Source organism: Dama dama, chromosome 18 (assembly GCF_033118175.1).
Source record: "Dama dama isolate Ldn47 chromosome 18, ASM3311817v1, whole genome shotgun sequence".
NCBI classification, from domain to species: domain Eukaryota; kingdom Metazoa; phylum Chordata; class Mammalia; order Artiodactyla; family Cervidae; genus Dama; species Dama dama.
Window position 1 is genome coordinate 19,590,187 of NC_083698.1, and position 72,089 is coordinate 19,662,275.

The following is a 72,089-nucleotide window of genomic DNA, read 5'->3' on the forward strand; positions in this document are numbered from 1 at the left end:
TCTTTACCATCAGAGAAAGCAGGGTAGCCCAGAGCTCACTGGAATGGGAGGAGTCATCAGTGGCTGAAGTCCAAATTCCTAACTAAGATATACAAGACACTCCAGCATGAGAGTCCATTTTCTTTTTTCTTTCTGAACTTGCCTCGTGTCACGCAATCCTATGTTTTTATTAGTTGATAAATTACTTGCTGTTTGCTTGGATCACATCTGGATTCTCTCCGTCCGTGCCTCTGCTTCTGCTGTTTCCTTTTTCTTCCTGGAATGAACTCCCTCTCTGGGCTCTGCCCTCTGCCTGCCTTCCTCCAGTGAGCACAGACTAAAAGCCTTCTGTATGGACCTGGCCTCAAAGTCACCTTTTCAGTCACATGTATCTGCTCTTCCTGATTGACAGTAACTCCATGTGATCAGACGTTTCTGCAGCATTATATGTAACTAGCTCTTAGATCTTTCTACATTGGATTACTGTTAACTTTAGTAGACTAAGTTTTTTGAAGACGAGTGAATTTATGAGTCATTTTACATTCACTTAGTGTTAAAATATCATCTTAAAGGATAACCATGGTATTTTGTACATGTCATTTTATCAACTGTCACTTATATTTTTAACTATAAAAAATACTTTCTATTCCCAACAACTTGAACATTGTTTTACTTAAACTGATGTCATACATATGAGAGCATTGAATTGTTCCGTAGTCATCTCAGATGTGATCAAAGATTTCCTTAATGTGAACTAAAATAAAATGAGTGGAAATTTAAAATCAGATAAGGTGTGAAGGACTCTTATTAAAGATTTACAGGCTAGACTTTAATTAGAACTTTTGCATCAAAATAGAAAGCTCATTTATGTTTTGTAATGTTCCCCATAAGTAGCCAAAATATATTATTTCCAGAGTGAGTGATATATCAGTATTCAAACATGTGACATACTTTGTCATCCTTCTCTTAATTAGTCTTTTCTTATCATTCATCAAGAACAAAGTTTCCAATAAAGCATGATGTTTTTATCAGTACTTGAGAACCCACTGAATGAAAGCAAAGATTCTACCTGACATAATTTTAAAATAAACCAGAGTCCAAGCTGCCCTTAAATGTTAAAGGTAAGACAACCACCTTTTGGTGGTTTATTATGTTATTTACCAGCTTAAATAGGGCTTCCCAGGTGCTCACTGCTTCCTACCTGCCAATGCATGAGACGTAAGAGACTCAGGTTCGATCCCTGGGTTGGAAAGATGCCCTGGAGGAGAAAATGGCACCCTAGTCCAGTATTCGTCCTGGGAGAATCCTATTGACAGAGGAGCCTGGGGGGCTACAGTCCATGGGGTCACAAAGAGTAGGACACAACTGAGCATCTGAGTGCGCTCACACAGACACACAGACACACACACACAGAGAAACACACACCCACACAGACACATGCACACATACACAGAGAGACAGACACATAGACACACACACACACAGACACACGCGCACACATACACACTGAGACAGACACACGGACACACACAGGCACACACACACAGACACACACAGAGACACACAGACACACAGACACACACATACACACACAGACACACACACACATACACACACACAGACACACACACACACACACAGACGCACAGACACACACACACAGACACAGACACACACACACACAGAAACACAGACACACGCACACAGACACAGAGAGACAGACACACAGACACACATACACACACAGACACACACACACAGATACACACAGAGACAGACATACAGACACACACAGACACACAGAGACACACATACACACAGGCACACATACACAGACACACACAAACAGAGACACACAGACACAGACACACACACACAGGCACACATACACAGACACACACAAACAGAGACACACACACACACATACACACAGACACACACAGACACACACAGACGCACACACACAGACACACACAGACGCACAGACACACACACAGACACAGACACACAGAGATGCACACACACAGACACACACACAGACACACACACACACAGACACACACACACACACACACAGACACACAGAGACACACACACACACATACACAGACAGACACAGACACACGCACACAGATACACACACACACACACACACACACACACAGACACACAGACACACTCAGCATAATTAGTTGTTCCTTCTTCAGGATCAGTAAACTGAATTACTTAACCTTTGTCTTTTTTCCAGATTATCTCTTGGCACACCTGGTTAACTCCTCCAGCACTATTAAGCACACACACACACACACAGACACACAAAGACACAATCATTAGGGCAAAGACTGAATTGTAGTTTTCTAAGTATCTATTTGGATACTGGCTTAACACTCTATCTAATATTTGTGGAATATGTTTTTAATTACTTAAAACATTAGTAATAAATAAAATGGGCTTTTAAGAGAAATGTAATAAAACTTTCTCTTCTCATTATTTTCACCAGGATATTAGAGTATGCTAACTGCTAAGTCACTTCAGTCGTGTCCGACTCTGTGCGACCCCATAGACGGCAGCCCACCAGGCTCCTCCCGTCCCTGGGATTCTTCAGGCAAGAACACTGGAGTGGGTTGCCATTTCCTTCTCCAATGCATGAAAGTGAAAAATGAAAGTGAAGCCGCTCAGTCGTGTCCGACTCTTAGCGACCCCATGGACTGCAGCCTACCAGGCTCCTCCGTCCATGGGATTTTCCAGGCAATTGTACTGGAGTGGGGTGCCATTGCCTTCTCCGAGGATATTAGACTAGAAATCATCCTAATACAATTATTCAGTAGGTAACTTTTTGCCGTGAGGACTAGCCTATTGTTTGTTTGTTTTATATTTATCCATAATGCTCGTTTAAAGGTACTTCAAATTGTCAGAAATTCTTTAATGATGAGGAGTATTTGAGGCAATATTTGCACCATGTATCTCATTAGATATTAAAAAGTTTTTCCTTAATTAAAACATCCCCAAATGTCATGATATCAATTATTTTTTGAGTAAAAACTAAATTTTCCTCACCAAGTATACAGATACTCAGTTTAGAGAATCTGAAATTAGTCATCCAGTCTTTTTTACTCTATGTTCAACAAAAAGAGGAAACACTTACAATTATATATGCTAGTACTATATATGCTAGTAACAATCATTTCAAGAGTGACTGTTACATAGTTTACACCAGGCTCAAACACACATGAACCCTTGATGTTAAAAGTATCAGGATACATTTCATGGAATTGAAAAGGAAATTCATGGAATTTCTGTGTGTCCCTGACTCATAATAATAATGGTTCTCATTTCTTATCCAAGGGGAACAGTGTGATAATATTAACCATGTACACTCTGATAATAGTTGCCCCATCGCAACCCACCACAGGATCACCACCACTATAATAAAACAAAGAAGAAAATATTAGTTGGAAACAAATGAAAAAAAAAAAAGGAACTGCTTAAAGCAAAAATCTAGCTGAAACTTGAGCTAAAATAATTGAAACATGGATGATTTGAAGGTATGGGAAAATTCTTTTTCTAAAAATTATAATTAGTTGCTGCTTCAAAGTTGTAAAAATCTGAACACTCCTTTGCATTCTTCAACTCTTGCGAATGAGAAAAACCTGAATGGGTTCATTAAATATAAAAACACAGCAATGACTGGTCTTAAAAATACTGAGATGACTGTTAATACAGATATTTTACCCTGAGAAGCTAAGCATCCTCTTTTTAACAATGGGACATTCAAAGCTGTTTATCTAGGATCTATTTTGGTTTTCTCTGTATGGAATTGTGCCTTGAAATTATCATTTGTTTTTGTGGAGATCCATGAGTTTCTGTTTGAGCAGTTCTTCTTAGGATATTAAATATTCATTTGATAACCACTGAGCTCTTGTGCTAGACACTGCAGTAGACACTGTATGTAACATTGACATTACGCTTGCCTCCTAGAATTTATGATGGAAAGGAAGAAGGAGACAGTTAATGAGGGCACACAGTAAACAAATTATGCCAGGCAGAGACAAGTTCTAGGAAGAGATCGAATAAGGAAGAGACAGTGACCCTGGAGAAGGGAGGGCAGGGTAGACGCTTCTGGTAAAGTGTTCAGGAAAGACCTTTCTCAGGAGATGCTTTGTGAGACTAGGGGAAAAGTGTCCTCCCAGAAGCAGAGAGACCATATTAGAGGACCAGGGACACACAGACAGGAACTGGAGGGACAGCAGTGTGGTGGTGAGACGTGGTCAGGTTTAGATATTTGTGTCTGCGGGGCTTGCTGGTGGATTAGATATAATGTGTGAGAATGACTCCACATTTTTGCTCTGACCATATACATTGACTTGCCCAGTGAATACCAAGAGAAATGTTGAGTCTGGAGAGCAGGTTCAGAGGTTGTCTGACAGGCTTATGTTCATCTCAGTTGTGGAGTTTAGGGAAGAGGCCCAGCGTGGAGACAAATTTGAGAGTGTTGAGAGTGCTTAAAGCCTTGGTACTGGATGAGATTATCTAAGAAGAAAGACTGAAAGACTGGGCCTTGGAGCACTCCAAGAGGACATAAGCCTGTGACTGAGAGGTATATGATGTTCAGGACAGAAGGCAGAAATGTAAAACAGACAGGACAGAACTAGACTGTTGGAATCAGTATAACACAGAGTGTTACTTAAAACTGAGACGAATCAAGACATCTTTTCTGATGTGATGGTCTTACTGGGGCCCTGTTGGACTGGACGTGTTTCCTGTCATTCACCCTGTGTGTGCGGTGTGAGCTCAGTCGTGTCCAACTCTGCGCGACCCCATGGATCGTAGCCCACCAGGCTCCTCTGTCCATGGGAGTCTCCAGGCAAGCATGCTGGAGTGGGTTGCCACTTTCTCCTCCAGGTAATGTTCCTCACCTAGGGATTGAACCCAAGTCTCTTGTGCCTCCTGCACTGGTAGGCAGATTCCTTACCACTGAGCCACCAGGGAAGCCCACATCATTCATCCTAGAAGCGGCAAGTTCAAGACCGGGAAATAGAGCTATACAAAGTAGGGGTATGGGGTGTGGCATGATAGCTTTCTCTTATACCACTGGAGCTCTTTGCAGCCGGGCCTGGACTAGGTGTTCAGAGGTCCATGGAGGCCCTCCTGGAGGAAGGGGCGATCTGTCCTGGGACTTGAAAGTGGTGGAGCTAGACCTTGAAGCTGACCGTAAAATGGAGGAGGAGGCTCTATGGGCCCGGTGAATTCATACCTAGACATTCATTCCAAGTGCATTTGGGGTTGTATTTCCCTTCTGACATCTTTTTTTTTTTTTTTTTTAAATTCTTATCAAAAATTATGCCCTGGGTTTATGCTGCAGTGGATCAAAGTGAATTAACCTAAATATGGACTCCCTCGAATGGAATGGAAAGGAGAACAGACTCTGGTGCCAGACATAAGAAACAAATCACACTGCCACTGCTTGTTAACTGAAAAATCAGTTAGGAGGTGAATTAACCAGTTTAGGAGAGACATCATAGGAACCAGATGTAAGCAGTGGGAAAGAGCATGTAAAGACATAGATTAAAGAGACATTGCTGGCTAATCATAAGTGAAGCAGAGGAGAAATTTTAAAATGGCTATGAGATTATTACTTGGGTTATTAAATAAATTACCATCAACCCCCCAAAAAAGACTAAAAGAGGAGGGCCATGTTTCAGTCAGAGTTATAATGAAGTGATAATTAAGTTTTGAATATGCTGCGTATTTGGCAGAGGAGTTTAAGAAGCAACTGAGGATGGAGTCAGGCTCAAAAATACTCTGTACGATCGCTGTTGTTCAGTTGCTGTTGTGTCTGACCCTGAGATTCCGTGGACTGTAGCCCACCGGGCTCCTCGGTCCATGGGATTTCACAGGCAAGAATATTGGAATGGGTTGCTCTTTCCTTCTCCAGAGGATCTTCCTGACCCAGGGATTAAACATGTGTCTCCTCCATTGGCAGGCAGATTCTTTACCATCAGGGAACCATCAGGGAAACGCAGCTTATGAAAAACAGATTATGAAGCATGAATAAATTACTATGAGTATGAATGGTATTGATACACTTCAGAAACATGAAATGCATCTGTTTTTCTTCTATTATTTGGGGCATGGGAAAATATCTCTTTTCTAGGCATATCTTTTTTTCCCAGCTTTATTGGGATATAATTGACATATGAGATTATGTAGGTCTAGGTGTACAACATGATGACTTGACATATGTATATTGTGAAATGATTACCACAATAATATTAGTATTAGTTAAAACCTCCATCTCATGTAGTTACCATTTGTGTGCGCTGAGAATAATTAAGATCTAGTCTCTTAGCAACTTTCAAGAAACAATGCAGTATTTTATACTATAGTCACAGTGCTGTACAAGAGATCCTCAGAACTTTGTCTTATAAATTATTTATAACTTAAATATATGACTGAAATATAACTTATTTACAACTTAAATAACTTGTAAGTTATTTTTCTTATAACGGGAAGTTTGTATCCTCTGATCCACATCTCCCCATTTCATCTCCCTCAGCCCTTGGCAACCATTCTCATTTGTTTCTATGAGTTCAACTTTCTAAGATTCACATATAATTGACATCTTACAGTACTTGTCTTTCTCTAACTTATTTCACTTAGCATAATGCCCTTCTGGTTTATCCATATTGTTGCAAATGGCAGAATTTCCTTCTTTTTAAAGGTTGAATAATATTCTAGGGTGTATGTGTATGTGTGTGTGTGTGTGTGTGTGTATACACACATATATATGTATATACATATATATGTGTGTATACACATACACAGGATTCCCAGTTGGTTCAGTGGGTAAAGAACTTGCCTGCCAGTGCAGGAGACGTAAGAGACATGGGTTCAATCCCTGCGTTGGGAAGATCCCCTGGAGGAGGGCATGGCAACCCATTCCAGTATTCTTGCCTGGAGAATCCCATGGACAGAGGAGCCTGGTGGGCTACAGTCCATGGGGTCGCAAAGACTTGGACACAAATGAAGTGACTTTGCCCGCATTCATGCATTATATATGTAGATATTGTCATTCTGTTAATATGGTATATCACATTTGTTGATTTGCTTATGATGAACTATTCTTGCATCCCAGAAATAACTCCCGCTTGATCATGGTATGATTCTTTACATGTGCTGCTGGATTTGGTTTGCAGGTATTTTGTTGAGAATCTCTGCATATATATTCATCATGGATGTTGGTCTGTAGTTTTCTTTTCTTATAATGTCATCTTCTGGCTTTGGTAATGATGGCTTCATGAAATAAGTTTGGGAGCGTGCCTTCCCTCGTCAGTTTTTGAGAAGATGTTGGGAAGGACTGGTGTTAATTCTTCTTTAAATATTTGGTAGAATTCACCAGTGAAACTTGCTAGTCCTGGGCTTTTCTTTGTTGGGAATTCTTTGATTCAGTATTCTTATGCATTATTGGTCTGTTTTGGTTTTCTATTTCTTCACGATTCAATCTTGGGAAGTTGTATGTTTCTAAGAATTTATCCATTTCTTTTAGTTTGTACAGTTTGTTGGCATATAATTATTCATATTATTTTCTTACAATCCCTTGTATGTCTGTGGTATTCATTTCAGGTTCCCTTCTTTCATTTATAATTTTTTTTTTATTTGAACCCTTTCTCTTTTCTTGGCTTGTCTAGCTAAAGGTTTGTCAATTTTATTTATCTTTTTAAAAACTAACCCTAAGTTTTGCTAATCTATTATTTTTCTATTCTATTTCATTTACTTTGGCTCTAATCTTTATCATTTCTTTCTGCTAACTTTGGGTTTAGGTTATTCTTCTTTTTCTAGTTCTTTGATCTCTTTTTCCTTAGTGTATGCATTTCTAGCTATAAATTACCTCATTGAACTGCTTTGGGTGCATCTCATAAGTTTTGTTTTGTGTTGCTACTTTCATTTGTCTCCATATTTTTTGATTTCCTTATTGATTTTTCAGTCCACTGATTGTTCAGGACTGTGCTATTTTAATTTTCACGTACCATATTTGTGAATTTTCTAATTTTTCTCCTGTTACTGGTTTCTGGCTTCATACCACTGGGGTCAGAAAAGATACTTGACATAAGTGCAGTGTTCTTAGCTTTGCTGAGACTTGTCTGATGGCTTAGTATTTGATTCATCCTGGATAATGTTCCATGTAGGTCTGAGAAGAATGTGTATTCTGCTGCTGTTGAAATGTTTTGTATATATGTCTGTTAGAGTTATTGGGTCTATACTGTTGTTCAAATGCTGTTTCTTCATTGATTTTCTGTCTGGAAGACCTATCCATTAAAGTCCCCCAGCACATTATTTTTTCTGATGAGAAATTATAGTCTCCTCTTTTTGGATGGATTTAAACATATTGTAAACTTAATGCCACCATGCTCTGCATACTGTTACTTCTACCTGAAATTCTGTTCCCCTACCTCTTGTCTGATACCCCTTGAGTTCTTTGAATATTCAGTTTAACATATAAATATTCAGTTTATGTTTTTCTGTTAAGCTACTGTGACTGTCAGGTAAATTTTGTGCAGGCATAGGGCTTGATAATAGCTTCTATATTACTACTCGGAAGTCCTGTTGAATATCATAGCAGTTAAGTGTTTGTGTGTCTAGCACCTCCACTGAACTAATTCCTTCTACTAGAAATCATGTCTTCTGTTTACCCAGACCTTCAAACATGGAAAATTCTAATAAAAACATACTGAAACAAAGTGAGAAACTCTAGAAACAGCAATATATAAAAAAATGAGTGGTTGGAACTTCCCTGGTGGTCCAGTGGTTAAGAATGTGCCTTGCAGTGCAAGGGACACAGATTCAATTCCTGGCTGGGGAACTAGGATCCCACATGCTGCAGGGCAACCAAGCCTGCCTACTGCAACTAAGACCTGATGCAGTGAAATTTAAAAAAAAAACAAACGAAAAACAGTGGCAAATGTCAAGAAGGACATTAGTTGCAGTATGTATATGCTTAAGTATATAGTTGAAAATCAGATTTTGGAAGACAGAATACTACAGACATCAGATTTGACCTGGGCCCTGGTATTCACATAAGGGAAACAAGGTAAATTACTCAGTTTTTTTATTTGAAAGAAGAAAATGTACACTTTCTTAAGATTAGTATTTCTTCAAAATGTCTAATCATTGATTACTAGGATGCTCGTTGAAAACACAGATCACTAGCCCCTCTCCTGATGATTCTGATTTGGGAGGCCTGTAATAGGGACCAGGAATTTGTATTTTATAAGCACTACAAGGTGATTCTCATTATTAGCCAAGTTTGAAAAACCATAACTAAAGTGAGAGGTTCACAGAGCTCCTAGTGTCTCAGTAATTTTTTCATGGTCCCTCTAGCCAAAAGAAGTAACCCAGAGTTCCTTTTATTAATAGATGTTGTTGAGTCACGTCCGACTCTTTTGCAACCCTACAGACTGTAGCCCGCCAGGCTCCTGTGTACGTGGGATAGATTCAGACAACTTAATAGTTGTAGTTGTTATCAGGGTCCAACAGATGGCACTGCATTTCCCTCCAAAAGTTAAAATATCCCATAAAACTATGATTTCTCTGAGGCACCCCATCAGCACACAGTTTATGAACTGTAGCCTAAAGGGAGCACTTTCCTGGCATAGCATTGAAATTAAATATTTGAATGGGCCTTCTATAGAAAGACTGCGCAACAAAATAGACCGGGTGCTCTATGAATTTGATCTTTTTCTATCATTTGCTGCAGTTTTCGTATGGTTGTTATTGCTCACAAAGCAGGAGTATCATTCTCCCATAAAGAGCCAGAGAGCAAACTGCTGCGTTGTCTTATCTCTTCTGTTGCAGCCCTTTAAACCTGTAAAAAGCATTCTTATCTCTTGAATTTGACCCACAGGTTATATAGTTAACCAAAGGGTTCTAGTTATAAGCCTAGTATAAAACATTAAAGTGCAATTTAGTGACGGTGGTTCTGTAAGGCTGTAAGCTCTCAATATTTTACTCTCTCATCTGTTTTGGCTTTGAGGAAGTGTGTGCAGAAATGCATCCCAGCAACTAATATTTTGTTATTTTGTCATTTTGTTGTTTGTGACCCCATGGGCTATTGCCCGCCAGGCTCCCCTGTCCATGGGATTATCCAGGCAAGAATACTGGAATAGGTTGCGCTTCTTTCTCCAGGGGATCTTCCCCATTCAGGGATGGAAGCCCTGTGTACTTCCATCAGTAGATTCTTTACCACTGAGCCACCCGGGAAGCCACTAATATGTGAATATGCGACTAATACGGCCTGCTTGATTTCCAAGCTAGTATAACAAGCTGTCATAGAAGCTTGCTTTTTATTCTTCATTTAATGAGAATTTGCAAGTTTTTCTCCAGCTTAATAAAGAATATCTTTAAATTTTCCAGAAAAGGGAGACTAACCTTTTATCACTTGCTTGCTAATTACTGAAAATGGCAAATGAGAGTTCACAATTTATAACTAATACAGCAAGCTTTAGCTTATGCTAGAATATGGTAGAATATGCCATTTGAGACTTAGTTTTTTTTCTTTTTTCCAAAATTAGTATTGCTGTCTTGAAAATATGCATTGTGCTTAGGTTAGTCTTTAGGTTTTATGTCAGTTTTTAAAAAAAATCTAGTGTGATAAGTATTGTTGCAATGCTAGTCATAAGGAGACAAATATAGCAATAATGGTCTTGAGAAAAATCGGGAAATTTCTTGAGGAAATTTCAATCCATTTAAAAAAGTGCACCATAAAAATTCTTCCAATATCTTACAGCCTCCACCAAAAATAGATTTATTCATTAAATATTTCCCAGATTTTTTTATCAGTACTCCTGATAAAAAAATCAGTACTCCTGATCAGTACTTTATCAGTACTCCTCCTTATTTGTTGTTATAAGTACCCTGAATTTCAGTGATCATGTTTTGTAATTAAATTTATTCATGTGGACATTTAGTTACTTTCCTTTTCTCTCACGGACTTCAGTATTTCACGAGCGTGGAGACAAGGTCAGATTTGCTCACCATTCTATCCCCAGACACACAGAAATGTGCCTACTGCCTGTTAAGTGTTCAATAAATATTTGCACACTTATGGGTCAGGCACACTGTTGCAATGAGTCAAACTTATCCAGTGGAAAGCATTATGGATTTAGTGATTAGCAGATAAATTCTAGGACCACTACTAATTTTCCTTGGATTACCTGAAACGAGAGGATTTCCTCGTCTGTAAAAACCGGCATATTTCTACATGTCGCCACCTCACCGAGATGTTGCTAGGATCACGTGGCAGAGAGCATTTATTTGCTCTGCGTAAGGAGGATGTGTTACAGACATCAGTCTGACCCAGGACTCTCCGGGCAGCTACTGGGGCACGTCCACGTCACCCCGTTACATAAGGGGCCCGCCCGTCCGGAGTCCTCTGAAATCCCTGACCCCGAGTCACCGGCCACCGCCCCGAGGACGCCATAGGATGCCTTGAGGCTAGGCGGTGCAGGGTGGCGCCCACCCGAAGATTGCGGCCGGCCGGCTGCAGTAAGCTTGTGAAACAGCTGCGGCTCTCGGCGCTGAGACCGGAAACCCCACCACACCCACCCGCCGCTAGCCAGCTCCTGGTCGGTTTGAACTTGACCCTGTTTTGCCGTTGCTAGGAGACCCGGCTCCGGCGCGCCCCCTACTGGCCCGCGCTCGGGCGCGCCCGGGAAGGGGGCGGGGCCCCGGCAGGCGCCGGGGGCGGTCGGCAGAGCACCGTTAGGGCTGCCCGGCGCCGGGCCAGCGTCCCTGGAAGCGGCGTCTCGTCCCCTGCCACCGCCCAGGCCTCGCCGGCGCCCTCCCGCTGGTATCAACGCACTGCCGAGTGGCAGAGAGTCACGCTGGATCCGGGCGCGGGCAGGACAGTCAGGTGAGCCGCAGCGGGACGGGCGACTGATGTGGCCACGCCCTGCTGAGGGAGACCTGCCGGCCGGGTGCGGAGGGAACAGACGAGGGGATCGTGCTGCGAGGGTAGCGGGCCTTCCCCGGCGGGTGCACCAGCTCGGATCAGTCACGCCTGGGGACCTGCGCGGCCGTAGGGAGGACCCTCCGGCCAGAGGAGAAGGAGTTAACATGCCGGCGGTGACCGCGGCCTCGGATGTGAGCACCTCGGCGCGGCGTCCTTGGGCTGCGCTGCAGGTGCGCCCGGGCGGGCGGAGCGAGCCGGGTGGAGGGGACCTGGCTGGCCGGCCGAATCTCCCTTTCCCCTGCAGGGGTCGCTCGGCTCCCTCTGCAGGCGCCCTGTTTTCTAACTCGAGGGCAACAGGTGGTGCTTTTGGTCCGAGGGAGAGCCCCACTGCGCCGCGCGGGGAGCGGCAGTTACTCTCACCAATTAGAGCGCGGGGGCGGGCGTGGCGTGGACGCGCTGACGCCGGGGACCAATGGGATTCGGGCTCGGGGGTGGGCCGTGAGGGGTGGGCGTGGTCCGAGCCTGGAACCGAGGTTTCTAGGGCTGCAACCGCCAGAGCTTCCTGGAGAGCTAAGCTGAGCGGGCGTGGGGTGCTTGTCCGCCCCAGTGTCGAGAAGCCTACCAATGCTTTCTCATTTGGACCCACGCTCCAATTCAGGAGGTGAGAACATTGTATTTTGGGAGCGGGTGGCGGGCATAAGATAACAGTGACCTTGGGTATGCTGTTAAGCTTGTGGAATTAGATCCTGAGGATCAGATTATGTTACAAATTTTCTGCCAAAAAAAAGGCACTTACGTGGTTACTGTGACTTGGACCAGTTGCTGGTAGATTGTCTCCGTATGAGGTCTCTGAGATCTAGGGACCCAGAGGAGTAAAGTACATATTACTGTAATTTCAGTGAATGTTAAAGAATTTCAGTGGCAGTGCTGATTCTGTCGTTCGCCTCGGTTTGCGTATGATTCTTATCTCATTTGGTTTGTTTACTGAGGCAACTTTTATTTATCAAGTTCCTCGTGTCGCTTATTTTAGCAGGAAGAGAGAATAACAGTTGTACATTATTTCACAAGAATAACATTCATTTTCCCCCTCAGCAGTCTGGTAACTGGATCTCCTAGGAAGAGAAGTTCTTAAAGAGTAAGAAGAAAGCATTTCAATTTGGAACACTTCTCTGCAAGTGGAAATGGGGAATGGACTGTCAGACCAGACTTCTATCCTGTCCAGCCTGCCTTCATTTCAGTCCTTCCACATTGTCATCCTGGGTTTGGACTGTGCTGGAAAGACAACCGTGTTATACAGGCTGCAGTTCAATGAATTTGTAAATACCGTGCCTACCAAAGGATTTAACACGGAAAAAATTAAGGTAACCTTGGGAAATTCTAAAACAGTCACTTTCCACTTCTGGGATGTAGGTGGTCAGGAGAAGTTAAGGCCACTGTGGAAGTCATATACCAGATGCACCGACGGCATTGTGTTTGTCGTGGACTCTGTTGATGTTGAAAGGATGGAAGAAGCTAAAACTGAACTTCATAAAATAACAAGGATATCAGAAAATCAAGGGGTCCCTGTGCTTATAGTTGCTAACAAACAAGACCTGAGGAACTCACTGTCTCTCTCAGAAATTGAGAAATTGTTAGCAATGGGTGAATTGAGCTCATCAACTCCCTGGCATTTGCAGCCCACCTGTGCAATCATAGGTGATGGACTGAAGGAAGGACTTGAGAAACTGCATGATATGATAATTAAAAGAAGAAAAATGTTGCGGCAACAGAAAAAGAAAAGATGAATGGTGATACCTTTTATATCTGTGTGGAGTAGGTTTTCTCTGGTCTGATTTTGACAAATGGAAGAGTGTCTTCAGCCTGGTTTGCCTGCCTGCCTTCCTGGATGCTGTTAAAGCTTTGTTTTGTTGAACAATCAGATGTCCAACTCTATTGCCTTGTGGAAGATGAGTAAATGCAGTGCTTCTTAAAATGGTCTCTTCCCCCTACCCCACAAATCTTCTGGTACTGCCATTTTGGGAAGCCAAGCAAGGATAGAAAATTGTCCAGAAAACAGTTAGGGAAATTTGACCTGAAGTTAGTGAAATAAAACTTTGAAGAGTGTCTGCCTAGTGTTTTGTGCTTACACCTTTGGGGGGCGGGGGAAGCCGTTGCAAAGAAATTGTATACAAGGCGTTGTATGTTAAGATAAAGTGCTCATGAAGGGAAATGTTAAAGTAGATTATTATATATACAGTTATATTGATCACATTGGTCCAACCAGTCAGGGACAAAGAGGAAGTGTTTGGTTTCTTAAGATTTGGCCAAATGAATCTTGACATTTTTCTGGAATTAAATACTCTAATGCTATATGTTAATTCTAGATGATGTTTAAGTTGGTCTGACTTCAAATAATAAAAAGGTATTTAGGGCATATTCAAGTGCATGGATTAGTTTTTCTGACAAAGCATGTTTTGGTGTATAGTCTTTTACTTTTTAGAAACAGCTATGCATCTTTTTACACGGTCAGGTTTAAAACACCTTTTGGGGGGCTTAGGGCTGTTGAAATATTTTGTTGTCAGAATCACTTTTAGTTGAAGAACCTAAAGTAATAACTCTTTTATATAGTAGATTTGGGCATGTAGACTAATCTTAAATGCATATGCTTTGATATGTATATGGATTTATGAAGAAGGCAATTGATTAATTCAGTCAAGAGGATGTAATTATAATACCTGGTCTCTAAAGTATTCCAGTTGTAAATTATTTGTTTTATTTGCTGGCTGAACACAGATGTGGTTTTTCATATATTTTTGTAGTGTTTTGAGAAGAGCAGAAGCTTTATAAACACCACCTAATGCACTGTGCAGTGAAAATGTAAGCGATATCCTTATGTGCTCTGAGCTTTAATTTTTTTGTTTACAAACAACAGTGTTATGCAGGCAGTCTAGTCGTTATTATAAGGTAGAGAGAAATGATACAGTACTGCAGATAAGAATTGCGATTAGAGAAAATGAAGGGGAAAGTAGCAAAGCTGTTTTGTGAAAATTCACTAGAACTGTTTATGTTGGACTCCAAAAAATGCTCTAAATTAAAAGGAGGGCAAACCTTTACCTAATTCTTATCTGCAGGTGAAGACTTGCTTCCCGTGATGACATGTTAGCAAATCAACTTGATTTCTGTGTGTTAACGCCAACACCTATTTGTTTTGAAGATAACCAAAAGAAATGCACTTTGCTAGCAGGGTTTGATTTGGGCTTTTTGTTGTTGTTGTTGTTACTTTTTCTTTTTTTTTAAATGGAGTTTTTGGAAACTTGGTTCTTGTTACACAGAAAATGAAGTAGCTTCCTGTGGAGCCTTCACGTGTTAAGTGTGTTAATACCTGCACTAGTGACAGTCACTTAGAATGTTTCTATTTATAGAAATGTGGATAATAACTACCAATAAACTACTTGAGGCAATAGGAGAAGTGTTTGGCTTTGAGTTTTAATGTATATATTTACACTTTTGATAAAGTTACTCAGTAGTAGTTGGAAACAACTTTGAAAGCTGGGTTTCATGGTCCTATAGTCATGCGACACAGTCACTAAGAAGTGGTTTTCTGGGAGAAACTTTTTTATTACCCTCCCTCTGTGAGATGATGATGTATGCTCTATACATCACTAGATCCAAGATGGATTCATAAAACTTGCTGAGAGAAAAATCTGAATCAATTTAGATCCAGGATGGATTAATAAAACTTGCTGAGAAAAAAATCTGAATCAATTTAGGTTTTCAGCCTTCCTGTATGTAGTTCTGTGTAAAATAGTAGTTATAACTATCTCTTGAGGGTTTAGGTGTTAGTCTTACTTTGCAAGAACTTGATAAGCAAATCTACATTATCTAAGAATTCCATATTTAGTGAACAATAAGAAAAGAGAAAATGGTATGGACACTATATTAGTTTTTATTTATAAAACACCTTTTCAACTAGAAAACTCATCAAATTTTCCAGTTTGCTAAGTTCAGTTTCTTCTCCACCTATTTTAGCTGTTGATAGTATAGGATAGGGTAATAAGGAGTTTTGAAATAAACCCTGAAGCATTTAGACAATACTTTTTTTTTTTTTAATTAGTTGGAGGCTAATTACTTTACAATATTGTAGTGGTTTTTGTCATACATTGACATGGATTAGACAATACTTTTATATCTTATTTTTTTTAATTAAGGTACACCTTTTCTAAAGTATATTTCTAAAGTATTTCCTTATATTTGAATTTATTTGATTTAATGCCAAATATTAAGAACTGCAATGGCTAAATCTAAATTGCTATCAAAAACGTTTTTAAAAAAAAGGTTTTGATACTAAGACAATTTTAAATGCCCATAGTTGCTCTAAATTAGATTATAAACATTTAGAAAAGAAAAAGTTATATGCTTAAATAGCCAGCAAAGATTACTAAGAAGTAATCATGGAAAAATACAGCATTAGAAGCCAAAAATGAAGTTATTAGTACAAATATATATTTGTATGTATAGAAGGATGATGGTTTCTGAACAGAGGGAAAGGGGGGATGTGAAATGTTTTTGTTGGTACAAGGCATTTGACACTTAAAGAATGTTTCATTAATTATTCATATTGACCTGGAAAGAGGTCTTTAGAGGGTAGAGTGTTGCAGGGTTCTATTTAATAGAATTTCATCAATGATGTAAACAAAATGGTTTCTTCAGCAATAACAAAGATGCAAAAGAATGTTTCTTTAAACTTTTGATGATGTAACAGTCAATATTTAGTTAAAAGAACTTGGAATCTTGAGTATACCATCATTTGAGGTTGGAATTTTGCATTTAGGGTTTAAATTTAGCAGAACATCCTGTGGGAGAAGTGATGTTTGTGCAACATTTAGTGAAAATACTGAATAGTCACTGAAGTATACATCTAAAAATAACTAAATAGAAAAGTTTATGTGTGTTTTACCGCAGTAGGACTTCAGCAGAATATTAAATATGACACTTAGTTTCAAAGAATCAGCTTGAATAGAGTGAGAGCAATGTGATTTAGAGACCAGATTCAGTTACAAATTACATGGAAGGCAGGGATGTTTAAAGTTTAATATGGACCAATGTACCATGTTAAACTAATCATAAAGTTCATATTAAAATATGTGACAATTAGAAAAAATAATCACAACAAACCACCACTGAAGCGTGTGTCAGATTCTGTGAATGTGAGATAGACATGTAAGAATACCTATCCAGGAGACTAGTTTAGGAGGATGTTAGGTGTACTGTCTAAAAAGAGCATATGAGATCTGAGGTTAGATGGGTGTTCATGTCCTGGCTCTCCCACTGTTACACAGGTGGCCTTCTGGCAAGTTCTTTGAAACTTCTCATGGTGTGAATTTCTTCCTGGTAAAATAAAGACGATTGCGTAGAATTTTGAGAAGATTGAATGAAATAATGTAAGTTATTTAGCACATTACCACCAAGAATTTGATAAGAACTTGGTAAATATTATTAACCAGTACAAATCTGTATATGTTGAGAGACAGTATGATATAGTTGATAAATTCAAACAGTTTCAATACTATAAATTTCAGACCTTTTTAAAAAGTGCTTTTTCAAAAGTGCAATGTCTGGGTTGTAGTAGACATTTAGAAAACCTTGTTTAATGAACTTTAATCGATGCCAACAAAAACACTCTCCTAAGTATAACATCCGACACCTTTTTATATATCCACGTGCATATAAACAAAAGAAGGGAGCTTTGCTTGTGAACTGTGCTAAATATCTTAAGAAGTGCAGCCTTCTAAAACATGGGTGGTTGAGGAGAGATGCTGAAGTTGATTCATTTCAATGATGTCCTAGTTTTAAAACAAATCTTTTAACTTTTTTATGACGAGAAATTTCAAGCTTATGCAAAAGTAGAATACCATAATGAACGCATAGGTATCTCTCAAGGATTACTTTCACCAATGATCATTTTTGGTCAGTCTCATTTTCAAGATTCAATCAGTAATTGTACATGTATTATGATTGGTTGATATGTCTGTATACATCCTTTCTCTCTTTTCCTGTCCGCCCACACCCAATTCTTCTCTTCCTCCATCTCCCTGTCTCCTTATTTTTTCTGTCCCTGCCTTCCCCCTCCCCCCATTGCAATTTATTTTTGTATAGTTTCCCACACTTGAGATCTTGCTGAATGCATCTCCCTTTTGGTGTCTAACATGTTCTTTGCATGAACTCTCACTTTTCTTTGTTTCCCCAAGACTACTTTAAAGGTAATATTTTATACTTTCACCCATAGGTACCATGTCTGTTCCTTTTTGTGCTGGTAGTGGTCATTGATGGAAATTGTCTTAAACAAATACATCTAATAACACTCTCTGATGACAGAAATAATTTGTATCTACACTATCCAGTGCAGTAGCCCCTAGCCTCATATGGTTATTGAATGCTTGAAATGTGGCTGGTGTGATTGAGGAACATTATTTTTATTTTTAGGATTTTTTTTTTTTTTATGCGGACCATTTTTAGTCTTTACTGAATTTGTTACAGTATTGCTTCTGTTTTATGTTTTGGTTTCTTGGCCGCAAGGCGTGGGGGATCTTAGCTCCCTGACCAGGGATCAAATCTGCACCCCCTTTATTGGAAGGCAAAGTTTTAACCATGGGACTGCCAGGAAAGTCCTGTAATTTTAAATTTTATTAAATTTAAATAGCCCACAGATGAATGTGGCTATTGCATTAGACAGGACTGGCTGATAAGAAACTTTCTCCCAGCAATGATTTGCTTCTCCTGATGTTTAGTTCTTAAAGGAAACGCAAGGTGTGCGCATTAGTGCTCAGTCGTGTCCAATTCTGTGCAATCCCATGGACTGACTATAGCCCGCCAGGCTCGTCTGTCAATGGGATTTCTCTGGCAAGAACACTGGAGTGGGTTGCCATTTCCTTCTTCAAGGTATCTTCTTGACCCAGGAATCAGACCCACAGCTCCTCAATTGGCAGGTAGATTCTTTACCACTGCACCGCCTGGGAGGCCTTTGAATATAATTATAACTTTACCCATTTAAATTTGATGTATTTCAACTCTCTGTAGTTATTATCCCTATTTTTGCTTAAATTAGGCTGTATATTGTCACCCTGCTTATTTAACTTATATGCAGAGTACATCATGAGAAACGCTGGGCTGGAAGAAGCACAAGCTGGAATCAAGATTGCCAGGAGAAATATCAGTAACCTCAGATATACAGATGACACCACCCTTATGGCAGAAAGTGAAGAGGAACTAAAAAGCCTCTTGATGAAAGTGAAAGAGGAGAGTGAAAAAGTTGGCTTAAAGCTCAACATTCACAAAACTAAGATCATGGCATCTGGTCCCATCACTTCATGGGAAATGGGGAAACAGTGGAAACAGCATCAGACTTTATTTTTTGAGGCTCCAAAATCACTGCAGATGGTGACTGCAGCCATGAAATTAAAAGACGCTTACTCCTTGGAAGTTATGACCAATCTAGAGAGCATATTAAAAAGCAGAGACATTACTTTGTCAACAAAGGTCTGTCTAGTCAAGGCTATGATTTTCCCACTGGTCATGTGTGGATGTGAGAGTTGGACTGTGAAGAAAGCTGAGTGCCAAAGAATTGATGCTTTTTGAACTGTGGTGTTGGAGAAGACTCTTGAGAGTCCCTTGGACTGCAAGGAGATCCAACCAGTCCATCCTAAAGGAGATCAGTCCTGGGTGTTCATTGGAAGGACTGATGCTGAAGCTGAAACTCCAATACTTTGGCCACCTCATGCAAAGAGTTGACTCATTGGAAAAGACCCTGATGCTGGGAGAGATTGGGGGCAGGAGGAGAAGGGGACGACAGAGGATGAGATGGCGGGATGGTATCACCGACTCAATGGACATGAGTTTGGGTAAACTCCGGGAGTTGGTGATGGACAGGGAGACCTGGCATGCTGTGATTCATGGGGTCGCAAAGCGTCGGACACGACTGAGCGACTGAACTGAACTGAACTGATGCTTAAATTGTCCTGTCTTTGGAGAACTGAGTCCTTTGACTTAACCCTAGTAATCTTTAATAATTTCTTTACTTTTTGGTTTTACAAGAAATTTCTGTGTTACTGTTTTTCTAGAATTCCTTGTTTCTTTCTTTTAGTGAGAAAAAGTATGTAGAGTCCTCTGTATAAATCACTGGGTTTGCATTGTTTCTAGGCCTTTTCAGTGCATAGAATAGGACTTTCTTTTTTTCAAAAAGATACATTATTAATTCACAGTGACACTTTCTATAAAATTCAAAATGGTAGCATCTTTACCTAATCTCAGTCATACTACTTATTACCTGTTTTCACTTATGTCCCAAATCCTAGTTACCAGTGATACATGCTTATTTCTTTCCTTTATTCCACTCTAATCTCACTACATTTTCAAAATAATAACAATACTAACACAATTACTGTAAGTGGTTTAGCAATAGTTGTAGTTTCTTTTGTCCTTAGGTTACTAGGGAGCTACATTTAAAAAAAAATTCTTTTTCATGTTTGGCTACCACCAACTGGTACATGTGTAGGTACATTTGTTTCACAGAATCTTTTTGCTTTTAGAAATGTTGACTCTTACTTCATATATGCAATTATTCCAATATATTTAATATATTTGGGAATTCCCTGGCAATCCAATGGTTAGAACTGCACACTTTAATTGCCAAGAGCAAAGGGTTCAACCCCTGATTAGGGAACTAAGATCTCACAAGCTACCTGGCATAGCCAAAAAAAAAAAAAAACAAACTTGGGATTAAAAATAATTTACATACCATACTGTAGAAGCCTCTCTTTTATAAATTAAACAACATGAATATTTTCCTCATTCAAGAAAAATACTTTTCTAGGCAATTTTTGTTTTTCAGTTTTAGTTTGAGACCCATACTTTGTAGACTTGTATGTTGAAAATTGAAGATCTTGTAGTTTGCACTGGGAAACATATAAAACGGTCTCTGGTTGTAAAAGAACTCTTACCTTCCTATTGCAGCTCTATGTAATGTCAGCAAGAATATGAATAGTCATTATTTTTTTTTTCTTTTTAATATAGAAACTGAATAACTGAATAGCAAGTGATTAGAAACTGTGGGCTTCCAGTGGACCAATGTATATTTAAATATTAAAATGAAAACTGCTGGTTTCTCTTAATCCATTAGTTCAGTTCAGTCGCTCAGTCATGTCCAGCTCTTTGTGACCCCATGGACTGACTGCACACCAGGCCTCCCTGTCCATCACCAACTCCCAGAGTTTATTCGAACTCATGTTCATCGAGTCGATGATGCCATCCAAGCATCTCATTTTCTGTCGTTCCTTCTCCTCCAGCCCTCAGTCTTTCCCAGCATCAGGGTTTTTTCAAATGAGTCAGCTCTTCACATCAGATGGCTAAGTACTGGAGTTTCAGCTTCAGCATCACTCCTTCTAATAAATATTCAGGACTGATCTTTAGGATGGACTGGTTGGATCTCCTTGCAGTCCAAGGGACTCTCAAGAGTCTTCTCCAACACCACAGTTCAAACACATCAATTCTTTGGTGCTCAGCTTTCTTTATAGTCCAACTCCCACATCCATACATGACCACTGGAAAAACCATAGCCTTGACTAGACGGACCTTTGTGGACAAAGTAATGTCTCTGCTTTTTAATATGCTGTCTAGGTTGGTCATAACTTTCCTTCCAAGGAGTAAGCATCTTTCAATTTCATGGCTGCAGTAACCATCTGCAGTGATTTTGGAGCCCCCCCAAAATAAAGTCAGCCACTGTTTCCACTGTTTCCCCATCTATTTCCCATGAAGTGATGGGACCGGATGCCATGATCTTAGTTTTCTGAATGTTGAGTTTTAAGCCAACTCTTTCACTCTCTTCTTTTCTTCACTGTCATCAAGAGGCTCTTTAGTTCTTCTTTGTTTTCTGCCATAAGGGTGGTGTCATCTGTATATCTGAGGTTATTGGTATTTCTCCCGGCAATCTTGATTCCAGCTTGTGCTTCTTCCTGCCCAGCGTTTCTCATGATGTACTCTGCATATAAGTTAAATAAGCAGGGTGACAATATACAGCCTTGACGTACTCCCTTTCCCGATTTGGAACCAGTCTGTTGTTCCATGTCCAGTTCTAACTGTTGCTTCCTGACCTGCATACAGATTTCTCAGGAGAATAGGTCAGGTGGTCTGGTATTCCCATCTCTTTCAGAATTTTCCACAGTTTATTGTGATCCACACAGTCAAAGGCTTTGGCATAGTCAATAAAGCATAAAAAGATGTTTTTCTGGAACTCTCTTGCTTTTTGCTCATCCAGTGGATGTTGGCAATTTGATCTCTGGTTCCTCTGCCTCTTCTAAAACCAGCTTGAACATCTGGTAGTTCACGGTTCACATTCTGTTGAAGCCTGGCTTGGAAAATTTTTAGCATTCCTTTACTAGCCTGTGAGATGAGTTCAATTTTGCAGTAGTTTGGGCATTCTTTGGCATTGCTTTTTTTTGGGATTGGAGTGAAAACTGACCTTTTCCAATCCTGTGGCCACTGCGGAGTTTTCCAAATTTGCTGGCATATTGAGTGCAGCACTTTCACAGCATCATCTTTCAGGATTTGAAATTGCTCCACTGGAATTCCATCACCTCCACTAGCTTTGCTTGTAGTGATGCTTCCTAAGGCCCACTTGACTTCACATTCCAGGATGTCTTGCTGTAGGTGAGTGATCACAGCATCTTGATTATTTGGTTCATGAAGATCTTTTTTGTATAGTTCTGTGTATTCTTGCCACCTCTTCTTAATATCTTCTGCTTCTGTTAGGTCCATACCATTTCTGTCATTTATTGAGCTGATCTTTTCATGAAATGTTCCGTTGGTATCTCTAATTTTCTTGAAGAGATCTCTAGTCTTTCCCATTCTGTTGTTTTCCTCTATTTCTTTGCACTGATCACTGAGGAAGGCTTTCTTATCTTTCCTTACTATTCTTTGGAAGTCTGCATTCAGATGGATGTATCCTTCCTTTTCTCCTTTACCCTTCACTTCTCTTCTTTTCACAGCTCTTTGTAAGGCCTCCTCAGGCAGCCATTTTGCTTTTTTTCATTTCTTTTTCTTGGGGATGGTCTTGATCACTGCCTCCTATACAATGTCAAGAACCTCCATCCATAGTTCATCAGGCACTCTGTCTATCAGATCTAGTCCCTTAAATCTATTTCTCACTTCCACTGTATAATCGTAAGGGATTTGATATAGGTCATACCTGAATGGTCTAGTGGTTTTCCTTTCTTCAATTTAAGTCTGAATTTGGCAATAAGGAGTTCATGATCTGAACCACAGTCAGCTTCTGGTCTTGTTTTTACTGACTATATAGAGCTTCTCCATCTTTGGCTGCAGAGAATATAATCAGTCTGATTTTGGTGTTGACCATCTGGTGATGTCCATGTGTAGTGTCTTCTCTTATGTTCTTGGAAGAGCGTGTTTACTATGGCCAGTGCGTTCTCTTGGCAAACTCTGTTAGTCTTTGCCCTGCTTCATTCTGTACTCCAAGGCCAAATTTGCCTGTTACTCCAGGTATTTCTTGACTTCTTACTTTTGCATTCCAGTCCCCTAAAATGAAAAGGACATCTTTTTGGGTGTTAGTTCTAGAAGGTCTTGTAGGTCTTCATAGAACCATTCAACTTCAGCTTCTTAAACATTACTGGTTGGGGCATAGACTTGGGTTAGGGTGATACTGAATGGTTTGCCTTGGAAATGAGCAGAGATCATTTTATCGTTTTTGAGATTGCATCCAAGTCCTGCATTTCTGACTCTCTTGTTGACTATGATGGCCACTCCATTTCTTCTAAGGGATTCTTGCCCACACTAATAGATATAATGGTCATCTGAGTTAAATTCACCCATTCCAGTCCATTTCAGTTCTCTGATTCCTAAAATGTTGATGTTCACTCTTTCCATCTCCTGTTTGGCCACTTCCAATTTGCCTTGATTCATGGACCTAACATTCCAGATTTCTATGCAATCTTGCTCTTTACAGCATTGGACCTTGCTTCTATCACCAGTCACATCCACAACTGGGTATTGTTTTTGCTTTGGCTCCTTCCCTTCATTCTTTCTGGAGTTATTTCTCCATTGATCTCCAAAAGTATATGGGCACCTACTGACCTGGGGCATTCATCTTTCAGTGTCCTATCTTTTTGCCTTTTCATACTGTTCATGGGGTTCTCAAATCAAGAATGCTGAAGTGGTTTGCCATTCCCTTCTCCATCACTATCTGTAAATTGTCATCTATCTATAGATGCCCTGAAATGGATCAAAGACAAAATGGAATTTCCTAGAATAACATTTTGCACACTGGACTTCAGATTGGCTTAAGGGCCATTTTAATATCCCTAGACTCTACCTCAGACATTGTGAATCAAATCTCTTGGGGATGAAGCCAGTAATTTATATTCTAACTCTTCTTAGGTTTTTAACACACCTAAATCAGCCAGATTTGGAAACGATTGTTTTGTTGGACATGACAGAGGGATAGTTCTTACAGTGGTGGGAATAAAAGAATCATAAGTAGAACTGGACGAGTAGAGATTTACCTGGTTACCTTTGATCCCTTTTCTTCTATATGGTAAAAAATTTTTTTATTGCTTGACATTGATGTCTAACTAACTAAACTGAGAAACTGACCCAGGAATGTTTTACATCAGATGGCTTAGGGAAAATTAGAGAGCTCAGGGAAATGGAATAAGTACTTTTTTTCTTGTGAACTTGCATATACTTTATGCTACGTGGCATAAAATCTTTTAGAAGTTCTCAGGGAGTTCTGCTTATCTCACAAAAGATAGAGACCACTTAGAGATTTAGAGAAGAACTAAGTAGTGACTGCCCTGTTGCTTTTCTGTAATCCTTTTGGGAATTTTGAGTGATCATGATCATAGCCAGTTATTTTTGGACTAACAGGTATGATAAGGAAATATCAAAGGCTTATAATAAGAGCAGCACCTGAAAAAAATGGGCAATGCAAATGGTTATACTAAATCCTTTACACATGTGATTATTAGCCCTTGAAACAGTCCAGGGCACACACACATACTAAACACTCACATATGTACATAATTTACAAATGAGTGAAGCTTAACTTTTTAGGGGTTAGTCAGAAATTAGTTAGCAATATAAATATAAAATGTGAAAAATGCTCTGAAGGAAACAAAAAGCTGAGGAGTAGAAAACCATGTGACTGACTTCCTTTTAATAAAGTACTTGAAGATTTTTCAGATCTATCTAAAGAGCTATGGGAAGACTAGAGGGAAAAGCATTTCAGGCAGTGGAAACAGTATATGCAAAGGACGTGACTTGAAAAGTCACTTAGTGTATTTGAGAACTGAGTGTAAACTAGTATGGTGAGAACTAGTAAGAAAAGAAAGAATGGCAGGATGTGAGGCTGAAAGATCAGGAGAAGACATTTATCCACAATGCTTAGTTGCTCAGTCGTATCTGAGTCTTTGGGACCCTATGGACGATAACCTGCCAGGCTCCTCTGTCCATGGGATTCTCCAGGCAGAAATACTGGAGTGGACTGCCATTCTCTTCTCCAGGGGATCTTCCTGACCCAGGGATCAAACCAAGGTCTCCTGCATCGCATGTGAATTCCTTAATTGTTTGAGCCACCAGGGTCATCCAAGTGATGTCTTCAATGAGAGTACTTAGTTTGCTTTTATTTACTCATTATGCACTTGATTGCAAATTACTGCTGCCTGTAAATGCACTGTATTTTTGCATTTCTTTGACTATTTCTGTTTCCTTTTAATATTCTTCCCCCACTTCTTTTCAAGCATTTTTATTACTTTTCCCCTCTATGAACTTTGTTACAAATTCTTCTACTATTCTTTTTGTGATTACCATAATTACCACATGCATCCTTGATTTACTGAAGCCTAAAATAAATTAGTACTTTTGCCAATTCCACTTTTTGGACAATACAAAAAAAAAAATTTTCTTAAATTAAAAAAAAATTTTCTTAACTTATTTTAAATTGGAGTATAGCCGGTTAACAATATTTTGTTAGTTTCAGGTGAGCAGCGAAGGGGACTTAGCCATACATGTTCAGTTCAGTTCAGTCGCTCAGTCGTGTCCGACTCTTTGCGACCCCTTGAATCGAAGCACGCCGGGCCTCCCTGTCCATCACAAACTCCTGGAGTTTACTCAAATTCGTGTCCATCGAGTTGGTGATGCCATCCAGCCATCTCATCCTCTGTCATCCCCTTCTCCTCCTGCCCCCAATCCCTCCCAGCATCAGGGTCTGTTCCAATGAGTCAACTCTTCGCATGAGGTGGTCAAAGCATTGGAGTTTCAGCTTCAGCATCAGTCCTTCCAATGAACACCCAGGACACATGTACATGTATCCATTCTCCCCCAAATTCCCCTACCCTCCAGGCTGCCACATAACACTGAGCAGAGCTCCATGTGCCATATAGTAGTTCCTTCTTGGTTAAAAGATAGAGCACTCTTTAACTATATTTACCCCTCTTGTGATATATGAGTTATTATTGTTGTATATTTTAGTTCTACATCTTTAAGAACCTCCAAGTACCTATTAGTTGCCTATTTTTTCTTTTTTGCTCTCCATTTTTTATTGACTCTTTTGAGATATAATCTGGGATCATTTTCCTTCTGCCTGAAGAACTTCCTTTAATATTTTCTTGAGTATGATCTGCTGTTAGCAGATCCATCCATTTTTGGTTTCTCAAGATATTTATTTTGCTTTTGTTAAAGGTCATTTTGATTGTGTGATAGAATTTTAGGTTGGCAGTTTTGGCTTTGAGTTTGTTTTTTTGGTTACTTTAAATCAAGTCATTCTATTGTCTTATTCCATTGTTCTTGTTGGGAGGTTAGCTCTTAGTATAATTTTTGCTTTTTATTGAAAGTTGTATGTCTTATTCTCTGCTTGCAAGATTTTTTTTTAATTTTTGCAGTTTAGCAATGTGCCTAGGGAGGGTTTTCTTATATCTCTTTTGCTTGGGATTTGTAGTGCTTCTTGAATATATGGCTTGAAGTGCCTGTCAGGTATTAATAACACCAACATTTGGTTATCTGGGAGGCTGTTTGTCTTCTGTTTTTTAAATCACATATTGTATTTAATTTAATAACTTTTGTATTTCTGGTTTTATTCTGACTGACTACCATACATTATAAATACAGTTTCAGTGTTTTTGAAGCTCCAGGAAAATTTACTTCTGTTACTGGCAGTTAACAGAATTTAGATTAACTCTCTGGGTTTCCTTTTCCTTTTGGGTCCCTCCCCCAAATCCTCAATGTCTTTGTAACTCTCTGATCCTTTCAGATAGATTTAAAAACAAAAATTGTCTAGCTTTTCTAGTTTCTCTTAGCTAGAAGTTTGGTCTGAAGAGGAGTAAAAATTACTAATTTTATTATAGAAGCAATAGAAAGATACTACAGTTTTAACAATTGCTATAAATCTGATTCCTATTTTAAGATGATCTTGTTATTTGTTTTGTCATCTCTTCTCATACAACGTCTTCTATGGTGGTTTTATCTCCATCTCCACTGTTACCCTGATCTGAATTCTGCCTGGTTACTGGCTTCAAGTGTTGCTTTAATCTCACTTTCTTAGCCCCCGTGTGCCTGCCTGTGCATGTTCAGTTATGTCCGACTCCTTGTGACCCCATTGACTATAGCCACCAGGCTCCACCGTCCTCGGAATTCTCCAGGCAAGCATACTGGAGTGGGTTGCCATTCCTGCTCCAGGGGATCTTCCCAACCCAAGAATCAAACCCATGTCTCTTGCATCTCCTGCATTGGCAGGAAGATTCTTAGTCCCTGAAGGCTCTCTGACATATTAATGTTAGGTTCTTTTCTCCAAGATCTTGTTGTTTTTAGGGCTAGATTTTGAACTTAAAATTAACTAAGCAATCCTTTAAATAAATAGTTTCATTGTCACAGTTTATAGAGGAGCAAGTCAGCTTGAAGTGGTTAAAGGAACTTACTCAAGGTCACACGGTTTGGTGAAGCTACATGTTGAATCTAGGCCTCTTGAATTTCAGAAAGTAGATCCATCATTTTATGTTATAGAGATATATTCCAACCAGACTATGTTTGCTGTATATGCACACCAGTATTTATATCCTGTTACTGCTACATATAAAACTTAATTAAATTATAAATGATAAAAAGTTAAAACTTTTATTATTATTCATGCTCATTGATGTCAAAGTTGCTTGAGCTGAACTTTTTTTCAGAGATGGTCAAAGATATTTTTTCAGAGATGTTTTCCACTGACCTATACAAGTGTTTAGAATGCTTTAGAATATGAATCCTGTTTACTTACATATGAACAGATTTAACATTATTTCACATACACATATAACACATACACACAGGTATGAGAAGTTTAAAGAGAATGTATAAGATAAAGTTTAGTGCTTTATAATTCCTTATTATCTAATCAACATTTTAAAAAAAGAATCAGAAAAATTTGTTTCCTGGGTTACGGATGCTATCTTTAAGTTGGGATGTTTTTAGATACACTGAATGTTTAAATCACTTACTTTATATATGTATGCCTACAAGGCTGGGTATGAATTGGAGGGTGTGGGAAACAGAGCTTTTGTCACTTAAAAAAAGTAATAAAATTGATGTTGATGTTCTACTCATTAATCCATGTCTTAATTACCTGACATTTACAGTTATTAAATTAAAATTTCAGTTTCATCTCAAATATATTTTGATTCTTGGTGTCATTTTAATTTAGCTAACACTTTTTGAACAGAATAGTGGTGGTGATAACGTGTAAAGCTCTCTAACAGTTAGACTGGTATGATGTTATCATTAAGAACTTAGGTTCTGGACCCAAACTGCCTGCCTTCAAATTCTTGTTTGCCCACTTATCAGCTGTGCAACTTAGGATAGGTTACTTACCATTTCTGGGTCACAATATTTTCAACTATAAAGTGGAATAACAATAATATGCCCTTTTAGGGTTATGAGGATTATAAGAATAATTCTGTGTTGGTGTTTAGAATCTTGCCCTGCCCTTAGTAAACCTTCAGTTATTATTTTTATTACTACTAGCTTACCAATAAAATTTTCTCCAAAGCGTCCCACTTATAATAGGATTTGCATGGAAGATCTCTACAATCCCTGACTTTGTTGATGTAATTTTCTGAGATTCAGTGGTTTAAATGAGCTATGGTTCTTTCCAATTTATATCTGCACCAATTCTATAGATGGCAATCTGTGTTCTATATAATAATAAACAAATGTTTCTTTTAAACACACTGTTGGAAGAGGGAAGGGTAGATTTTGTCATAAACATCAGAGAGTTAAAGAGATTTTTCAAGATTCAGCACTAAAATTTTACCTCCTGGCTACTGAGCGGAATGTTCAGGGAGCTCTGATTTAAAATAAGTGACAGCCCCCCAAGTTTCTCCAGGTTCTGCCTTTATTGGGTTCCTCTGACCCCATTTGTAACTGAAAGTCAGGTAGACAGAGGGCTTCTGCTGCATCCTGAAAGTCACCAATATTTCTGATTAATATGATTTACCACTTTAATTACACAGCCTTGCTGAAATGTTAATGGCCTGGGGTTGTACAGGTGTAGTGTCATACTCAACTGGCCATGACCACAAACAGGATGCCATCATCTTTCCTTTCAAACTACAGGGCAGTAATTTGGTAATGTGTGAACACCTGGGCTTGTACCTCCTTTAACCTGAAAGAAAAAGGAGAGGAATAGCCTGAATCTAGTTTTGTCTTTGTGAGGTCTGAGCCATGACTTCCCATCCCTTCATAACAATGTATTTAGATATGTGCCTATGTATATGTAAATTTTTATTTTTTAGAACAACTCCTTGATGAAACCATTACTTATGCTATATTATGTACAACAATGTGGGCGCTGGATGAATGTTAAGTACTAACAATAACAACACACACTGGTGATTCACTGGTGAGGTGTGTGGGGAGTCACCACTTACCTTGTGTTCAGTGTTTAAACTTGGTTATGCAAATGTGTCAGATTATTTCTTTTATGAACTTGACTGTTGGGATATTCAATCACTGGAGTCCTAGTCAAAGAATAGGACTTTTACAACATTTTTATTTTTCACTTTTAACGTGGGAGCAATTTCAAGCTGAGAGAAACTTTGCAAGAATAGTACAAAAACTTCTGTATACCCTTTCCCCAGAGCCTTTGTCCAAGGTTGACCAGTTGTCTCAATATTGTTCATGTCGGGATGTAATTTAGGATCAATTGTGGTACCTTGTTGTCTAGTTATTCTAGAAGAATTCCTCCTTCTTTCCTTAACTTTCTCAAATATGTCATTTTTGAAGATTTTAGGTCAGTTGTTATGAAGATATAGCCTCAACTAGGATTTATCTACTGGTTCCTCATAATTATCCTCAGGTCATGCATTTTTTTGGACAAAATTTCACAGAAGTGTTGGTGTGCTATTTTCCTTACATCTAATCGTGTGGTACATGGTATTGATTTTTTTCATTACTGATGATGTTAACTTTTTTCCTCTTTTTTATTTTTTAAATTATGAAAGCATGATAACACATTTAAAGGAGACTTGGAAAATACAGAAAAAAGTTACATATAGTACCACTAAATATTACAATTATTTTTTAAATTAGCTAAATTAAGATTTTTAGTTGGAGATTCAATACCAAACTCTCAAAAATTAATAGAATGAATATACAGAAAAGTAGAAGGATATAGTAGAGCCCAAAAGCCATGAACCAATTCAACATAACTAAGATTTATACGATTTTCACAACAGTGGGATACATGTTCTATTCAAGACATATGCAGGGACATAAAACAAGATGCAAAAATTTTATTATAGCATCTGTTCTCTTAACTGGTGATGTTAACTTTGATCACTTGAATAAGATGGTATCTCTGAGACTTCTCTACTGTAAAAGTATGAATTTTTTGACATTTTGGAATTAGTAATTATTTTGCAAAGAGAAATTTTTGAGACTGTAAAATCCTGTTCCTCAAGCCAAACTCATCAGCTAGTTCTAGCATCCATTCCTATTTCTTGCCTAATTAGTTATTACTAAATTGGTTGAGAAATGAGAATTTTCTAATTCCTTCATTCCTTCACCACTGCTTAGTATCATAATTCTTCCAAATATTATATATTCTTCAGATTGTTAAAGTCATTATTACTAAATTTCTTGTGTTATCAAATAAGGCCCATAACCTAGAATTTTTGTGCCTATCAATTATGTCATTATATATACTTAATGGATTTACAGAAAAATCACTTCAATCTTTATTATTTCAGTGAAAAGATCCTTCATTACAAGAAGTATCTTGGGCGGTGGGAAGGGGAGTTCAGGATGGGGGGACACATGTACACCCGTGGCTGATTCGTGTCCATGTATGGCAAAACCACCATAGTATTGTAAACTAATTAACCTCCAATTAAAATAAATAAGTTAATTTAAATTTTTTTTTAAAAAGTGTCTTTAAGGGCAACCCTTGTGGCTCAGTGGTAGAGAATCTGCCTGCCAGTGCAGGAAAGTTGGGTCCTATCCCTGATCCGGGAAGATCCCACACGCCTTGGAGCAACTAAACCTGTATGCCACTCTATTGAGCTTGTGCTCTAGAGCCCGAGAGCTGCCAACTTCTGAGCCTGTGGAATGCAACTACTGAGGTCCACAAGCCCTAGAGCCCATGCTCCACAACAAGACAAGCCACCACAGTGAGAAACCAACACGTCACAACCAGAGAGCAGCCCCTGCTGTCCACAACCAGGAAAAAGCCTGTGCAGCAACGAGGACCCAGCACAGAAAATAAAAATAAATACATTTTTTAAAAAAGTGTCTTTAAAACATACATATTAATTAACCCTCTCAACAAAGTGGGAATGTGGGTTGGTTTTATCATTCTCCAATTAAAAGTTATTGCTCCATGGCTTCCAAGGAAGGAAGTTGAGGCAGCTGGAGGAAACTGGTCCAGTTTTATATGGTGCAAGTAGAATATCCAGATGAATGATTATCAACCTGCTTTCTTCCCGGAGTCATCTTAGAGAGAAGTATAACCTATGTTCCAATAACTGAGTCAAGCCTCTGGCTTGTTGTTCAGTCACTCAGTTGTGTCCAACTCTTTGTGACCCTATGGACTGCAGCACACCAGGCTTCCCTGTCCTTTATCATATCCCGGAGCTTGCTCAAGCTCATGTTCATTGAGTTGGTGATGCCATCCAACCGTCTCATCCTTTGTCGTCCCCTTCTCCTCCTGCCTTAAATCTTTCCCAGCATCAGGGTCTTTTCCAATGAGTTGACTCTTTGCATCAGGGGGTCAAAGAATTGGAGCTTCAGCATCAGTCCTTCCAATGAATAATATTCAGGACTAATTTCCTTTAGGATTGACTGTTTGATCTCCTTTTCGCCCAAAGGGCTCTCAAGAGTCTTCTCCAACACCACAGTTCAAAAGCATCAATTATTTGGGGCTCAGCCTTCTTTATGGTCCAGTTCTCACATCCATACATGACTACTGGAAAAACCATAGCCTTGACTAGATGGGCCATTGTCAGCAAAGTATTGCCTCTGCTTTTTAATATGCTGTCTAGGCTGGTCATAGCTTTTCTTCCAAGGAGCAAGCATTTTTTAATTTCATGGCTGCAGTCACCATCTGCAATGATTTTGGAGCCCAAGAAAATAAAATCTGTCACTGTTTCCATTGTTTCCCCATCTATTTGCCAGGAAGTGATGGGACTGAATACCATGATCTTAGTTTTTTAATAGTGAGTTTTAAGTCAGCTTCTCCCACTCTCCTCTTTCACATTCATCAAGAGGCTCTTTAGTTCCTTTTTGCTTTCTGCCATAAATGTGGTGTCATCTGCATATCTGAGGTTATTAATATTTTTCCTGGCAACCTTGATTCCAGCTTGTGCTTCATCCAGCCCGGCATTTCACATGATGTACTCTGCATATAAGTTGAATAAGCAGGGTCAAAATATACAACCTTAATGTACTCCTTTCCCAATTTGGAACCAGTCCGTTGTTTCATGTCTGATTATAACTGTTGCTTCTTGACCTGCATACAGGTTTCTCAAGCGGCAAGTAAACTGGTCTGGTATTCCCATCTCTTTAAGAATTTTCCACAGTTTGTTGTGATCCACACAGTCAAAGGCTTTGGCGTAGTCAATGAAGCAGGAATAGATGTTTCCAAGAGATGGAACTCTCTTGCTTTTTCTATGAATCAGCGGATGTTGGCAATTTGATCTCTGGTTCCTCTGCCTTTTCTAAATCCAGCTTGAACATCTGGAAGTTCTCTATTCATGTATTGTTGAAGCCTAGCTTGGAGGATTTTGGGCATTATCTTGCTAGCATGTGAAATGAGTGCCATTATGTGCTAGTTTGAACAATCTTTGGCATTGCCCTTCTTTGGGATTGGAATGAAAAGTGAACTTTTACTGTTCCTGTGGCCACTGCTGAGTTTTCCAAATTTGCTGGCATACTGAGTGCAGCACTTTCACAGCATCATCTTTTAGGATTTGAAATAGTTCAGCTCTAGTTCCATCACCTCCACTAGCTTTGTTCATAGTGATGCTTCCTAAGGCCCACTTGACTTCACACTCAGGGATGTCTGGCTCTAGGTGAGTGATCATACCATCGTGGTTATCTGGGTCATGAAGATCTTTTTTTGTATAGTCTTTCTGGGTATTCTTGCTACTTCTTATTATCTTCTATTTCTGTTAAGTCCATACCATTTGTGTCCTTTATTATGCTCATCTTTGCTTGAAATATTCCCTTGGTATCTCTAATTTTCTTGAAGAGATCTCTAGTCTTTCCCATTCTGTTGTTTCCTTCTATTTCTTTGCATTGATCACTGAGGAAGGCTTTCTTATCTCTCCTTGCTATTCTTTGGAACTCTGCATTCAGATGGATGTATCTTTGCTTTTCTCCTTTGCCTTTGACTTCTTTTCTTTTCTCAGCTATTTATAAGGCCTCGACAGACAATCATTTTACCTTTTTGCATTTCTTTTTCTTGGGGATGGTTTCGATCACTGCCTCCTGTAGAAGGTCACTAACCTTTGTTCATAGTTCTTCAGACACTCTGTCTATTTTTAAATCTAATCCCTTGAATATATTTGTTATTTCCACTGTATAATCATAAGGGATTTGATTTGACAAGATTCTGACTTAGAAAGCCATGTGCCTTCTCAACACTAGTCTTCAAAAACCTGAGATGCTCAGTTTTCAAATAGAATCAACTTGCAATGAGAAAATGTTCTCTGACTTTATAAAACAGGCAATAGTAATGTAACAAAAAGTTCATTAAAGCTGTTTTTTCCCTGCATTACATTGACAACCCTTTAAATATTATACTATATATTAAGCTTAGAAGTGAAAGTCACTTAGTTGTGTCTGACTCTTTGTGACCCCAATGGACTGTAGTCCACCAGGCACCTCTGTCCATGGAATTCTCCAGCCAAGAGTACTGGAGTGGGTAGCTATTCCCTTCTCCAGGGCATCTTTCTCACCCAGGGATTGAATAAAAGTCTCCCAGTTTGCAGGTAGATTCGTTACTGTCCAAGCCACCAGGGAAGCCCTCCTCTGCATAAAAAAAAGTGTCAGTTGCTCAGTTGTGTCTGACTCTTTCAACCCCACGGAATGTAGCCTCTGTCCATGGCACTCTCCAGGCAAGAATACTAGAGCGGATAGCCATTTGCTTCTCCAAGGGGATCTTCCTGACCCTCCCCCCATTATATATTTTATAGTATAAAGATATTCCTTAAACTAAGTCCTAGTTTTACTTACAACTGCAGTGGTCTCTCTGTATTTGACATGGAGTATTTGTACTGGAGCTCATCTTGACAAAGATCTCAAGCCTGTTGAAACTGGTTGAAACTCAGGGTGGAGTCTGCATGAGAGGCCCATATGGTTATATCTTGAACACAGTCCAGTGACAGTCTTTATTACGAGTTCACAGAGTTCATAGGCAATTCATATAAACTCAAAATGTCTTGAGTAGCCAGTCAAAGACTATTTACATCTTGGGGACACCTAAGCCTCAGTTTATGACTCACCTCTATATATCTAGAAGTTGCCATAGTCATCACCTTGGAATTTAGCGTAGGTACAAGTAACTCTCATTACTTACTTGGGATTTGGATGATTTTAAAACCAGAAAGTCACTAAATCCAGCAGAATCACCATGTTCATTCTTCTAGAGCTTTCTTTGCATTCCCTTTGGTTTCACTCATAACTCTGATAAAAAGATAAACATCATATAAGTAGATAAAAATTTCTGAAAATCTGTTTTCACAGCCATCAAAGGAAGATAGTTCTTTTGAGATTTTCCTTCTGGACTGCTTTGTCAGAAGAATGCTCTGATAAAATGTTTTCACAAGTGTTTTATCATGCATAATATTCAGCAAATCATAATACAAACTTTATTATACAGTCTCAGGAAACAGGTAATAAGTATTATTACTTTGTGTTCAGTGATAGAAACATTAAGGCTGACAATAACCAGTGATTTTAAAATAATGATTAAATTCCAGCTAAACTAGTCCTTGACAAGCGTTTACTGAAAGTGCTTGAGGAAGCAGCAGCTGTAATGACAGTGATAATAAAACATTGCAGGATAGACTTGCCTCTTTAATGCCCGTGACTCTTGAGCAATGGGTATAATTAACAAGTCATGGAAACCACGGTAGGAACATTCTGTGACCTGGCTTAGGGAGACCTTTTTCCTCAGATATATTAGCTAATGGTATTTTGTAGTGATTTGGTAAACCATTGAATTCGATTGCTTTTTAAATATTTGAGAATGTATTGTTAAGAATATAAAGTCTGGCTTAGAGTTGAAAGGGTTGTTTTTTTTTTAACTCTCACAGTAACTTCCCAGCATGTCATCAGTTGCTGTGGAAAGTCTGGATTGTCTGTCTCTCGGCATGTGAGATGACGCACCAACAGTAGACTTTTATTTTGAAATCCAGGAATGTCATAAATCTGCTGAAATTATGTTCATCATTACTGAAGTCTGTTGGTATAAATACTACACAACAAAATTATGACTTGTTAATCTTTCATTTGAACTTTTACAATACACAAATCAAGAAGGAACGTCTTATGCATTTCTTTCTGTTCACACATATCTAAAGTAAGTGTATTTTTAAATTATACTATCTGCAGTCATATCACTGTTATAGGTTTTTAAAAATATAAAGTTGGGGGGAAATAAAAGTTGTTTGAAATATACCAGCTCACAGTATCAGTAGTATGACTGCCAAAGTGAATTATGAAAGTCTGCTAGCTGAGGATTTGTTGAAAATAAGTTTGTAAAATAGATCTTCAAGGAAAAAAATGTGAGGATAGGTTGAAAGTATTTCTTTTTAATACAAGTTCTATTGAATTAAAATAACAAAAGAAACAGGCCACTTCTTAGGACCTCTGAGATGGTGTACACACATAGGCATGTGTAAGGATGCTCCCAGCACAGAGATTCTCAGATGCTCTTGGTTCATGGCATTTTTACTGTCTTGGCGATTTTTTTTTATGGTAAACCCTAGGACAAAAAAAAATATCTAATGGTTCTATTAAGTACTTAGACCCAAATTTAATAGTCATATTGTAGTAGTAGTTTATGTAGTGTGTGACAGGTTTGGCTGTGCTTACCTGAAAACTGAAAAATATTTATGACACTGCTGTGTGTTTACAGCACCCACACAACTTGAGAACCTCGGTCCTAGCAGCATTAGGCCAAACACTGGTAATGACTTAAATGCTCGTGAGTCAGAGGATGTTTAAACGGCAGTGTACCCATATGCTAGAGTTACTATGTAGGAGTTGAAAAGATTGAAGTAGATATGTGTATACTGATGTAGAAAGGTCTCCAGTATATGTCATTGAGGGAAACTTGGAAATTTACAGAGGGTTCACTGTGATATAATACCATCTGAAACATGTTGTACAAGTATATGGAAAGCCAAACTGCATGTATATTCCCACATTCACAGTACGTATATATATGTGTGTGTTTGTATGTTTGTTGTACATAGGTCCATTTTCTCTGTTTCAGGCAGCACATATCTTGTCTGCTGGTCCCAAAGGCTCCCTGATCTGCTCAGGGTATCCCCACCCCTCACTGTTGGCCGCTCTGAAGTGTGGGCTGGGTGGTCCGGGTTTCCTCCTAACGGTAATCATCTTTTCCCCAAATTGCTGTGTCTGGCTCTGCATGCTCCCTCCATTCCTTTTCCCTACTTTTTATTTATTTATTTTAAAATCCATATATATTTTTTTATAATTTGGGGGAAGTGAAGTGAAGTCGCTCAGTCATGGCCGACTCTTTGCGACCCCATGGACTGTAGCCTACCAGGAACCTCAGTCCATGGGATTTTCCAGGCAAGAATACTGGAGTGGGTTGCCATTTCCTTCTCCACTTTTCCCTACTTTTTAAAGAAATAGTTTGAAAAAGGAGTTACGTTGTGAAGGGAGTCAAGTTACACCCTGTGGGGTTTCCCTGATGCTGGAAGGAACTCAGTTACAATCTTAACCTCTTCCCAAGGGCCCTTCCCTTCTGAACTCTCCCCTGCTCAGTTTTCCAGACCTCAGGTTGACATATTTCTCTGCAAGTGTGTCCTCTTCCATCTGACTTTCCTATGAGCGCCTCTTACATGTGACACGGGACACTCCAAACCCTGACTGTTAACAAGTCTTACCGGATTCCCGGTAGGAAAGAGCTCTCTTGGTCGTTTCTGACTGTCACAATCTTTAAACAGTATGATTTGCACACACACACACACACACACACACACACACACACACGTTTCTGCTTTAGGACTTGTGCTTATTTCTGGTGTGCCATCAATATCACCTTCTCACAGAGGCCTTTCCCAACCTTCCTATTTAAGCAGTCACCCAGGTAGGGTTGCCAGACAAAATACAGGAGGCTGAGTTCAAATTAAATTTCAGATAAGCAGCAAATAATTTTTTTTGTAAACACATGTCCCAGATATTTCTTGGGATGTGTTTGCGCTAAAAAATTATTCATTGTCCATCTGAAATTGAAATTGATCTCGGTTTCCTGAGTGTTTATTTGCTAAGCCTGGCAACCCAACTTGTGGTCGTTCTATGACACAGCACTCTGTGGTCATTTTCTCCTTGCACTTGGCACTAGGTCATATTCTCTTGTTGATTTGCTTGTCCGTGTGTTTAACGTCTGTCTTCCTCCACAGGGGCTTCGCTGGTGGCTCAGATGATAAAGAATCTGCCTGCAATGTGGGAGACACAAGATCCATCCCTGGGTTGGGAAGATCCCCTGGACAAGGGGAATGGCTAACCACTCCAGTATTCTTGCCTGGAGAATTCCAGGGACTGAGGAGCCTGGCGGGCTACAGTCCATGGGGTCGAAAAGGGTCGGACATGACCAAGTGACTAACACTTTCACTTTCCTCTGTGGGAACATAGGATCAGTGGGAGCAGGAACCCCATCTATCTACCCTATTCTCTGTGTAGTTCCAGAAACTAGAACACTGTCTAATATATAGTAGATACTCAATACCCTTTCTTCAGGGAATGAATATATATTTTCCAAAGACTAATGTTAACTGAAATAATTTAAACCAAAATATTCCTTACTTCTTCTTTTTGTAAGGAACCTCACCTTTCATGGAGTTCTAGTGTCACATAATTATAAACAATGCTGTTTATTCTTTACTGTTCCCACTTCACAGCTTCCAGAGTATGAAAGGAGTCCTATAATCCATTATAGAAAGAAAAGCTTTGAGAAAAACATTAAAAAAACAGATTATGGTTAGTAACCTTGATAAAGTGAAAGGAAGTCATATATTTTACCAATTACATATATTTTAACTGTTTAAAAAACTTTAATAAAAACATTCAGGAACATATTAAATTTTAACTTATAGGTCACTGTCAACATACTGAGTTGTCCTGGCGATAACTTTAACTGATTTTTGGCAAAAAATCTCACAAGAAAGGCTTAACTATTTATGCATAGTTTTGAACTTTTTGTAAATGTAGTGTTATATGTAATTCATGAAACTTAAAAAAATTACTTTGTTTTTAAAGTAATTGGCTTTCTTATAGTTGAAGGAAGGGTAAATTAATTGTTTCTTCATCCTAGTAAATGATTTTTCTTGAATATTTATAGCCTTGGAATGTAAGTTCCACAGAATATTAATCTTATTGATAGAATGTAAAACTATATGTAGTCTTTTTCCTGAAAAAGTTTCTACATCTTCTTTGGCTGAAGTTGGCTAAGTGGTCTTTAAGCAAAATAATCAGAGTAAAATTAAGAGTTGAGTAAGTAAGAGGGGAATCTAATCAATAAGGACTGATTTTGCATAATTCAGGCTTCCTTTTTCTTAATTTCAGATATATGGGTCAGAGGATTTTAAATTACATAACAGTTTCTAAAATGCACCCTATTTATATGAAGTCTACTTCTGCTTTATTGACTGCGCCAAAGCCTTTGACCATGTGGATCACAACAAACTGGAAAATTCTTAAAGGGATAGAAATACAAGACCACCTTTCCTGCCTCCTGAGAAATTTGTATGCAGGTCAGGAAGCAACAGTTAGAACTGGACATGGAACAACAGACTGGTTCCAAATTAGGAAAGGAGTACGTCAAGGCTGTACATTGTCACCCTGCTTATTTAACTTATATGCAGAGTACATCATGAGAAACGCTGGGCTGGAGGAAGCACAAGCTTGAATCAAGGTTGCCAGGAGAAATATCAATAACCTCAGATATGCAGATGACACCACCCTTATGGCAGAAAGTGAAGAAGAACTAAAGAGCCTTTTGATGAAAGTGAAAGAAAACTAAGATCATGTCATCTGGTCCCATCACTTCATGGCAAATAGATGGAGAAACAATGGATGCAGTGACAGACTTTATTTTGGGGGGCTCTAAAATGACTGCAGATGGTGACTGCAGCCATGAAATTAAAAGACGCTTGCTCCTTGGAAGAAAAGTTGTGACCAACCTAGACAGCATATTAAAAAACAGAGACGTTACTTTGCCAACAAAGGTCTGTCTAGTCAAAGGTATGGTTTTTCCAGTGGTCATGTATGGATGTGAGAGTTAAACTATAAAGGAAGCTGAGCGCCGAAGAATTGATGCCTTTGAACTGTGGTGTTGGAGAAGACTCTTGAGAGTCCCTTGAACTGCAAGGAGACCCAACCAGTCCATCCTAAAGGAAATCAGTCCTGAATATTCATTGAAAGGACTGATGCTGAAGCTGAAACTCCAATATTTTGGCCACCTGATATGAAGAGCTGACTCATTTGAAAAGACCCTGATGCTGGGAAAGATTTAAGGCAGGAGGAGAAGGGGACGACAAAGGATGAGATGGTTGGATGGTATCACTGACTCAATGGACATGAGTTTGAGTAAACTCCGGGAGTTGGTGATGGACAGGGAAGTCTGGCGTGCGGTCAGTCCATGCGGTTGCAGAGTCAGCCACGACTGAGCGACTGAAGTGAACTGAAGGATGACTTTAATGACTGTAGTGGGGTGTGTGTGTGTGTGTGTAGAACCTTAAAAAGTATATGATGGAAACTTCTGGTAGATTTTAAGTTTCCAGTTAATATGTGTTCAACATATGTGTAACATATCAATATTTTGCTTTAGAAATTAGACCTCTCTTGGACTTTGATAATCGAAGCATCTATTGCAATATTCAGAAATGCCCCCAATGTTAACTGGGATGTTTGATTTTGCAGTCTCTTTCAGAGCAGCTACTAAAGGTGCTTCAGCATGGTTAGAGGGCCTCCTGTTATCAGTCTGTGAAAGCAGTGAGATTTTGCTTGAAGGGAACAAGGAGAAAGCTGAAGGCTGTGGGGAAGTTGTAATGAGCAGGCAGTGGACTCCAGCAGACTTTCCTGTGGGTATATACTCTCTTCTGCCCAGTGTGTGAGCGTGCCGTGTTGCATATTAGCTGATGAAACCCCCTTCCTGTTGAACTGAGACAGAACTGAGTTGGGAGGGTGTAGCTCTGGAGGGTTCTGAAATCTAAGAACAAGCTTCCTTTCCCACCACTTTCCGCTGAGTCAGTTCACTGCAGAGTGCTCTGCAGGAGCTAGAGGCCTTTGTGTTCAGATTATTTAACTAGCTTCTAAAGCCACACCCTTTGCAACACAAACAGAACACTTTGTGCTTCCGGAGGGGAGGTCCTACTTTGACCACAGCCCTGGGATTTCAAAACTGCCTAGCCGAGCCTATTGTGATGTAAAGTTTAGGCCAGTGAGGATCTCCAGGTCACAATGCAGACTTAGAAGTGTTGGCCAGTGGAGGCTTTGAACAATGATTGATTATGTCACTTAAAACAGGCTCAGAAATCCATTTATTACACACCCCAAACTGAAAAAGTACAGTGACAGAGAGAAATGGAATGTCATCTGAGAAAAATCCATACTTTTTTTTTAACAACACAGTATCATTTACAGGGCTTCCCTGGTAGCTCAGTGGTAATAAGTCTGCCTGCCAATGCAGGAGACACAAGAGACACAGGTTCAATCCCTGGGTGGGGAAGATCCCCTGGAGAAGGAAAGGGCAACCCACTCCAGTATTCTTGCCTGGAAAATCCCCTAGACAGAGGAGCCTGGCATACTATAGTCCATGGGGTTGCAAGAGTTGAAAATGACTGAGTGACTAAACAACAACAAATCATTTATAGCAAATGCCCATTTATACATGATCGGATAGTAAATGATCTGTTAGTCTATACAGGCATCTGTAGAGCAGAGTAGGGCAGTGGAAGGAGGGTTAGATTTAGAGACTGAGCTACAGCTGGAGGTATCCATTTCCTCCTTCCCAGCAGAGCAACAATCATTGTCATGAGATGTTAGTCGCATTCCTATTCTTCATTGGTGTGTTCCAGGCTCAAATGCCTCTCATGTAGTATTACATTTTGAACCCAATACACAATTACTTCTGGTTTAATGGAGATTACAGGCACTATGCTAAATGCTTTGATTATTTTCTCATTTAATTCTCAGCATAACTTTATGAAGTTACTTCTGTAATCCACTTTTCATGAATAAGGGAAAAGCAGCTTAGATGTCTTAAGTCTCTAAACATGGTCACTCAGTTAATATTGGGAAAAACTAGGGTTCCAACAAAGCCTGGTGGAGTCCAGAGCTCAAAATCTTAACCACTGAGAAATTCAGCCCATTAATTATACCAGCCTTTGCATGAAGGAGGGCTTGGGGTGGGCTGGCAGTCTGGTCTGGTCACGTCAGGGCCAGAGGACATGCTGTGAACGGTTGGCTTAGAGGGCACAAAATTTTTATTTGGATTTGATGTTTATGGGGTATGTTGATAAATATCAAGTGCTAGTAGACACCTACCACTTCTCCCCCTGGCCTAGCTAGCCCTCTCCCCCTGCCCTTGAGAATCACCATTGCCTCTTTTATAGCTTCACAGACTTCATACCTTCATATTGTTGTTCAGTCACTAAGTCATGTCCGACTGTTTGCAACCCCATGGACTGTTGCCCGCTAGGCTTCTCTGTCCATGGGGTTTTCCAAGCAAGAATACTGGAGTAGATTGCCACTTCATACTCCAGGGAATCTTCTCAACCCAGGGATCAAACCGACATCTCCTGCTTGGCAAGCGGATTCTTTACCAACCGAGCCACCTAGGAAGCCCCATAAAGCAATTGGGGATATCATTTTTGTTCCAGCCAAGCAGATCTTATTATTAAATTCTCCCATTTTACTATCAGACCCCTCTCTTTGAAATGGACATTCACTATCATCTATCAAGCTATGTCCTAACACTTCTGCAAAGTGAATCTCATAAACATTTTATTATTGACATTTTTTCTAAAGTCTCACAAAGCTCATTATTGACATTTTTCTAAAGCCTCACAATTAAACCAATCCTATCAAGTTTCAATCTTTACATGAAATATTGTTCAGCAACCTATCCTGCCTTTTTAAAAATAAAACCCAGCTGGGTCTGTTTGAGGCATTTAAAAAAAAATTTGATTTCCGTATGCTTGTGTTTTTACTTTTTAATTTTGATATGATTTTCATATCAGTCCCCAAACAGTACAAATATCATTTATTTGCTGAACCCTCAAACTGAATACAAATAATTCTAAGAAGGGTTTTTTTAATTTATTTTTTTTGGTAAGAGCGAGCTGATGTGATCACTCCTTCTGGAAACACTATTCTTGTGGCTTCTGTGGCAGCTCAGTTATCTGCGAGTCTTTCTGTCTCCTTTGTAGCTTCTCTTCTTTGCTAGTCTCTCCTCCTTTATTAAACTGCTAAGTGCTGGATTACTTATATTTGACCTTGGTTTCTCTTCTCCATCCCTTTCTAATTTCATCTAGCCCCCTAGAGTTGAAAAAACATCGCTACACTGATGAATCTAAAATTTCCATCTTTGGTCCGTCTGACATCTCCTCTAGTTCTAGTGTCTGGTTCGTCCCTCCTTTCATGTGGATAGTAACAGTGTTTGTCACATGGGCAAAGAAGGACTTTTAAGTTTTCTCTCAAAACTATTTCTCTCCCATTCTTGTCCATCCTAGTTAATCAAACCACCGTTTACCCTGTTGGTCATACTATTTCACGGTCTTGTTTCTTTTTTTGTCCTGCATCTCTCCACATCTCTTCCATCTTTTTCTTTCTCTACAGACTAGCCCCCCAGTGCCCTCCCACCCCCCCCCTGCCCCGCCGCTGTATCTTACTTCTTATTACTGTTGTTGGCCGCCAGAAGAGAGAGGCTGAGACTTCTGAGTCCCAGCTCTAGGAAATAGGGTAAGCTTGTCCTGAGCAGCCTGTTTGGGACTGCGGTCTTGGTCTATAATTAGGCTCCAGCCCTGGTCATGAGTAAGACAGGTTTTAGGGAAGGGGGTTGGTGATGTGTGGGTTGGGCAGACATTCTAGTAACGTATACTATATACTCTTAACCAAATTTTTGATAAGTTTTATATTCGTTATCCCTTTGACTTGAACATTCATGTAAAGACTCAGAAAGGATCATGCTTTTATCAGAAATGATTATAGTCGACTATTTATTTCCTGCTTCATCATTTCTTTTTGTTTCCTTATTGATTAACAACAAACGTGCACTGTATGATTTCCCAGCCTTCCTTGATATAAGCTCTTTCACTCACCTCAGCTCAGCAAGTTTTGTTTTATTTCTCCCCTGAGTGCGCATGCCTAGTTTAGACAACCAGCTCTTTAGAGGTAGGAGTAATAGTGATTAAGTACCCTTGAATTCAACTAGAATCTGTTATGTTGATTTAATTATAATCTTTATGATATGATCCTAAGTAATTGTGGAAAACATACATAACTATAGGAATTTCCTAAAAGGGAAGAAATCTAGTGTGAGGAAAAAAATACAGTAAATACTCTTAATTTTGACAATTCAGTTAAAGTCTGATGGATGGTATTTACCTTTCCTTTGGCTGGCCAGGATCTTGATCCATATGAAATCAATGCAACACAGAAGGAAAAGCCAGATTGTACACTGTGATTAATCTATTCTTCTAAGAGAAAGTGGCACTCATGCCATAAAAGAGGGGGAAGAGACTCTGTCTTCAGGAACTAGAATTATTCATGCTATTCCTGACCTCATCAGTCCCCCAATAGTAATTTTTAAATGGAAATTTACTGTTTTTTTTTTTTTTTTTTTTGCTGGGATGGGCCTTCCTGTCTAACGATACAGCTACTTCCATTTCATAATTACGTAAGTGTTATGGAAATTCCCTTTGAAAAGAATTACTTAAGAAAATTGTGCAACATTTCTCTCTAAACTTCTTAATATATATGTCACAATAAGAATAAATGGTGTGAAATTGTTTCTCTGAAACATTGTTACCATTAGAAAGAAATTAAAGTTTTAGTAGTCTATTGCTTCACCAAATAAATATCATCCTTGTCATTTTCATGAATTGATTTTTGTCTATTTGACAACAGAATTCTTCACATGAGAGCTAAACTGTTTTGATTATACAAAATGTCACAATATGAAAGATGGAACAACTGTAATTTCCTCACCATTCCTCCTTTATCTGACCCAAATTATATACCAAAACTAAGAAAAACCAGTCCTTGGATAATGGAGATAATTCACAAACGAAAGCTAGAGAATAAAAAAAGAAAAAAAAAGAATAAGACATAAAATGTATTTCATTGTAGATAAAATCCATTTATGAATCATTCAGTTCAGTCAGTTCAGTTCAGTTGCTCAGTTGTGTCTGACTCTTTGCAACCCCATGAACCACAGCACGCCAGGCCTCCCTGTCCATCAGCAACTCCTGGAGTTTACCCAAACTCATGTCCATTGAGTCGGAGATGCCATCCAACCATCCCATCCTCTGTTGTCACCTTCTCCTCCTGCCTTCAATCTTTCCCAGCATCAGGGTCATATTGCCACCCATTTTCCACCAAATGGATAAAAAAATCTTTTTAGAATAATGGAGACTATGGGGAAGATTCAGATTTGGGTCCCTGCTCTACCATCTTCCTTGTCTTCTTCATTTGCTGCTCCCTTGTTGAAAAAAATGGGGAAGAGTTACTGATAAAGCTTCAGAATTTCCCCCAGAAGGAGAGAATAATAAATTCTTCTATGAACATTGCTTTGAATAAAGAGTTCTATGATCAGATGAGTTTGAGGATCACCATTTCTACACATACTCCATCTGTAATTACAGCCATGGCCCAATGCTGGTCCCATTCAGCTGGTCACCTTTGTAACACATCCTCCTGGAAGTTGTGCAGGCAATTAAAACTCCAGAATCGAAGTCATGTTTTTTTCTCTCCACATCTGCTTTCCTCCATTCATCTCCTGCCAGCCCCCCTTTGCCCAAGTCAGAAATGGTATTCACCCTCTATACCTCTACCTTTGTCACCAATCCTAACTCCTGCCTCCTGGATCAAAGTCATCTAGTTCTGTTTTTTTTTTTTTTCATATTCTTTTTATTACAGGTTATTACAAGATATTGACTATCGTTCTCTGTGCTATACAGTAGGACCCTGTTGTTTATCTATTTTATATGTATAATACTTTGTTAATCCCAAGCTCCTAATTTATTCTCCGACCCTTCTGCTTTGGTAACCGGAAGTATGATTTCTATGTCTGTGTATTTCATGCCTTTCTGCTCTCTCTGACACACCCTCTTTTCCTTTGTTGTCAATCAAGCCACTGTCTGCTCACTTGGTTGACCTGCATTTATTCTCCTCCCTCAATTCATCCATTACACTGTTGACATAGATTTCCTACACAAATCTGCCCCAGGAGCCCCTCTACTTAAAATATTTAAATTGTTCCTCTTCAAGATAAAGTTCCTAACTCACTCTTTGTACTTAGAACCCCTCTCTCCCTTACCTGAACTCAGGGCATCCTGAGTTCCCTGAAGTTGATGCTCTGTTTTTCCATCAGTGTCTACACGTGCTGTTCTACTGAAAACACCCCTTCCTTGTGTGATTGGCCAATTCCTTCCCCTGTAAGGGTTGGCTCATCAGCAACCTTTGCCTCCACCTATCTGACTTATGTGCCCCTCCTTCATGCTCCCTAAAAGTCTAGTCCATAACTCAGACGTAACACTAAAAGACAGTATGATACTTATCCCTGAAAGAGTATTGCCTCTGGAGTCACGCAGGTCTGGGCTTGAATTATGGGTTTACTGTTTTATTACAAATAAACACAGAAATATAGTTAGGGAGTTTGAGACGGATATGTACACACTGCTATACTTAAAACGGGTAACGAACAAGGACCTACTGTATAGCACAGGGAACTCTGATCAATGTTATGTGGCAGCCTGGATGGGGGGGTGGAGTTTGGGGGAGAGTGGATACATGGATATATATGGCTGAGTCCCTTTGCTGTTCGCCTGAGACTACCACAACATTGTCAATCAGCTGTGCTCCAATACATAATAAAAAGTCAAAAAAAACAAAACACAACCCAGAAATATATTTTAACCTCAATATATACATATATTTTCACCTGGAATTGGTTATACTAATTCTTGTCATATCAAGTCTATATAAGTTTAAAATAAAGTATATAAGGTATAAAAATAGTACCTGATACAGTATGATGGATAAAGTTGGAGCTGCCCCATAACCATGATTACATTGTATTCTCCTTGGGATTCTCAGGGCCGGGAGCAGAACTGGCCCTCAGAAATGCTAGAAAGATAGCAGCATCTGACACTGTTGCCAACTTTCTCTTAAAGTAGACTCTCTTATCTTGGATTTCCTGACACAGTTCTCATCCATGTTCCTTTTATCTTTCTGGCTGCTCTTCTTCCCCTATATTTTGTTGGAGGTCTTCATATATGAACGAGGGGGAAAACTTTTTCCCTGCCCTCTTAGATTTAGTCTCAGAGGCGTGCAAGTTAAATTGACAGAGGCAGATTCCCAGGAGAAAAGGCATAACATTTTATTTTTAATTTTACATGTCTGGGGGCCCCATAGGAAACAAGAGAAAACCCAAAGAAGCAGACTTGGGGGCTTATATATCATTTTAACAAAGGACAATAAACTGTGGGAAGGTGACTAGGAAACGTATGATAAATAGGGTTGTTTCTTAAGGTTTGTTATGTGGACTCTGAGAAGTTCTTCAAGTGAGTCTTGGAAAAATTGCAGTTGAAAATTTTGGCCTTAGATATTTCACAGTGGTTTTAATTACCATGCATTTGCTAAGGATTTTCAAATCTATGTCCCCATCCCAGACCACCGTGTTCTTGGACTTCTCATCTATTTAGCCATCAGCTTCTTTGGCAATTCCCTTTGGAAGTTTTCAGGCAACATGTTCAAAAGAGAATTTTTCATATTCCTCTACTAAGTGTTTCTTATCTTAAAGGAAGGAACATCTACTCAAACGCTCAAACCTCAAGGCAGCCTTCTCCTCCCACTTCACTTCCTCAGCTCCAGCTCCAGAATTTGTGTACTATCTCTTGAATCTTTACACTTCTTTCTAACCTCATCTCTACACTCCCTGGTCTAAGCCTCAATTATCTTTTATCTGAATTTCTATAACAGGCTTCTAACTAATCTGTATTCACAGCAGATAGTAATAAAGGCTGACTTCAGGATTCAAAATCTCTGCTTGTCATCACTTTGCTTAGCCTCAGTTTCCTCTTCTATGAGATGAGGATAAAATAGTACTTCCCTCAAAGGGTTTTCCTTAGGGTTACATAAAGTAATCTTGTGTAAAGCTCCTTGTGCAGTTGCACACGTAGGAAGCTCCCAGTAAGGCTCAGATGTGTGATGATCCACTGCTACCCTCTTCAATGCATCAGCCACCCAACATTAGTGTTTAAGGCAAATCAAATCACGTTTCTATTAAAAACTCTGAAGAGGCTTTGTGACATCTTTAGAATATTGGCCTTTATAAAGGCAGCATGACTATGATGTGTCTAGTCATAGTCTAAAGTCCCAATGCCATCTTTCACAATCCTTCCTTTTTTAAAAAAAATAAACGTTTTCATTGTGGAAAATTTGAGACATACACAAAAGTGGAAGGAGAAGTGTAATAAAACCCTGTGAATCCATCCACCAATTATCTTCAGGAATTATTAACACATGGCCAGTCTCATCTCATCTATATCAGTGTCTTGTCCTCTCTCATTTTTTTTTTAATACAGTAGGTCCTTATTGGTTGTTTATTTTAAATATAGCAGTGTGTACCCTTCCTTTTTTATTTTTTTTCTCCCAGCAGTTTTGGATTTCTTCCATTACATAAATGCCTTTCCTTTGTATCCAGGCTTGCACACTTACACAATTCTTTCTTTTCTGGCTTATAGTTCTGCCACTTGCTACCTCCCAAGTTCCTCACCCTTCTATTGTTAAAAGAACCTCACTCTTCTATTTTTTATTCTTCTCTCAGGTTTTGGGAAAAAAATTTAAAACAATTTCCTTGGGGTGGATTCTGTTGTTTGAATTCAGTTTTCCTTTTTGTGGCATTCATCCCAAGTGCAATTTCTTTTTCTGCATTATTCCTGTGTTCTGCTTTGATGACCAGGAGTGTGCCTGTCTTTTTCATGACTGTATCTCAGTGCATAGTGTGTTGAAGATATGCAATAATATTCACTAAGTGAATGAATATTATAACCAAATTATTGATAACATTCTGTTTCTCCTTTGATTATCCTTCTCTCTTAAATTTAATTCAAATTTTTTCTAGAGTCTCACTTTGGTTATTAGATTTGTGTTAGTATTCTGTGAGATGTTATGGAAAAGCCCAAACAAACTTTTTGGCCTATTAAGTAAGAATGACTGAAGAATGTTCTAAGAATCTTAAGATTTTTCTCAGAGAAAGGTCTATGTCTGCAAAGTTTCCTTAGAAAGTAAATTCCCACGAATTATACATCTTTTCTGTTCTACAAATAAAATTACTCTTTCAATAAAATTGAGGGTTCTTGATTATAAAAGCATTTCTTAATCATGTACAGTATGTTGCTATTTTATTTAATATGACAAAACTGATTTTAGGCCTATTTTTATCCTCCAGAAAAGATACTGTGTTCTATTTGGACAGGACTAAATATTTTATAAAATATGTTTTACTTATGGTTTAACTTTTTCTAGTTTATAGAGTTGACCAATTTTGTAAACTAATGCAAAATCTGAAGTCTGTTGTAATGAATGTATCAGGAAACTTTAACTTGTTTTATGTTTATTTATTGCTGTTTTATAATAGCAAAGAGAATCGTTAGCCTTTTCTTCCTCCAGATTTATAGCAGGCCAATTGATTTGTCCACAGCTGTACCTTTCATCATTCTTTTTACTTACTCCACCTTTTATAAATCCCCTCATTTTTTCCACACACTGAAATAAGTGAGAGAGTAACTCATTAAAACCCACCCTTTTAGTTAGTTATGTTCTCTTAAAGCTCCAGTTTGGACTCTGAACTCCCATGCGAGCACCCACAGTGCCTCCAAGATTTATAACCCAGGGTAATAGCTATAAATAGCCCATTTCTATCTGCACTTAAGTTCCCCCCACCAAAAAAGGGTTTCTGTAGATAAGGTCAGAAGTAAGGTTTGGTGAGGAATGTAATTCTGATGGGACTGCTACCCTGCTGCTAGATAGAAAATATTATGTGGAAAGAAAATTTGAGCCCTAGGTCTCCATTTCTACATTGTCGTAAATCTTGAAGCCTATGGCTCTCACATCATATATTTCACACAGTCCCTCTGAGCCTCAGGTATTAGCTCTTCTCCCAGAATGTGCATAGCTAATAATGATTTACAGTCTTGACTGTCTAATACATCCCATGGGCTATATTCCCTCTAATTTTCTAATTCTGTATCTTTTTACATGAAGAAACGGCTTCTCAGTGTGGTTAATTAATGTGCCCCAATTCCCCTGTACACTGAGTTGTGGGATCTGGTGTTCAAACCAGATCTTCCTGACTCTATAGAGTCTGTTCACTTTCCAGGGTGCCTCAATGCTTATCACATGCAGTGCAAGCTACCTCTGTCCCCAAGCGGCTGCTTTCATAAATGATCCTTCCATCGTTTTCGTATCTGTTGCAGCTCTCTGCACCTCCCCCTCACCAGATAGCCTTCGTAGGCTCCTCCTTGGCCACCTTTGTCCACTACCCACTTGTCCACAGAAATCTCATCAATAGCAATCTGTTCTTTGACTTTACAAGTGACTTAAAACTATATAATTTCCCTGGGAGGTTAACACTTCTTGCCACTATTTGGTTTAAACTGTATGTTTTCAGTCAATAGCTTTCCTTCTCTCCATAGGCTGAGATCAGCTTTCCTGAATCCGTGTAAGTTTTATAATGGGATGAGTAGGAAAGGAAGGATGGGTGGAGGTGAGTGTTGAGAAATTCATCAAGTTCAGTTTCAGGGTAGAGCCCTTTCTAGGAAGGGCAGCTCGTGAACAAATGCTATTGTACTTGGGACTGCCGGAAGTTGGCACAGTCTGCACCTCCAGAGCAGGTAACATGAGTTGTAAGGCACGTGGCAGGTCTGTCTTGGGAGTGAAAAGTCAAAGTGTTAGTCGCTCTTTTGTGTCTGACTCTGCAAGCCCATGGACTGTAGCCCATCAGGCTCATCTGTCTGTGGGGTTCTCCAGGCTAGAAGACTGGAGTAGTTTGCCATTTTCGTCTCCAGGGGATCTTCCCTACTGAGGGATAGAAGCCAGGTCTGCCATATTGCAGGCAGATTCTCTACCATTTGGGCCACCAGAGAAGCGCCTCAGACTTGGAGAGGTTTTCCATTTTGGGTAAGGGCAATCCATGAAGACTGGAAATGTGACCCCGCTCCCCCAGTTTTGCCCCCTAGACTTGCCAGTCACGGGGCTTCCGTCTGTGCATGCTTGGTTTTGTCTTTCTAAATCGTTTGAATGCCTTCGCGAGAAATTACAAGGTTGCACACTACCCACGTAACCAGGCTTAAGGGCTGTCTTGTAAGCGTCTTGGTCTGCTCTTGTTGTTTAGGCGCTAGGCTGTGTCCGACTCTTTTGTGACCCCATGGTGACTCTCATCAAAGAAAAATACAAGGCACGGAGCTGGTCTCAGGCAATTTAGACATCTGTCTCTCTCTGCTTCTCCCTTTCTAGAGCCACGCGGGCTCTTGTCCAGCTTCTCTAAGGGTGTGGTCTCTGTGAATACTTCCAGAATTTCTAGGTATGAAGGGTTAGGGGCAACCATCTGTAGTGGTTGTAGAAAGAGTGTCAGGTTTCTGAACAGAGGCCGCGAGCAGGCTCTTTTAAATTAGATACCATAAGACTTCCCTGGTGGCTCAGTGGTAAAGACTTTGCCTGCCAATTCAGGAGACACAGGTTCGATCCCTGGTCCAGAAAGATCCCTGGTCTGTGAAGGTCCCACATGCTGTGGAACAACCAAGTCCACGCACCACAACTGTGGAGGCTGTGCGCTCTAGAACTTGTGCTCTGCAGTGAGAGAAGCCCCCCAGTGCAAAGCCCGCACACACAGCCTGGCTAGAGAGTGGCCCCCACTCACTGCAACTAGAGAAAAGCCCACGCAGCAGTGCAGCAACAAAGACAGAACAGCCAAAATAAATAAATAAAATTATTTAAAAAATGAATTAAATACTACATTAATTTTGGATGGGATGATGTGGGGGGGCGGTGCTGGTTAAAACACCCAGAGGTTCACTCTCGTGCATCCCCGTCCCCTGGCCTGTCTGTGAGCATCCCTGCAGATGGTGCCATGTGACTTTCAGCATCCTGATTCCAAGGTCCTATGCCAGGGAGCTTAGTTGCCCTGGCCTCTGCTTTCACTGGGTAAAAAGCATCAGTCCTCAACTTGTTGCTAATAATTCCCTCCTCCTCCTGCCAGTGTTTCAGTCCCAATCAAAGATATTGCAAGTGAACAGCTTTCTATACTGGAGAAAACTTGAGGCCTTGTACCGTCCCAGATGTTATCTTATCACCTTGGTATTTCTTTCTTGTACATGTGAAAGACAAATCATGTATCCTGACTTCACATGAAAAGGAAAACAAAAGCACCCCGTTGGTAAAAGCCTTCCTCAAATCCCCTGAACCAGACATCCCCTATTTCCTTTGCTTAAGCTCATTTCCTGACAGCCAGCCTTATGCCTTTCTGAACTCTTCTGTGGTCATTTACTTAAAAACAAGCAGTTCTGTGAACCTCCTCTTTACTTGCTGACATCATCTCTGGAAAGCAGTTTCTTAGAGTTTTCATCTGTGTAAATGCTTTGATGTGATTAAAGTTTATACACACGTGCATACCTCAAGAGTAACTATTCATTACTACTTTAAAAAGCCTGGAAATAGAATTCTCTGAGACATTGTCTATACCTTTTTATTTTCAGATTTTATGCTTAAACGACAGCAAAATTAAACTGCCCACTTACTGGAAGGAAACTGTTTTGTTTCCTCTGTAGCTTCTGGGAGGAAAGCAGACTGATTTTTTTTTTTTTTAATGCATAAAAATATTTCTCTGCATACTTTCTTTTTTCTTTCTTTGTCATGTTTTCTATTTCAAGTTATCTAAACTCGTTTCTTATTTACCTAAACTCGTTTCTTATTTACCTAAACTCGTTTCTTATAAGACAGCGTCATGCAGCGCTAACTTTTCTGGGTTTTCTCTTATTTATTTTTCTCTAAATAAAATGAGATTCTCCTCCCACCTTCTGCCTGCAGTCTAGGCCAAATTGTGTGTGCTATCCTTAAAAAACAAAACAAAACAAAACAAAACCACACACACAGGCTGCAGCTCTGGCTGGGTTCCAGGACTCCATTAGGCAGACAATGGGCGGCCCCAGCTGCGGGCAGTGGGGCGGGAGGAAGCCTGCCTTGCCCTCTTTGGGATGTTGGGTCAACAGCAGGTTGAGTCTGGGAATGGGGTGAATTGATTGTATTGCAAATGGTGGTGATAAATGTCCGACTGGGCCTGTTCTGCTCTTACGTGCATTCAAGATCAGTTACATTTGCTATTGCTAGTTTTCTAAAAATCCATTTTACCAGTTTATTTTTTACTCCTCTGAGAACAATTTAAATAAAACTATGACCAATTTTGGAATAACTACAGCCGAGCAAGAAATGACTTAGTGGGAAGCTAAAAATAGATGTCTTCCTTTAGATTCTTTTTTTTTAATTTGTTTATTTCCAAAAGACTTGCCAGTACACTTGGCATTAGAGTCTAAACACAAAATTGGTCAAATAAACAATAAAAAGTTCAAGGATTAGCAGTTTTTTGCGTAAAAAATTTTGCCCATTTCGTATTTGGATTTCTGAATTCTTGTAGCCTGTCAGCAGTTTTTACCTTTGCAAGAAAGGACCGTCTGCATGTGTTAGTCACTCAGTTATGTCCAACTCTTTGTGACCCCATAGATTGTAGCCCACCAGGCTCCTCTGTCCATGGAATTCTCCAGACAAGAATACTGAAGTGGGTAGCCATTCCCTTCTTCAAAGGATCTTCCTGACCCAGGGATTGAACCTGGGTCTACCTGCATTGCAGGCGGATTCGTCTGAGCCGAGACTAATATATATAATAAATGTACAAGTCTAAAGTTGTAGTTTTATTTTAACTACATTTTAGTTTTTTAATTTTATTAGTATTAATTAGTACTAATTAAATTTTAATTTTATTAGTATTAATTAGTACTAATTAAATTAATTAGTATTTTAATTTTAAAGACAACTAGCGCATATATAACTCAGTTTACCATGTGTCATTTCTGTTATTCCTCCAAACAACCCCCAGATTTCCTAGATTATGCAATCCATGAAGGTGGGGATCTTGGATTACTAATCGTAGTAGCCACAGATCACTGGAGAAGTCTGAATTCCCAGCCATGATACAAAATCCTCTCGGAGAGGGAAAGGGGGAGGAAATAATCTACTTGTTGAAATACAGCATGGGAGGCTGTGCTGGTGCTTTAAATGCATGATATGATTTCATAACAGCACTGCTCCCCTACCCCAGAGTTAGACATTTTCATCCCATTTTACAAATTAGTAAACCGAGTCTCAATGAAGAACTACTCATTCTTCTCAAACATGCTTTTTTTCATTTTCACTCTAAGCCACAACACCACAAAAATTATATGCTTTAAAGTTGCACAGCTTCTAACTGACAGACCTAGGACATCCATCCCACATGTAGTGTCTCCAAGTACAGCCTTCTTCCCACCCAAGGTCACCTGTTTATTGTTGTGTGTGTGTGTGTGTGTGTGTGTGTGTGTGTGTGTTTTAACCTGCCTTTTGCAAACACTGAAAGATAGGGAGATGTCATAAGACAGGACTGGAATAGACAGAATTTAGGTTTTGCCTTGGGAGATTTGCTGAGGGTCTGGAGGGAAGACTCACATCCTCCCTGCAAGGTTAGAAAGGGCAGGCGAACAGTATAAAGTCCCCAGATTGGCACAGCGAGGTGGATCCAGATCCTGTCTTTTAGGATCATCCTGTTTTTGTTCATGCCTTTCCTACTGCCCATGGGGGTGTCCCAGGTGGCGCTAGTGGTAAAGAACCCACCTACCAATACAGGAGACATGAGAGAGGCGGGTTTGATTCCTGGGTTGGAAAGAACCCCTGGAGGAGGGCTTGGCAACCTACTCCAGTATTCTTGCCTGGAGAATCTCATAGACAGAGGAGCCTGGCGGGCTACAGTCTGGGGGGGTCACAAAGAGTCGGACACGACTGAAGTGACTTAGCATGCATGCACTACTGCCTTTTCTCTATTGGGGAAATGCTCATTGTTTGAGCTTTACTATTTTGTCACCCTCCTCCTCTCTCTTCTTCTTACCATTAAAGTGTCCACCCCAACCTTTTACAGAAAATTAGCACCTGCTGGCTTGATCATGAAGAATAAGGGTGAACATCTGCAAGAAAGATTGAAGGTCTAGAGCATCAACAACTGTGTTAACTTTGGTATACTGAGTTTCAATATAAAGATGTCCTGGTAACTTTGCAAAAACATCCCTTCTAGGTTATTTCTATCATGTGAACATGAGTCAGACCAGGGAGAAGGCAGTGCTGATACATTAGGAAGAAAACATTGAGCGTGGGATAGAGGCAGACTGTGTTTTCTGTGGGGCTTGCCTGGTGGCTCAGACGCTAGAGTCTGCCTGCAATGCGGGAGACCTGGGTTAGATCCCTGGGTTGGGAAGATCTCCTGGAGGAGGGCATGGCAACCCACTCTAAAATTCTTGCCTGGGGAATCCCCATGGACAGAGGAGCCTGGCCAGCTACAGTCCATGGGGTTGCAAAGAGTTGGACAGGACTGATCGACTAAGCATAGCACATGTTTTCTGTGAGTAAACAGGTGTCTGGGTGACCTGAGGAAAAAAATTAACAAAATTTTAAACACAACTTTCACTAAGCCTTGAACTTAGACAGAAGTTAGACTTGGCTGATTAAAAAGGAACAAAAGGAATACTCTAGTTTTCTTCTGCATAATTGTTTTTAAAGGAAATATACTGAAAAATCTCAAATTCTTAATGCACGCTTTTTTTTTTGTTTGTTTCTATTCCTTTAGAGTTTAAAATGTTTCATTCTGGCCACAGATTTGATCTAAAATATTTGTGATTGTGGATTTTCTGTTTTGGATTTTAAGAGAAATTATCTAATACTAATTGGAGTCACAGGGAATTTTTGGTTCCTTCTTTTTTTTTTAAAAAAAAACAAAACAAAACCTAAGAGAGTGAGTGAAAAGTAAAAGGTTTGCATTTGGTCTTCACTTAGAATGTTGTTTTTTTTTTCCTTATCAAAGGATGACAGGTTCTCCAGCTACACCCAGGATGTCTCTTAAAAATATTGATAAAGCTGTCACTACAGACACGTTCTTAGGTGAAGGGAAATCAACACATTACTAGTGTTAGAAGTTTGTTTTTTTATAGAAAAAAATATCTTTTCTTTGAGTACAAGGTCTAACAAAATATTCGAAAGTGAGTACACATAATAGCATTGATAGAAACTTTTAAAAGCCATAACACTTTTTACTGGACTTTGCCAAACTCCTCTGAGACATTGTGACTCCCACAAGTAGATTAATTGGGTGGAGAAGTTTATAGACCATATTTTGGTGAAGTAAAAAATGTTATTAAAGTGTGTACAGTTATTCAAAGTCAAGTCTTCTGAAGCATCTACTATTACTAGATTATAAAACAAGTACAGATTAAAAAAAATGTGCCTCTAAATTTACCAGCAACTGCCATTGCCTGGAGGTTCTGAAAGGAAGGTTTTAAACCAGTGGAGGAACAACTGGTTAGTAGTTGCTTATTACCTAATTATCATTTCTTTATTTTAGCATCAAAAGAGTACATGAATCTAACCTGTATGCATTTCAGTTGTTTATAGGCCTGCTCACACTCTTAAACTTCTTCAGTCAAACATTTTAATATTTTAACTTGGTATCATCAGAGTTCTCCAGAGAAATAGAACAAAAAGGATGTCTGTCTGTCGGTCTGTCTATTTATGGCAGGATTTATTTATCTCAAGGAACTGGCTTACAGGATTACAGAGGTTGCCAGGTTCAGTATCTGCGGAATAAGTCGGCAGGCTGGAGATTCAGGGAAGAGATGAAGATGCAGCTCAAGTCTGAAGACAGTATTGAGGCAGAGCTCCCTCTTCTTGGGGAATCTCACTGTGATTTCTTCAGGCCTCTATGGACTGGATGAGGCCTGGCCTTGTGATGGGGATGAATCTGCTTTACTCCCAGTCTTGTGTTGGATAGTCACTCAGTCGTGTCTGACTCTTTGTGGCCCCATAGACTGTAGCCCACCAGGCTCCTCTGTCCATGAAATTTCCCAAGCAAAAACATTGGAGCGAGTTGCCATCCCTTCTCTAGGGGATCTTCCCGACCCAGGGATGAAACCCTCATTTCTTAGGTCTCCTGCACTGGCAGCCAGATTCTTTACCACTAGCGCCACCAGGGAGGTCTCTACAAGTCTACTAATGTAAATATTAGCCTTATCAAAAGCATACCTTCACAGCAACCTTCAGATTTTTTTTTTTTTTTCATTTATTTTTATTAGTTGGAGGCTAATTACTTTACAATATTGTAGTGGTTTTTGTCATACATTGACATGAATCAGCCATGGATTTACATGTGTTCCCCATCTCGATCCCCTCTCCCATCTCCCTCTCCACACGATCCCTCTGGGTCTTCCCAGTGCACCAGGCCTGAGCACTTGTCTCATGCATCCAACCTGGGCTGGTGATCTGTTTCACTATAGATAATATACATGTTTCGATGCTGTTCTCTCAAAACATCCCACCCTCGCCTTCTCCCACAGAGTCCAAAATTCTGTTCTGTACATCTGTGTCTCTTTTTCTGTTTTGCATATAGGGTTATCGTTAGCATCTTTCTAAATTCCAATATATGCGTTAGTATACTGTATTGGTCTTTATCTTTCTGGCTTACTTCCCTCTGTATAATGGGCTCCAGTTTCATCCATCTCATTAGAACTGATTCAAATGAATTCTTTTTAACGGCTGAGTAATATTCCATGGTGTATATGTACCACAACTTCCTTATCCATTCGTCTGCTGATGGGCATCTAGGTTGCTTCCATGTCCTGGCTATTATAAACAGTGCTGCGATGAACATTGGGGTGCATGTGCCTCTTTCAGATCTGGTTTCCTCGGTGTGTATGCCCAGGAGTGGGATTGCTGGGTCATATGGCAGTTCTAATTCCAGTTTTTAAAGAAATCTCCACACTGTTCTCCATAGCGGCTGTACTAGTTTGCATTCCCACCAACAGTGTAAGAGGGTTCCCTTTTCTCCACACCCTCTCCAGCATTTATTGCTTGTAGACTTTTGGATAGCAGCCCTCCTGACTGGCGTGTAATGGTACCTCATTGTGGGTTTGATTTGCATTTCTCTGATAATGAGTGATGTTGAGCATCTTTTCATGTGTTTTTTAGCCATCTGTATGTCTTCTTTGGAGAAGTATCTGTTTAGTTCTTTGACCCATTTTTTGATTGGGTCATTTATTTTTCTGGAATTGAGCTTCAGCAGTTGCTCGTATATTTTTGAGATTAATCCTTTGTCTGTTGCTTCGTTTGCTATTATTTTCTCCCAATCTGAGGGCTGTCTTTTCACCTTGCTTATAGTTTCCTTTGTTGTGCAAAAGCTTTTAAGTTTCATTAGGTCCCATTTGTGTATTTTTGCTTTTATTTCCAATATTCTGGGAGGTGGGTCATAGAGGATCCTGCTGTGATTTATGTTGGAGAGTAACAACCTTTATATTTGTGTTTTACCAAATATCTAGGTACTTTGGCCAGCCAAATTGATACATAAAATTAACCATTGCACTTGGCAATTATAAAACCATCTATTTAACTTCTGAAATTAGATTTTCTGAAGAGAGAATGGATCAACATTATAATGGGAAATGGAGGAATTTTACACAGGTTCTATGGCAGATCATTTTGGCTGACTGTCCAACGATTTTCTGTTCTTAGAGTTGTCAGATTTGGCAAACATAGCTTGCCTAATTATATTTGAATTTCAGGAAAGCAATGAATAATTTTTAGTAAAAGAATATCCCACATTTTGTATGGGGCTTACTTATATTAAGTAAGTAATATTAGAACTTATATCACCAACCAGCTTGGTGGATACAGTTTTGGCCATTGAAATACAATTACAAGTGAAATAATTGATATCGTCAATTTTGCTGTTTGATCTTTGTACTTTCTTACTTATTATGTCTAAACAAAAATACAGTGCCTGGAGGAGGTGAGGCCATCTTGGGAGTAGGAGAACAAGAAACAGGTATTAAAAACAGTAAGTGAAAGCGAGTCACTCAGTCGCATCTGACTCTTTGAGACTCCATGGACTGTAGTCCTCCAGGCTCCTCTGCCCATAGAATTCTCCAGGCAAGAATACTGGAGTGGGTAGCCGTTGCAGTCTCCAGGGGATCTTACCGACCCAGGGATCCAACCCACGTCTCCCGCATTGCAGGCAGATTCTTTACCATCTGAGCCACCAGGAAAGCCCTAAAAAGGCAAAGCAAGAGAGAAAAAGAGCCTGCCTTCTTTATGAGATCCTGGGGTTGATACACCAGCCCTAAACTTCCCAGTTTAGAATTTCCTCTTATGTGAAAACAAACTTTTTTTTGCAGTAGCCATTGTAATTCCGTTTCTGTTACGCAAAACTACATAGAAGCCCAGAAATTACAGGTATCTGTGTAACCCTTGTAATCAAGTAATACTTTGGTTTGTTTCTATAACATATACCTTAATTTCCCCTCTTCTTGGCTATGAAAAACAATCCTTTTGTCTCCTGGATCCTGAGTAAATTTGGAGGGAAAATTTTCTGCAAGCCAGTCTTGAGGAAACAGGGTTTTTTCCCCCTTGTAGCCTGTGTACTTGTTTACACACATATGTGCTTCAGTCAACAACCAAAATAAGGTGTGGTTTACACCGTAACGACCATGGAAACAGAGGATTCTCTTTGTATCTGCACCAAACCATGTCTGTAAATTGTGTTCCAAACTTTATTGCTCATTATCTGAATAGGTAAATTTAAGAAAGAAGAACACAGTCAGCTGCTTTTCCAATAGATATAGTATAAAAAGTAGGGGTCATCTAATTCAGTAGGGTTTAGACCATGAGGCTGCACTTGGAATAAATGGGAAAAAGAAATACTGTTAATTATTTTTAGTAAATCAAATAGTAGCTGGAAGTAAATCAGGTGTTGAATGGCATGGTAAATGAAAAAACTTAAGTACCAGTATTTCTAACCTAAAAAAGTACTGCAGCTCTCTCATGAGAACTTATGGAGTTTATATTTATCAGGCACAAAATAAAGTAAGTATACCTTCAAAGATTCATTAAGAATCCAAACCCTTTTAAAGTTGTTATCATCTACACATCCTTGGCCTTCTGTTCACTTCAAAGGAATTTGTGAGTTCCAAGAGTTATCTGCAGCCAGCAGAGGATTATGCCCGGTCCTCTGAGAACAATGAACAGGTAAAGGACATAGTCTTTGATTTTTATATTATCCAATAAAGAAAACTGAACATGTTTTATATCTTTGTTTTTGATTGTAATCAAGCTAGCCAAACATTCTGAACCCTAATTTTTCAGAATAAAAAAATATAGTCAGAAATATAATCCATTTCTGAGGGATGTTGAAATAATCCTTTATGTAAAGAAAAAAAATTCTTGCATGAGAAAAATAGATGGTTTATCATATGAATTATTTCACGTTTTTCAGAATATAAGAAACATTTAAGTGAATAAAAGTATATTTGACAATAAGTTTATGAGTTCCATTCCAAAAATGAGATTAAAAAGCAATGTCTTAAAACCAGTTTGTCTTTTAGATAATGTATATTAACCATTTTACTTATTAATTACCCTATTATATAAGTATGTTATAAAATTTTAGAAAATCTAAACTGAAAAATGAAGGTAATTATGTTTTTCACATGTTGATAGAATTACCATAATGTTTTAGGTTATAATTGTGTTTACAACACAGTTTTAACTTATATGGAAAAAAATGTACTTAATACAATGATGTCCACTATGCATTACTGAGGTTATTTTTTTTTTCCAGTTTTTTTGAGAAATGATTAATATACATCACTGTGTAAGTTTAAGGCATACTGCATGGTGGTCTGATTTACATGTATTGTGAAATGATTACCACAGTAGGTTCAGCTAACATCTGTCTTTTCATATGGATACAAATGAAAGAAAAAAAGAAAAAAGGAAAAAAACCATCTCTGTGGTAATGCTTAGGATAAACTCTCTTAACTTTTCTGTGTATCATACAGCAGTGTTAGCTATGGCCAGTCATGCTGTAATTTACACCCCTGGTATTTCATTATCTTATAAAACTGGAAGTTTGTACCTTTTGAAACCCCTCACCGCCAAACCCTAGCAACCACTGTTCAGTGAGTTCAGCTTTCCTAGATTCCACATGTAAGTGTGACCACATAGTATTTGTCTTTGTCTGACATTCCCCTTAGCTTAGTACTTTGAAGGTCCATCTATGTTGTCACATAACAGTAGGAATTCCTCAGCTTTTGTGGCTAAGTGGTATTGTTGCAGGAAGGGGGACCCCTTCCAGGGCCCGAAACTGGGCTCTTGTCTAACACTCGGAAATGAATTGTCCGAGGAGACACATGCTGACAAAGCAAGAGATTTTATTGGGAAAGGACACCCGGGTGGAGAGCAGTAGGTGAGGGAACCCAGGAGAACTGCTCTGCCGCGCGGCTCGCAGTCTTGGGTTTTATGGTGATGGGATTAGTTTCCGGGTGGTCTTTGGCCAGTCATTCTAATTCAGAGTCTTTCCTGGTGGCGCACGCATCGCTCAGCCAAAATGGATGCTAGCGAGAGGGATTCTGGGAAGTGGACGGACAGGTAGTGTCTCCTCTCGATCTTTCCCGAACTCTTCCCTGAACTCTTCCGGCTGGTGGTGGCCTATTAGTTCCGTATTCCTTATCAGGATCTCCTGCCATAAAACAACTCATGCAAATGGTTACTATGGTGCCTGGCCAGGGTGGGCGGTTTCAATCAGTGTGCTTCCCCTAACAGTATTGCGTTGTGTGTGTGTGCACCTCTTCTTTATCCATTCCCCATTCACCTACTGATGGATGCAGGTCTTTTCCTCGTCTTGGCTACTGTAAAAAAACGCAGCTGTGAACATGGGAGCACAGATATTTTTTCAGGTTAATGTTTTCATTTCCTTTAGGTATTTTCCCAGAAGTGAAATTGCTTAATCATTTGGTAGTTCTATTTTTAATTTTTTTAATGCACCATACTGTTTTCTGTAGTGGCTGTACTAATTTACAATCTCACCAACAGAGCATGGGGGTTCCCTTTTCTGTATTTCCTCACCAGCGTTTATTATCTCTTGTCTTTTTAATGATGGCCATTCTAACAGGCATGGGGTGACCTCTCATTGTGGTTTTAATTTGCATTTCCCTAGTGATTAGTAGGGGGCTACCCTGGTGGCTCAGACAGTAACTACTCTGCCTGCAGTGTGGGAGACCAGGGTTTGATCCCTGGGTCTGGAAGATCCCCTGGAGAAGGGAATCGTCAGGCGAGTGTATACTCCTCGGTTCTGTCTCAGCACAACAAAGACTTGGAGTGACGGACGTTAAAGCCCTCGGCGTGTCACAGCTCTTGGGTCTTGGACAGGCGGTGTTATAGCTCTCAGGTCTCGAACAGACCGTGTTATAGCTCTTAGACAAATCAGTGTTATAACTCCATGTTACAGCTCTTATTTTATTTAGATAATAGCAGGAAAATCCATCCTCGAGGCATGAGGGCATGTCCACCCAAAGACGTGAAGAGAAGAGCACCCCAGCGCATGGGGGGGGAGAGAGAGAGAGGGAGAGCTTTGGCTCCTCTTTTTATATGTTTTATTCCCCCCCCTGCGCCCGCCTGCCCTATGTAAATTGGGCCAGCCAGGAGTGTTGTTTGTTTTACCTGAGGTCCTCATGCAGTCCTTGGACCTTCCTTTGTTCTATTTTCATGGACTTTTCCCTCCCTTGTCTTTTAGCCACCCCCATTCTGGGCTCCTTTTCCCTATTCTAACTACCTAACATTCCCCCCTCAAGAGATGGGAGGCTCAATTCTTTGGGAATAGGGGTGTCAAGGTATTTCTGGCTACTTCCTGCTGAGCTGGGACTGTGAGGGGCATTGGGCCTCCCCCTCTTGCTAATCTCAAGCCTCAGAGTCCTTATAGCGGTGTCCATCTAAGGGTGAGTGATATTTTTCGTGATCAGCTGTAGTTTTATATCTCTGTTGAACTGGCACTGCATGTTGTAGCTTGTTGACCTGGGCAGAGACAGGACAGGTTAGACCATTGACAGTACATGAAACAGTCATAAGCAGCATCAATATGGCGTAACAAGGACTAGTAGGAGCGTTAGCCAATTCCAAATTCACATTGCCAGGATGGCTCAAGTCCCTCCTTGTTCAGGGATCAGAAGATCTGTCTCCTGTCTGTTTTGGAATACAATCTCTGTCAAGCTGTGTTGGCTCTCTAGAGTTATCTTGAGAAATCTTATCTCCAGAAACCATATTTTGGGGGTGTTCATTAGAATGGCACTCATTTGTAGTTCTGAATAGGTATCTGAGATCTCCCAGGGCTCAGAGGTGTATTGAGTGTCCTCTTCTGTTTTCTTCCACAGCTTGACTCGTGAGTAGTGAATCTAGGAGTCATGTCCTGGTACCTTGACAGCTGTGGGAGTAGAAAGTATTACAGGGTAGGGACCCTTCCATGTGGGCTGGAGTTGAGCCTTTGGGGACCCATCTTTTCAGACTTTAATTGGGACTTGAGTCCCTGGAGCATATAGTGGTGGCTCTTTAAAATCTTTTGGGTCCTGGTTCATACCCCACAAGCGTATATCCTGTTGGAATTGCCCAATGGCCATGGTATAAGACTGGAGGGTCTAAACCTCTGGATCTAGGAAGAGGTCATTGACATAAACAAAAGGTCTCCCATAAAGCATCTCATAAGGACTAAGACCAACCTGTTCCTTAGGGGCAATATGGGTATGGAGGAGAGCTATTGGTAAAGCCATCTTCCATCCCAGGGAGGTCTCCTGGGTCATCTTTTTGATCACTGGTTTTAAGAATTGGTTGGCTCTTTTTACTTTTCCTGAAAACTGAGGCCTCCAGGCACAATGGAGATAATAAGTAATGCCCAATGCTTTAGAGACCCCTTGGGTGACCTTAGAAGTAAATGATGTCCCATTGTCACTTTGTAATGACCTGGGCAGACCAAATCTTGGAATAATTTCATGGAGCAGTTTTTTTTACCACCTCCTCAGCCTTCTCAGTCCAGGTGGGAAAGCCTTCAATCCATCCTATAAATGTATCTATCATGACTAATGGGTATTTATACCCTTGAGAAACTGGCATCTGGGTGAAGTCCATCTGCCAGTCCTCTCCTGGGTAGGCCCCACGTCGTTGGCCGTTGGAAGACGGCCAGCTGGGGTCTTCGAGCTCCTTGGAGGTTGTTTAACTGGTAAGTGGGACCAAGAGGACACCACTTGCCTTATAGTTGTTTTTAGGCTTGTTCCTCTGAAGGACCTTTCTAGTCATCTTTGGATGGCCTTTTCCCCTAAATGAGTGGTGGCATGTAAGGAGTCAACCAACTTCCACTGGAGGTGACCCACTCTAGTATTTTTGCCTAGAGAATTCCATGGACAGAGGAACCTGGCAGCTACCGCCCATGGAGCTGCAGAGTTGGACACGACTGGGAGATTAACACTAATGACTAGTAACCCTAAGCATCTTTGTATGTACCTGTTGGTTTTTCATATGTCTCCTTTGGAAAAATGTTTATTCAGGACTTTTGCCAATTTTCTAATTAAGTTTTTTTTTTTTTTTTTCTTTCTTGTGTAGAGTTGTATGAGTTCTTTACATATTTTGGATATTAACCTCTTATGAGATATATGGTTTGCAAATTTTTTTCCCATTCTTTTGGTTGTATTTTCATTTTTTAAAAAAATTTATTTCTTTTGCTGTGTTTTTAGTTTGGTGTGGTATCACTTATTTATTCTTGATTTTGTTGCCTGTGCTTTAGATGCCATATCCAAAAATTCATTACTGAGACCCATGTTAAGGAGCTTTATTACTGTTTTCTTCTAGGAGTTTATGGTTTCAGGTCTATGTTTAAGACTTTAATCCATTTCAAGCTGATTTTTGTGAGTGGTTTAAGATCTAGGTTCTGTTTCATTCTTTTACATGTGAATATCCAATTAGCCCATCACCATTTATTTAAGAGAACGCCTTTTCTCCAATCAGTATTGTTGGCTTCCTTGTCATATATTAGGTGACTGTATCTTTAGGTTTATCTCTGCACTCTTCATTCTGTTGCATCAATTTATAGCCTTGGGATACTCCTTTCCCAGTTTTGAAACAGTCCGTTGTTCCATGTCTGGTTCTAACTGTTGCTTCTTGACCTGCATACAGGTTTCGCAGGAGGCAGAGAAGCTGGTCTGGTATTCCCATCTCTTTAAGAATTTTCCAGTTTGTTGTGATCCACACAGTCAAAGGCTTTTGTGTTGTCAATGAAACAGAAGTAGATGTTTTTCTGGAATTCTCTTGCTTTTTCTACAATCCAGCGGATGTTAGCAATTTGATCTCTGTTTCCTCTGCCTTTTCGAAATCCAACTTGTACATCTGGAAGTTCTTGGTCACATACTGTTGAAGCCTAGGTTGAGGGATTTTGAGCATTACCTTGCTAGCATGTGCAGTTCTGTAGTAGTTTGAACATTCTTTGGCATTGCCCTTCTTTGGGACTTGAATGGACACCCTTGTCCTCCATGTACTTAAGCTAAAAAGCTAGGCTCATTTTTAACTTTTTTTTCTTTCCACTCCAACCCACCAGCTAATGTTTTGACTCAACCTTTAAACTTTACTCTGATCAAACCACTTGTCACATCTTCCATGATTCTCAACTCACCCAAGGGACTGCTATTTCTTACCTGGACTACTGCAGAACCTACCTGACTGGTCAGCCTACTTCCATATTTGCCCACCTACAGTGTGTTCTTCATATGCAATTTTAATCTATTTGCAAAGTAAATTGAGTCATTTATTTTAGTCTCCTTATCAGTGCTTTCCAGAGACTTCCCATGATATTCAGGATAAAAGCCAAAGTATTTTCAATGACCTACAGGAACAAAACCTTGCCTAATTTGCTACCCTAAACCACTTGGCTTTAACTCACCTTGGATTTCTAGGGGTCTTAAGCAGGTCAAGGTTTGCCTGTATCTGGATCTTTGCAGCACTTTCCCTACTGTCTGGCACAAGCTTTTCTGAAACTTTCTCATGTCTGTTTCCTTTACATCTTCAGATTGCTTCTCAAATGTCACTTTATTGAGACATCTTTCTTCTATACATTTTTGTTCTCTTCCTACCTTGCTGAAATTATGATTCTTCAAAAGTGTGATATATCACTACCAAAACCTTTATGATTTATTTATTAAATAAGAGGGACACCTCATTTATCTTTCTCACACCTTATACAGAGAGCACCTGGTACATAATTGACACTCAATGAGTGCTTGTTTAATGAACAAATGAATCTATTAATACTGTGTGGCTTTGTAATTTTTAATGCATGCAGGAAATTGGTAGTAATTTCTTCTCATAATGTTATATCATAGGCAGTTTGAAATTGTATATTCCACTTGAATAGTTCTTTATTTTTTCTGCAGATATGTAATGAGAAATTTTTTGTGAGGTTTGTTGTTGAAAGGAGAGGCCCAGGCCACATCCTAGGACTCTTGCTTTGGTCAGGGTTTTTTTTTTTTTTGTTTTTTTTTTAGCTTTTCTAAAAATCTTTTTATCTCACTTTTCATTGTAGAAGCAGGGATAACGCTTCCTACCTGTTGAGATTAAATAGAGATAGAGAACATATTGAAAGGTGTCTGTTATAGAAGCCAGTGAATGTTGAGTTCTCATCACATGACAACCATTCTTACCATTGCTGCTTGCTAGGCACGGCCTTCACATACTTTACATTGCATGCTTTTAAACAAGGAATAAATCCGGGCATGTGATGGATTATAATAAAGTAAAAATTCACTGGGTCGGGGGTCTGAAGACCTGGCCTCTAGGGCAAGCTCTGTCACTGTGACTATGCCATGCAGCATGTGAAATCTTAGTTCTCTGACCAGGAGTCAAACCTGCCCCCACTCCCCCACACAGTGAAGCACAGAGTCATAACCACTGGACTGCCAGGGAAGTCCCTAAAAGTATAATCTCTTTGATCCTCAGCCTCTTCATATATAAAATGAGGGGTGAGGAGTGGGCATCAAGTATGGGGAAGAACTGTATTACTTGAAATTTCCTAGGTTCCATTATAGTCTGTAATTCCTGTAATTCTGTGTGTATGAAAAGCTTTTCTCCAGTCTCAAACTGTGGAGGGTTTCTTTGGCAAAGTTCATGTTTCTAAGTGAACATTTCTCAGTGTTCAGTTTGTGTCTCTTCTTTGTGGGGGTTTGAGATAAGATTGTGAGGAGGTGGGAGCCACTGGTAAAAGAAACTGATGTTTTGAGAGTATTACCTGTATGTATTTCAGACGTCAATTCTAGTTTATCCAAGATGTTAACTATAAACAAGTATTGGAAGCAAAAGCAATTTGCCAGCCTCCCAAGGCTTGATTTTGGAAAGAAGGCCAAATGTGATCCCTATCGTAAAGTTGATCATTTTGGTCGTTAGTCATGTGCTAACAGAAGGGTCAAATTTAAGTCTTTTTCTCATGCTATTAACTAAGTCTCTTAGGGTATCTCCCACATTTAATTTATTTATTTAATTGAACTCTGACAGCCTCTTAAAATCAGCTGTGGTACACAGAATAATGGCCCCCCAAATTGTCCATCTCCTAATTCTTAGAATCTGTGAATATGTTATCTTGTGGGGCAGAAGGAACTTTGCAGATATGGATATGATTAAATTAAAGATTTTGAGCTGGAGATATCCTGGATTATCTGGGTGGACCTGATGTAATCATAGGATCCTTATAAAAGGAAGGCAGGAGCTCAAGAGGAGAGAAGATGCTTGAAGAGAGAAGAGAAGTGGTCCCAATCCAAGGAATGTAGGTAGCCTCTAGAAGACAGAAAAGGCAAGGAGACAGATGACCTCCTAGGACTTCCAGGAGGGAGCATAACCCTGTGGACTTACTTTATACTTCTGACTTCTAGGACTATAAATTAACAGATGCTTATTGCTTTACACCATAAAATTTGTGGTAATTCATTACAGTAAGGAGATCAAACCAGTCCATCCTAAAGGAAATCAGTCCTGAATAGTCATGGACAGGACTGATGCTGAAGCTGAAGCTCCAGTGTTTGGGCCACATGATGTGAAGAGCCAGCTCATTGGGAAAGACCCTGATGCTGGAGAAGATTGAGGGCAAGAGGAGAAGGGGACGGCAGAGGATGAGATGGTTGGGTGGCATCACTGATTCAATGGACATAAGTTTGAACAAACTCCAGGAGATAGGGAAGGAGAGGGAAGTCTGGTGTGCTGCAGTTCATACGGTTGCAAAGAATCAGACATGACTGAGTGATTGAACAACAACCAATTCATTATAGCAGCAATAGGAAATTAATACATTTGTATTGTAAAAAACCATATGATGGAATTTTCATTAGAAAATGTCTCTACTAAGTTCATAATTTGTAGGTCAAGTTAACAACTTTAGTTAAAAAATTTCAAAAATGTAATCATCTGAAAGTGCTAGCATATGTAACAAGTTATCTGCAGCTATATTTAACCACAGGGAAACCAACTAGAGTAACTTTTTATTGTGAGTTATTAACTTTTTAAATTAATTATATTTTTATTGCAGTAAGAACATATAGTATGAAATCTAATATCCTAACACATTTTTTAAAAGTTTTATTGATGTGTAGTTGATTTGCAATGTTGTGTTAGTTTCTACTCTACAGCAAAGTGAGTCTGTTACACACATATATATCTCCATTCTTTTTAAAGATTATTTTCCCACATAGGTCATTTCAGAGGTTTGAGAACAGTTCCCTGTGCTATATGCTGCTGCTGCTAAGTCACTTCAGTCGTGTCTGACTCTGTGCGACCCCATAGATGTCAGGCCACCAGGCTCCCCCATCCCTGGGATTCTCCAGGCAAGAACACTGGAGTGGGTTGCCATTTCCTTCTCCAATGCATGAAAGGGAAAAGTGAAAGTGAAGTCGCTCAGTTGTGTCAGACTCTTAGCGACCCCATGGACCGCAGCCCACTAGGCTCTTCCATCCATGGGATTCTCCAGGCAAGAGCACTAGAGTGGGGTGCCATTGCCTTCTCCTGTGCTATATAGTAGGTCTTTATTTGTTATCTATTTTATATGTGTGTGTGATGTGTGTGTTAAGTTGCTCAGTTGTGCCTGACTTGTTGCGACTCCATGAACTGTAGCCTACCAGGCTCCTTTGTCCATGAAATTTTCCAGGCAAGAATACTGGAAAGGGTTGCCATTGCTAATCCAGGGGACCTTCCTGACCCAGGGATCGAACTCTGTCCCTTGTGTCTCTTGCATTGGCAGGCAGATTCTTCATCGCTGCACCACGTGGGAAGCCATTTTACATATAGTAGTGTGTGAATATCAGTTCCAATCTCCCGTGTTATCCTTCTCCTCTCCTTTCTCTCCTGGTAACCATAAATTTGTTTTCAACATCTGTGACTGTTTCCACTTTGTAAGTAAGTTCATTTGTATCATTTTTTTAGATTCCACATGAAAGCAATACCATATGTTATTTGTCTTTCTCTGACTTACTGTACTTATTATGATAATCTTTAGGTTCATCCATGTTGCTGAAAATGGCATTGTTTCATTCTTTTTTACAGTCATGTAATATTCCATTGTATTTAAGTACCATATCTTCTTTATCTGTTCATCTGTTGATGGAAATCTATGTTGCGTCCTTGTCTTGGCTATCATAAACAGTGCTGCTATGAACTTTGGGGGTGCATGTATCTTTTTGAATTAGAGTTTTCTGGATATATGGCCAGGAGTGGGATTGCTGAGTCATATGTTAGTTAATTTTTAGTTTTTAAAGGAACCTCCATACTGTTCTCCATAATGGTGTATCAATTTACATTCCCACTAACAGTGCAGAAGGTTCCCCTTTTCTCTACCCTCTCTTTAGCATTTGTTTGCAGACTTTTTGATGATGGCCATTCTGACTGGTATGAGTGATACCTCACTGTAGTTTTGATTTCATTTCTTTGATAATTAGTGAAGTTGAGCATCTTGTCATGTGCCAACACATTTAAAGTGTACAACATACAATGTTGTACAGCAGATCTCTAGAATATTCATCATGCATAACTGAAACTTTATGCCTTTTTTTTTTAACTTTATGCCTTTTGAATAGCAATTCCCCATTTCCCTCTATTCCCAGCCCCAGGCAACCACCATTCTACTTTCTGCTTCTAAGATTATTCTAAATATGTACATGAGAGTGCATGCTCAGTTATGTCTGCCTCTTTGTGACTCCATAGACTATATATAGCCTATTAGGCTCTTCTGTCTGTGGAATTTCCCAGGTAAGAATATTGGAGTTGTCATTCTCTTCTTCAAGGGATCTTCCCCATTCAGGGATCAAACCTGCATTTCCTGTGTCTCCTGCATTGGCAGGAGGATTCTTTACCACTGTGCTACCTGGGAAGCTCAATTCTACTTACACTACTTAATATAAGTGAAATAATGCAATAACTGACCTTCTGTGACTGGCTTGTTTCACTTAACATAACACTCTGAAGTTCCATACATATTGTTGCATATGGTAGGATTTCTCATTTTATGGTTGGATAACCTTTGCCAACAAAGGTCCATCTAGTCAAGGCTGTGGTTTTTCCAGTGGTCATGTATGGATGTGAGAGTTGGACTATAAAGAAAGCTGAGCGCTGAAGAATTGATACTTTTGAACTGTGGTGTTGGAGAAGACTCTTGAGAGTCCCTTGGACTGCAAGGAGATCCAACCAGTCCATCCTAAAGGAGATCAGTCCTGGGTGTTCATTAGAAGGACTGATGTTGAAGCTGAAACTCCATTACTTCGGCCACCTGATGCAAAGAGCTTACTCATTTGAAAAGACCCTGATGCTGGGAAAGATTGAAGGCAGGAGGAGAAGGGGACAACAGAGGATGAGATGGTTGGATGGCATCACCAACTCAATGGATGTGAGTCTGGGTGAACTCTGGGAGTTGGTGATGGACAGGGAGGCCTGGCATTGCTGCGGTTCATGGGGTTGCAAATAGTTGGACATGACTGAGCAACTGAACTGAACTTGTCTGCCTTTTTGAGGACTGGTTATTTCGTGATAGAGATTCCAGATATTGTATATTAGATTGATGAGAGGGTTGATCTTCCCATAGGGTTCCCTCTGTGGTGGTTGGATTTATGTCCACAACCCTCAAAGTGTTGATCCTAAGAGTCCTCCCCCAAGTGTGTGTTGGGTTACTTGACTTTCTAATGAAGAGAACATTGGAAAAATGACAGTATGTGACTTTTAGGGACTAGGCGATCAAGGCATTGCCCTCTCCTGTGTGCTCGCTCTAGGGGAAATTTTCTTCCGTGTGATGAGAATGATCACACAGTCCCATCAGGAAGTCCAGGTGGTGAGGAGCTGAGGCCTCCTGCCATTTAGGGGGCCCACTTTAGAAATGGATCTTTCAGCCCCAGCAGAGCCTTTAGATGACTGAAACCCATGGTGAAGGTTGGAATTGCAAGCACCTAAGAGACCCTGATGGAGATGGCAATGGCACCCCGCTCCAGTGCTCTTGCCTGGAAAATGCCCAGGTCGGAGGAGCCTGGTAGGCTGCAGGCCATGGAGTCACTAGGAGGTGGACACGACTGAGCGACTTCACTTTCGCTTTTCCCTTTCACACATTGGAGAAGGAAATGGCAACCCACTCCAGTGTTCTTGCCTGGAGAATCCCAGGGACAGGGGAGCCTGGTGGGCTGCCGTCTATGGGGTCACAGAGTCAGACACGACTGAAGCGACTTAGGAGCAACAGCAAGAGACCATAAGCCAGAACCATTCAGGTGTGAAACTTCTCTCATGACCCTCAGAAAATGTGTGAGGTAATAAATGCTTATTGCTTAGAGTTGTTAAGACTTGGGGTCATTTGTTATACACTAATAGAAAGCAAGGTTTCCCTGGTGGCTCAGATGGTAAAGAATCTGCCAGCAATGCAGGAGACCCAGGTTGGATCCCTGGGTCGAGAAGATCCCCTGGAGGACTAAATGGCAACCCACTCCAGTATTCTTGCCTGGAAAATTCC

At 39.7% G+C, this 72,089-nt stretch overlaps 1 protein-coding gene across 4 annotated transcripts; it reads left to right on the forward strand.

Moving 5' to 3' along the window:
• Positions 1-11,733: 11,733 nt before the first annotated feature.
• ARL4A (ADP ribosylation factor like GTPase 4A) lies at positions 11,734-14,029 on the forward strand. Of its 4 annotated transcripts, none has more exons than XM_061164994.1 (2): positions 11,734-11,887; positions 13,022-14,029. In XM_061164994.1, exon 2 carries the CDS (start codon positions 13,108-13,110, stop codon positions 13,708-13,710), a length of 603 nt encoding a protein of 200 aa, XP_061020977.1. In that variant the 5' UTR covers positions 11,734-11,887; positions 13,022-13,107; the 3' UTR covers positions 13,711-14,029. The 4 variants fall into 4 exon arrangements, with proteins under 4 accessions (XP_061020977.1, XP_061020978.1, XP_061020975.1 ...); XM_061164995.1 differs by having other exon boundaries at positions 11,736-11,887; positions 13,019-14,029; XM_061164992.1 differs by lacking the exon at positions 11,734-11,887 and adding an exon at positions 12,468-12,587 and having other exon boundaries at positions 13,019-14,029.
• The last annotated feature ends 58,060 nt before the right edge of the window (positions 14,030-72,089 follow it).

Bases quoted from the DNA above. Each gene is read 5' to 3' on its own strand.
- ARL4A (XM_061164994.1), top strand. From the start codon at position 13,108: ATGGGGAATGGACTGTCAGACCAGACTTCTATCCTGTCCAGCCTGCCT.